General features: G+C 40.7%; 1 non-coding gene and 1 pseudogene across 1 annotated transcript; both read left to right on the forward strand.

Annotated features, from left to right (window-relative positions):
* The first annotated feature begins 7,165 nt into the window (after positions 1-7,165).
* LOC109023138 (putative POTE ankyrin domain family member M) lies at positions 7,166-56,622 on the forward strand (annotated as a pseudogene).
* LOC115930628 (U6 spliceosomal RNA) lies at positions 18,427-18,533 on the forward strand. Its single transcript, XR_004067253.2, has one exon. It is a non-coding gene; the product is annotated as a U6 spliceosomal RNA (small nuclear RNA).
* Positions 56,623-72,089: the final 15,467 nt, after the last annotated feature.

Below are 72,089 nucleotides of genomic sequence, written 5' to 3' on the forward strand. Positions count from 1 at the left end.
CAGTTTTGGTTTGGTAATTAATTTCTGTTTTCTGGTGTTTTTTGCTAGTTAGTAATGTTAGTTACTTACACCTTTTCCAAAAAATGCCTCATCAGCTGTGTTTTTCTCCAAATGCTTCTTATCATCCTTTGTATGTTTCTTTCTTTTCATTCATGTTTTTCATTCTTTCTTGCCCACAAGCCATGTAGTCTGATGCAGTTTCAGGTGTGTGCAGTGTTCTGGTTTTCCCTTACTTTGGTGACTGATGAAGTTAAAGAAATTCACTAGCTTATCAATCTGTTGCCAGTGAGTTTTGGTTTTGCTTGTTTGTATTCTTTTTTGTCTTCTTTATTTTTTCTGTTTTCCTTTTTGCAAACCATGAGCATAGATCCAAGTTGACCCTGGTATCTGCACACTATATGCTTTCTTCTTAGAGAATGACTTTATCAGTTTTGGGTTTAGGTCTTTCTTTCATGTTGAATGAATTGTTGTGAATTTCGCACAATAAGGACCCTATGTTATTTTGCTTAGGGATATCCAGTTCCCTGAACACTGTATTGGACAGACTCTCCCTTCCCAGGGTGACTTTTGTGGTTGTTTTCAAACATGTGCTTACTCGTATGTTGTTAAAGGAAAGTATCTTGGTCCCCCAAAATCACTAAGGAAAACTCAGGCTGGAAACTGCTTAGGGCCAACCTGTCTCCCATTCTATTCAAAGTCACCCCTCTGCTCACTGAGATAGATGCATGTCTGATTGCCTCCTTTGGAGAAGCTAACCAAAACCTCTAAACAATGTAATTATTTGTGTATCTCTTATCCGTGACCTTGAAGCTCCCTCCCTGCTTCCAGTCTTCCTGCCTTTGCTTAAAGTTGTTCCACCTTTCCAGAACAAACCTATGTACTTCTTAACATACATTGATTGTTGTCTCATGTCTCGCTAAAATGTATAAAACCAAGCTGTGCCCTGACCACCTTGGGCACATGTTTTCATGACTTTCTGAGGCTTTGTGAGGAGTGTGTCCTCAACCTTGGCAAAATAAACTTTCTAAATTAACTGAGACCTGTTTCAGATTTTCAGAGTTCACCTTTTGGTAACCACGAGGGATTCTGAGTGGAGATGCCCCTGACCTTTAGCAAATCTCCTGTCAGTGCTTGGGACCAGTGTGAGCTCACTTTATGACCCAAACCAATAGGACAATTTGCTGAGATCTGAGAGCACCCCCTCCAAAGAATCCTTCATCTCCAAAACTTTGGTCAAGATCTAAAGTTTATTTTGCTGTACAACTCCTCTTTTTTTTTTTTTTTTTTGGAGTTTTACTTGCATCCAACAAGACAAGTTTTCACACCTCCATGATGTTGGAAGGCAGGTAACTACTTTATAGAGTTTGAGCTCACTTCTTCTATTAGGCAAATTTGTTTTGTGTGTTTGTTTGTGTGTTTTTCCTGCTTCTAGGATAGTAGAGAGTAGTTTGCAGCCTGAGATCCATCACTAGGTAAGAAACTAGTTTTGGATTCTGTCTTGCAAATTCCTTTTAAAGAATAAAGTTAACATTTAACAACCAGCCGGTGTTAATTTCTGCTTACACGTTAGAGTGCTCAGAAATCATATAATTTGTGTGACCATTGTTAGTTTAGCAGCATTTTGTCCTCGCTGAAATATGGTAATAAGATTAAAAGAGTTTTGTTTAAAGGAGCACAATTGTGTAAAAGTCAGCTTAATTAAAAGGGTAACATCCAGATGTGTGTGCATGTGTGCATGTTTGTATTTGAAAGGCCTTCATGTTTTTGGTTTTTTTGTTTGTTTTACTCTCCTAAGACCTTGTCTTTTTGTTGTTGTTGAGCAAATGTGTTTATGTTTTTTTTGTCTTTTTTTTCTCAGTTGACTGAATTCTGTTTTCACTTGATTTTTCTTGACTAAAGTAGTTATTGCAACAGAGGCTACTCTTGGGTTTTTAAGGAAGACTGTAGTTTAATTTTATGTTTAATTTGGCTCGAAGAAAATATTAGTGTCTCCCTCTAGCACCACCAGACTCTTTCTTTGTGTGCTTTATGTAGTAAATTTTGCTATTTGATTTTCACCTGAATTGTTTCCCTTAACGTTCAAATTTAAGGCTGTTTAGTTGACAACTGCCTAGGGTTGTGAAACAAGTTACCAAGAATCTGAAAGTCTAAGAGAGAAAAAAAGGGGGAGGTCTTCAATCTATAAAATGTACTGTGACAGCCCAATGCGTTCACCTTGCCCACTGCCTAGACAGAACCGATTTATCAAGATAGAGGAATTGCAGTGGAGAAGGAGTAATTCACGCAGAGCCGGCTGCGTGGCAGACCAAAGTTTTTACTCAAATCGGTCTCCCTGAGCATTCGGGGATCAGAGTTTTTAAAGATATTTGGTGAGTAGGGGCTTGGGAAGTGGGGAGTCCTGTGGTTGAAGACAGGCTGGACCATCAGAGGAAGAAAACAGTCATTTTTTCTGGATTTTCACTTTCTCTGTTTTCAGGAAACCTGAAGCCGGTTATGTTACTCAGGCATGACTGAAAAGAGATTATTTTGAGTTGTTTTGGTGGCACCAAGAAATGTGCCAATGTGACAGCCAAAAAAGCAGAAAGACCAAGGCATTGAGAGTGGGAGAGCCACTGATGATGCTGGGTTTGGTAGGCTTTTCGAGATCTCCCAGCCCCAAAACAGCCAAGCAACTTTGTCCTGGGTTGTGAGTGGGCTCAGCCCCTGTGTACACCCATGCTTGGGTTCTGGCACACATGGCACCCACAGGAGGCAACACCCCCTCCAGGAGACTGGTTGGCAGGACCCTGTCTCCACACATGAAGACAGCAGGCAGAACCCACACGTCCTCTACTTCTCCCAGTGCCAGTCACCCGTGGGGGTTCACGATGAGACCCACAGGTCCAACCTGCAGGCAGAGTTGCCACCCCAGCCTGAGTCAAAGTGGACCTTTTTCTGCCAGAGAGGTCTGCTTTCCCATTGGCCAAAATGGCCTCAAATGACAGGGACAGAACAAGGCACAAGTGCCCATTAGAGTGTCTGAGCCCACCTGGTGTCTGCTCCCACACATCTCCTGGGAGGTCCCAGCAGGCACCCAGGCCTGGGCCATAGCTTACCCCACATTCAGAAGTGGATAGCACAGCTGCCCTGTGCAGGCCTCAGGGAGGAAAGGGAGAAAGAGAGATGACAAAAGCAAGACAGAAGAAATGCAGCAAAAGCACACACACACACACACACACACACACACACACACACACTGACACTCGTCTAGGGCCGGCCATCCTGTCACCATGATGAGCAGTGCAGGCAGCCGAGAGCCAGGCAGGAGGCGGTGCCGCTGTCCCCTGAGTTAGGGTCTGGATCCAGGGAAGAACATAGAGTCCATAGAGTCAAGGGCCACTGACCTCAGGACCTGCAGTTTGCAGGGAGGGGATGCTGTGAGAAGAACTGTTCCACGTCACAGCTAAATATGTCTGACTTCAAGAAAATATTTCAAACCAAAGTACATTTATGGAAGATTCTCGATGATATAAAAAAGCACAGTTTAGAAAATGTGAAAGCAATCACTGGACAGATTCATATATTTTCATCTAAATTTAGTTACAGAGTTTTTCTAAAACTGGGATCAGGCCAGGTATGGTGGCTCAGGCCTGTAATCCTAGCACTTTGGGTGCCTGAGGCAGGAGGATCACTTGAGGCTGGGAGAGGGAGACCAGCCTGGGCAACGTGGTGAGACTCCTTATCTCTACCAAAAATACAGAACTTGGCCAGTAATGGTAGCACACCCCTGTAGTCCCAGCTACTCAGAAGGCTGAGGTGGGAGGATTGCTTGAGCCTGGGAGGTTGAGGCTGCAGTTAGACAAGATTGCACCACTGCATTCCAGCCTGGGTGACAGCCCGTCTCAAAAAATAATAACAATAATTCCTGATTTTAATAGTGATTCTGGAGTTGTGTAGGTTCTCACTCACGTGGGAGCTAAAAAAGCTTGGTCCCATGGACAAAGAGAATACAATGGCAGTACCAGAGGCCGGGAAGACTGGGTATGTGGAAGGGAGAATGAAGAGAAGTTGGCTATTGGATACAAACCTACTGTTAGAAGAAATAAGCTGTAATGTTTGACAAGCAGGCTGTGGTGACTAAGTAACATTATTATGTGTAAATATTCAAAGTAACCAGAATACACATTTTATGCATGTAACAAGTATTTGTATGTACCCTACAAAGAGGTAAAATAATATGTGTCAGTAAGATGGAGAGGTTATACCCAAGCCTCCAGAGAGGGGCTCGTTGGATCCACACAGCACATCTTGCCCACCTGCATCCACTGCTGCACTATGCTTGTCATATCTGGGCCTTCATGTTCTGGTCCCCAAGGCAGGTGATGCTGACTCAGGTGGCCACACTGTGGACCTGGGTGTTGGTGGCCCAGAGGGTGGGTGCTAGAGGCTTCCTGCCCTTCTTGTTTCACTGGGACCAGATGGAGCCAGGCAGTGACAGGCTACCACCTTCTTGACCAGATCCTGGAACACAGGAGTGTCACCTGGCCCCTCGTCATCCCAACTTAGCACCCAAAGTACCTTCGGGCCTGGACCATGGCTGGGCCGGAACTCAGGATGGTTAGGATGCAGCTCAAGCCTTGTGGCATCTCTGGGTTCTCTGTCCACCTGGGACACAAAGCTGGTGGGAAGAGGTTGGCATTTCCCTAGCCTATCCTTACTCATGCCAAGCACCCCAGACTGTCCTTCCTGGTGCATTGCCCTGGTCACATTCCCCAGGGCAGCTCAGGGCTTTGTTTAAGGATTTCCCATAGTCAGGTGCCTGGTAAGTGTTGAGACGTGCAAGGCCACGTGGGCAGATGGGTAGGTGCTATTTGGTGAGCACCCCCAGCAGGGCAGTCCCCCACCCAGGTGTCTACCTGCTCCTGCTTGTGTTTGACTGTTACAGCACTTCATGCCAGGGCCACCAGCTCCCATCCCTCCTGTCAGGAAGGACACAGACAGCAAGTGTCTGGGGGTAAGGCATTTGCCAGGTAACACAGGTGACGAGTGCCGGAGCTGGGATTTGAACCCGGATCATGGCACTCTGTATGGGGCAATGGAAGGTTTGAGGATGCCCATGTAGGAAGGAAGGGCAACGTGGCGCCACTGAGCCCAGCTGCTCCCTGTGAGCCTGGAGGAAATTGCTCAGCCCCCCAGCTGGGGAGAGAGTCCAGGCTTCCTCTTGCTTCCTGGTTCAGGGGATCACAGAGGAACAAGGAAATTTAGTGTGTGTGTCTTCTTTTTGTTTCATTCAAAATTTAATTTAGTATCAAGCAAGAGGAGCTTTAGCTTAACCCTGCATATCAGGCAAGATTTCAGTTACAAAATAGTACTTTTTTTTTTTTGCACTTGTGATTGGCTTTTCCTCTACTTCTTTTGGTAAGAGCAGGTTGGTGTCCAGGCTCAGAATCCATTTTTTTCTCCCACACCAAAGCACCTGTGGTTTGGGTGTGGCAGACTGGAGCCTGGCTGCATAAAGCTTCGCAGCAGGAGAGTCCTGGCAGGAGCGTTGAGGTGCCACTGCCCTGGTCCAGCTCAGAGGCCAGCACCAGGGAGGCTCAGTGTCCTGTTCTCAGGATCTGCACATGGGGTTGCCTTTCTGCATCTCCCCATCAGTGGTAGGTCCTCCTCCAAGCCCCCTCTTGCTGGCCTGGACACAGCGGCCTGCACCTTGACCCTATTGCATGCCAGTGGAGCAGAGCCCCCAGGCCAGAAGCCCCACAGATGTTGGCCCTGGCTTGGACAGGCAGGGGGCACCGGGGCAGGAGCTGGCTGCGATTCTGTGGCCCCAAATGCCCCCTCGCTGATGGCCTCGTGTTCTGGGTGTGGAGCAAAGAGGAGCAGGTATCGAAGGCACCTCAGGCAGGTGCTGGGCTCGGTGGGCGTCTTGCGCTCCATGATTTTTTTCAAATTTTATTATTATTATACTTTAAGTTTTAGGGTACATGTGCACAACGTGCAGGTTTGTTACATATGTATACATGTGCCATGTTGGTGTGCTACACCTATTAACTCGTCATTTAGCGTTAGGTATATCTCCTAATGCTATCCCTCTCCCCTCCCCCCACCCCACAACAGTCCCCGGTGTGTGATGTTCCCCTTCCTGTGTCTGTGTGTTCTCGTTCCATTCCCACCTGTGAGTGAGAACATGCTCCGTGATTTTGAGGCCATTTGCAGCCAGCTCCGCCAGCCGGTGCTCCGAGCTGCAGCAGCTGCCATGCACAACAGCACCACCAGGAGTGTCCTGGGGGGCTTTCTTCAGAGGAGGCTGTCAGCATCCTCAAGTTCCAGCCACTTAGCCCCAGTCCTGCTTCAAGAAGCTTTTTCTTTCACCAGAGGCTTCTCAATGGCCTGAAAGCTCGGCTGACTCCCAGGAAGTTTGCCGGGAACACCAGGCTGTCAGTGACATTCGTGGTGCCAAGACTTATGCAGGTTGCACGCATCGGCCACTGTCTGTGCCACGTGCACTGACACCACCTGAGATGAACGCGCACGCCGCACGCGCACGCCGCACGCGCACGCCGCACGCGCACGCCGCACGCGCACGCCGCACGCGCACGCGCACGCCGCACGCGCACGCCGCACGCGCGGCAGTGGCTTGGCTGGCTTGTAACGGCTTGCACGTGCATGCCGTGCGCGCACGCGGGACGCGCATAACGGTTTGGCTGGCCTGTAACTGCTTGCACGCGCATGCTGCACGTGCGTAATGGCTTGGCTGGCCTGTAATGGCTTGCACGCGCATGCTGCACGCGCGTTAACGGCTTGGCTGGTCTGTAACAGCTGGCATGCGCACACTGCACGTGCGTAACGGCTTGGCTGGCCTGTAGCGCTTGGCTGGCCTGTAGCGCTTGGCTTGGCTTTGCGTTCTTTGCTTGGCTTGGCGTTTGTGGCTTGGATTGACATTTCTTCCTTGGACTGACGTTTCTTCTGTCACGTTGCTTTGCTGGACTTGATCTTTTCTCTCCTGGGTTTGGCTTTCCCTTGGGTGGGCCGGGTGTTTTCTTGGGGGGTGGGGTTGGCCCTTCCTGGGGTGGGCGTGGGGTTGCCCCGGGTGGGTGTGGGCTTTCCCCAGGTGGGTGTGGGTTTTCCCTGGGTGGGGTGGGCTGGGCTCCCCTGCTGGGGTTGGCAGGTTTTGGCCGGGACTTTTCTCTTCAAACAGATTAGAAACCTGGAGTTTTCTGCTAGTTGGTGAAACTGGTTGGTAGACGCGATCTGCTGGCTACTACCGGCCTCCCCTGGCTGTTAAAAGCAGATGGTGGCTGAGGCTGGTTCAATGCCGGCTTCCTCCTCTGTGAAGAAGCCATTTGGTCTCAGAAGGAAGATGGGCAAGTGGTGCCGCCACTGCTTCCCCTGGTGCAGGGGGAGCGGCAAGAGCAACGTGGGCACTTCTGGAGACCACGACGACTCTGCTATGAAGACACTCAGGAGCAGGATGGGCAAGTGGTGCTGCCACTGCTTCCCCTGCTGCAGGGGGAGCGGCAAGAGCAAAGTGGGCCCTTGGGGAGACTACGACGACAGCGCTTTCATGGAGCCGAGGTACCACGTCCGTCGAGAAGATCTGGACAAGCTCCACAGAGCTGCCTGGTGGGGTAAAGTCCCCAGAAAGGATCTCATTGTCATGCTCAAGGACACTGACATGAACAAGAAGGACAAGCAAAAGAGGTAACCAGGCCTGGGCTGGGAGGAGGTGGGATGTGGGAGGATGATGGGGACATACCCTCCTGGCAGGGGAGGAGGGGAGCCTGGTTTTCTTGCCTCCGCAGGCCTCACACCACCCTGGATGTGGAAACCTCAGAGAGGTCAGGGCACAGGCCCCTTTATGAGCAGCAACACAAAAACAAAACTTTAGCTAATTTCCAATCAAATTATAATTTCCCTCCTAGAACACTAATAGACTGTTTTGAAGTGATTTAACTCGCAACATTGTCGATGCAGCAGATTATTTTTAATGTACAGATTTTAAAACAATGTTGTATACATTAAAAAAGTGTATATTGAGAACTAAGAATGAAGCCCCATAACACATCAACTTCAGGGCTATTCTTCAAATAAAATCCAGTATGGATTTTATATCAATGTACACTATGTAAATATGTTCTTTACTGAGTAATCTTAGAAGGAAACTGAAATGGGAAGATGGTTCTTGTGCTTGAATAGGAAGATTGAATTTTCTTAAGATGTGAGCTTTTTGGCTGGGCATGGTGGCTCACACCTGTAATCCCAGCATTTTGGGAGGCTGAGGAGGGCAGATCATGGGGTCAGGAGATCGAGACCATCCTGGCTAACACGGTGAAACCCCGTCTCTACTAAAAAATATAAAAAAAATTAGCTGGGCGCGGTGGCAGGCACCTGTAGTCCCAGCTACTCAGGAGGCTGAGGCAGGAGAATGGCGTGAACCCGGGAGGCGGAGCTTGCAGTGAGCCGAGATCACGCCACTGTACTCCAGCCTGGGAGACAGAGCAAGACTCCGTCTCAAAAAAAAAAAAAAGTGACCTTTTTCTATTTATTACTTTTACTTAAGCCAAATAAAAATAGCAGTTTTAGAGTTTTTAAATTACACATGCTGTCCTTTATTATTGTGATAAGTTAATTTTTTTGTAGCAGAATGGACAAAGGCTTGCTTTTCCAGATGTCAAAATGTGCATGTTATTTATTTCCACAAATTGTTTACTAACAGCTGAAAAGACATCAATGAATAAAACAGAATAGGAAATTTAGAAATACCCAAATATATGTAGGAATTTAGCGCTTGATAATGGTGATGTTTTGTATTATTTAAAAAAGATGGATTGTTAATAATTCATTTTTGGAGAAAACTAGCTAGATGTTTATATCACAAAAATCGGAGTATAGATTAAAAATTTTAAATATACAAAAAGAGAAACATACCAGAAGAAAACACAAGTGGCTATTTATATATGCAGATATATATATATATATATATATATATATATATATATATATATTTCTTTTTTTTTTTTGATGGAGTCTCACTCTGTTGCCCAGGCTGGAGTGCAGTGGTGCGATCTCGGCTCACTGCGACCTCTGCCTCATAGGTTCAAGCAGTTCTCTGCTTCAGCCTACTGAGTAGCTGGGATTACAGGCGCCTGCCACCACACCTGGCTAATTGTTTTGTATTTTTAGTAGAGATGGGGTTTCACCATCTTGGCCAGGCTGGTCTTGAACTCCTGTCCTCGTGATCCACCCACCTTGGCCTCCCAAAGTGCTGGGGTTACAGGCGTGAGCCACCATGCCTGGCCTATATATGCAATAAAATAAGCACATTTTAAAATTGGGCAGAGTACTTTTTTGCATATCTACCAGTGACCTATGTGCATAGGAAAAGATAGCATTCCTGGTAGAAGAAGGAATTTAAGTTAGAAGAGGAATGAAATACTGTTTTCTATTTAAGTTAGAGGAGGAATGAAAGGCCAGGTGCAGTGGCTTACGCCTGTTACCCCAGCACTTTAGGAGGCTGAGGCAGGTGGATCATGAAGTCAGGAGTTTGAGACCAGCCTGGCCAGTGTGGTGAAATCCTATCTCTACTGAAAATACAAAGAATTAGCTGGGCATGGTAGCATGCACCTGTAATCCCAGCTACTCAGGAGGCTGAAGCAAGAGAATTGCTTGAACCAGGGAGGTGGAGGTTGCAGTGAGACGAGATTGTGCCACTACATTCTGGCATGGGTGGCAGAGTGAGACCCCATCTAAAAAAAAAAAAAGGAATGAAATACTGTTTTCTATCCACAAAGTTTGTGAGGATGAATAACAGTGGTACTTATATAGTTGTTTAAAGTTTAAGTTGCTGCAGCTTTTCAAACAGGCACTTTAGTGGTAAGAACCACATTTTAAAAATGTTATGCTTTTTCCTCTTCAGTTCATTATACTGAAATATCTTTACCAAATAGATGTCTGTTTTTCTTAGTATTGCTGAAAATAGCAGTGTATTTAGAAAAGCCCATATAAAGATTTCATGAACAAATTTCAGTGCATCCATAGGACGGAATAATATGTAACTATTGAGGGTGTCAGTACATAGAGATATGTCGACATGCAAAGATGTAGTTTGCTATAGCAAGTGAGAAAAAAATCAGTTTGTTACACATATACACAAACAGAATCTGCTCTTGTGTTAGCTGAAAATATGTAGAAAATATAATCAAACTTGTTTCTGGGGATTTGTAAATGAAGTTTTTCCTTTTATCTGTGATTTCTGCAATGAACATCTGAACTTTTAGTTTAGGTTCATTAGTAATGAAATAATCCTTGGGAAGAGAAGGAATATGCTTCTTGCATAGATGCAAATAATTTCTCACATTCTATTTATTTTTATTTCTGTGGTTGGCTATCTTCTGTGAACTTTTACCCTCTTCAGAAGTAGAGGGATTGTGTTTACCTGTTCCTGTAGATTTTATTGTATATAGATTTTATTACATAATTACCTTTTCGTTATATATAGATTAACATGTAAAAAGTATGAATTAATCATTTTAGTTGAGTTATATATTTATGAAAATTAAAATAGCAAATATAAATGATTATTACTATTGCAAATGTATTGCCCTACTCTAACAGGAGTTTTCTTTAAAAATATTGAACTCCCAAGCTATGTTCATCCATTTTTTTCAATCCGTTTAGTCATCAGACATAAGCCAGCCACCTATTATGGGGCAGGCATATTCTACTATCTCTCAGGATCCTTCCATCTTTGAAAACATTTATGTTTGCCTGCTGGGCTTGAGCAAGCTGAGAGATTTAAAATTGGGGCATTAGGACTTAATCTCAATTGAAGCTTTTCCTCCCTCCTTTCAAACAGAAGCATTTCTGAAGGTAGAAAATAGTAAAAGACAACCCTTAACTGCCCTTTTGAAAATGTATAAGTCTTGGATAAAGACTGTTTTAGTTGTTTTAAGAACTAAAATGTGGTACATAAACAGCATGGAATACTATGCAGCCATAAAAGAAGGAACGAGAGCCTGTCCTTTGCAGGAACATGGGTGGTGTTGAAAGCCATTATCCTTAGCAAACTAACATAGGAAGAGAAAACCAAATACTGCATGTTCTCACTTATAGGTGGGAGCTAAATGATGACAACACACAGATACCTAGAGGGAAGCAACACACACTGGGGCCTATCAGAGGGTGGAGGGTGGGAGGAAGGAAAGAAGCAGGAAATAGAATGAACGGGTACTGGGCTTAACACCTGGGTAATGAAATAATCTGTACAACCAACCCTGTTGGTGCACGTTTACCTATGTAACAAACCTGCACATCCCGCACATGTACCCCTGAATGTAAAAGTTGAAAAAAGCTCCACAAATAGTTTCATAAATCCGTTTTAGAAAGAGAAAATTTATAACAGTCTTAAATCCTAATATGAATGATTGGAAATATCTGATGTACATACATTGTATAAATCTAAGTATTGAAAAAAATGAGCCCATGCTATTCATTTCAATTCCAGGTTTTCTTTGGCTTAAAGTTTATTGAAAACCAAAGTAAGAATTGGTTTATCTTAGAAATTTGTTTTTGTTTTCACTTCAGCTCTCTTATTCCATAGTACTTTTAAGAACTAAAATTTAAATACTGGTCATCTGACTGGAACCGCCCCAGACCTGTTATATTATAACATATTCTACTTAATGTAAGGCACCAGAGATTGTATGATGCCCCATTATTTTATGTCTCAATAAGAGAATTATTTAAATGCCCCCAATTATAGTAAATCATGAATTGTAAGTGGTATTTCAGTGGAGACAACATGGAGACAATGATCATCTTAGAATCACTAAAATACAATGTTACCTGTAATATTTAAAACATACCTGAAAGTGTAGGTATAATTGTATCATCTCACTTAATTCAAATGTTGTCTTTAGTGGTATTAGTAAAAATTATAATATCTAACAATTATTGAGCTGTTATTTGTGTTAGGAACTATTCTGTGTCTTTTGTGCAGAGTCTCATTTAAGCATTACAGTGGTTTCCTGTGAGAAAGCTACTATTTTCATTCCTGTTTTATTGATGAGGAAACTGAGACCCCAAAAGGCTAAGCAACAGCCAGAAAGTGACAGAGCTTCAAGTAGGATTCCAGCCCAAGTTGAATGTCATCCAAGGGCTATGCTCTTTGTATTCATATAAGCTGCTCTTTCATTAATACAGCGAGTAATGAGAGATAATAAATCGTGTGCTTTTTTCATGGGAAAGTTAAATGTTTGTTTTGAAGGCAGAGTAATAGCAGGCTATTCAGTGTTTGCAATTATGTGTATCATTGATATGGCTGTAGCTAGTGCACTAAAATTTCCTAAAAAGTCTTCTCACTCTCGTAGGACTGCTCTACATCTGGCCTCTGCCAATAGAAATTCAGAAGTAGTAAAACTCCTGCTGGACAGACGATGTCAACTTAATATCCTTGACAACAAAAAGAGGACAGCTCTGACAAAGGTATGCAGTAGCCAACTATGTCAGCGTGAGGTGGGTTTGATTTCAATACATAGCATAAAAATGAGTGTTCTCCTTTAAATATAACTAGTTGGTGAAAGCTGTGGAATGTTATTTTGAAATCCTAGTATTTGTAATTTGTTTATGGTCTCATACTGACAGGCCGTACAATGCCAGGAAGATGAATGTGCATTAATGTTGCTGGAACATGGCACTGATCCAAATATTCCAGATGAGTATGGAAATACCACTCTGCACTATGCTATCTACAATGAAGATAAATTAATGGCCAAAGCACTGCTCTTATACGGTGCTGATATTGAATCAAAAAACAAGGTATAGATCTACCAATTTTATCTTCAAAATACTGAAATGCATTCGTGTTAACACTGACCTGTGTAAGGGCCAGTTTTCCATATTTGGAAGCTCAAGCATAACCTGAATGAAAATATTTTGAAATGACCTAATTATCTAAGATTTTATTTTAAATATTGTTACTTTCAAAGAAGCATTAGAGGGTACAGTTTTTTTTTTTTTTTGATGCACTTGCGGTAAATACTTTTTTTTGAAAACACTGAATTTGTAAAAGGTAATACTTACTATTTTTCAATTTTTCCCTCCTAGGATTCTTTTCCCCTAATGAATGTAAAATGGCAAAATTTGCCCTGAAATAGGTTTTACATGAAAACTCCAAGAAAGCTTAAACATGTTTCAGTGAATAGAGATCCTGCTTCTTTGGCAAGTTCCTAAAAAACAGTAATAGATACGAGGTGATGCACCTCTCAGTGGCAAGGCTTAAGATATTTCTGACTGCTCATGAGGCAGAAGTGGAAAGGGAAAAAGAGCAATCAGAAATATCAGGGCCAATTTGGAAATTAGGCAATAGAGGGAAAAGACCATGAAGAGGTTGTGTGTGTGTGTGTGTGTGGTGTTGTTGTTGTTGTTCATTTATTTGTTTCCTTTGTATGGTGAGACAAAGTTCTCTTTGATTTTAGAGAATGACAGTTTTCAGTTTGGGAGAGGGAGTTAGTGGGTTGTAAACTGCCTAGAGATTAATTTTAGGAGGCCTCTGAGGAACCAGATTGGCAGTGAATAGGTGGGTAATGTAAGGGGAAACCCTTGAGCAGGGGGAATATCAAGTAATTAACTGACTTAGTATCCTATTCTGGTAGAAATGGCCAATTAGAGCCTCAGCTCTGCTTTCAAATCTAGAGTGTCTGGATGGGAAGGTGGAAGATAAATGAGTAACAAGATCAAGTTGGATTTTGAGTTGACTAGACCCTGTTGTGTTACTGGGAAAAATTATGTGGTGTTTTCAGCAAATGGGTCTCTCTCCTACTCTTTACTCTTTTTGGCCAAATCTTCAAATGAGAAAGGGAATTGGTTATGTGGGTGGTGAGAAATGAGACTGAAGTAATTGTCTATTGCACTAGCTTTCAGCTAGAATTGTGCATCCCAGTAACCTGAGGAAAAGTTTTAAATAATCAACAAGTCTAGGCTTTTTTCTGAAGATTTTGATACAGTAAGTCTAATAAAGCTTGGATATGTATATTTAAAAATGTTTTCTTGAAGCCAGGCATGTTGGTGCATGGCTGTAGTCCCAACTGTTAGGGAGGCTGAGGTGGGAGGATTGCTTGAGCTCAGGAGTTCGAGTCTAGCCTTTTCAACATAATGAGACCCTGTCTCTAACAACAACAGCAACAATTTTCTCAAAATCTGGATGCACTCCTGCTTAAGAACCACTGAATACATAAATGTAATATATAAATTCTTATATCTCAGAAACTTAAGATATCTCTAGAAGAGTTGGAGTTGGATATGTGCTGATTTCTTTAAATCTTTCCTTTCCAATAACATTAATCTGACTTTTTTTTTTTTTTTAGATTGGGTCTCACTCTGTTCGCCAGGCTGGAGTGCGTCGTGCGATCGCAGCTCACTGCAACCTCGATCTTCCGAAGCTCAGATGGTCCTCCAACCTCAGTTTTTTTTTCTTTCTTTCTGTTTTTTTTTTTCTTTTTTTTTTTTTTTTTTTTTTTTTTTTTTTTTTTTTTTTTTTTAGTAGAGATGAGGTTTTTGCCATGTTTCTCAGGCTGGTCTTGAACTCCTAGGCTCAAGCCATTCATCCCCCTCAGCCTCCCAAAGTGCTAGGATTACAGGTGTGAGCCACCATTCCTGGCCTAGTCTGACTTTTATCTCTGTGGTTGAGACATTAAAATGAATATTATTGGTAGTATCTATCAGGTTACAGAATAATATATTTTCCTTTCTACCATCAGTTATTCACTGCCATTCAGAAGGTCTTTAGTAGTTTGCTGTGAGCAGTCTTTCAATAAGTAGAGGATGGCCTTCTCAGGATTTTGTGTCTCTTTGTTCAATCATTCAAGTGCTTAGGTCAGTAAGTCATTAAGAGCAGAGTTTTCTCAATTGGAATTAAGCAAATTCTAAACTGTTTTTTATCAATTGAAGCTGTATTATGGACTGCCCAGTGTGTCTCTTTAAGTATGTAGAGCTTTGGCATAATCAGCATGGCAGTTTTAAACACTTAAAACCATGGAGTTATTAAGAATGCAGATAGGAATTCTGTTATTTTAGTTTCAGTAGTCCTATGAACTGATTATTTAGTAACAATCTGGGAAAATTAAATATAAATAGATTTTAAATAAATAAATGTTGGAAAATTTTTTCAGATGGGCAGTGTGAGTTTTAATAGCAATTTTTGTTGCATGTTGGAGGTTGAACTTTCAGTAAAACATGAAACTAAAGAAATATTTTACATGCAAATTCTTGCTTTATACGCAATTTGTCTTAGGGTTGAGGATATAGAAACAAAAGATACAGCCCCTGCCCTCAAGAAGCTCTTTGTTTAGATGGGAAAAAATATTATCATCCAGTAATACCATGTCAAATGCTGGGTTAGAAGCAAAGAGCCTTGGAAGCAGTAAATGTTTAAAGTGAGTTTTTGAGATGAGTAGAGTTACTGTGGTGAGGCAGAGAAGGGGTGTTTCCAATGGAAGGAGCAGCGTGTGGGAAAGCACCGAAGAGTGAGAAGGAAGCGACTACATTTTATTTACTTTCTATGCGTGTAAGTCCATAAGATCTTATATAAAGTTTCCACTTCGGTTGAGGAATATGTACTTTTTTGAATTACATACGTTTTTGCTTTATATTGTTTTACAGCATGGCCTCACACCACTGTTACTTGGTGTACGTGAGCAAAAACAGCAAGTGGTGAAATTTTTAATCAAGAAAAAAGCTAATTTAAATGCACTGGATAGATATGGAAGGTATAGTTCTTTCTTTTAATCTGTGTGTTCTAGATGGATAGCAGTCACTCAAGTCAAATATTAAATTAATAAGATTAATGTATACTTATTGGGATATAGTGATCATTATGAACACAAATCAGTTAGGTAGAAAAACAATTATTTGGACTGGGCAACATAAAAGTTTTAATAGGATTCATCTTTTATTATATTGACTGATGTTATTTGCTATGTGATGTTTTTGGTTACATGATCTTGTGTTAGCTAAAGGGATTTCATGTTTTATGAAGTTTGAACTTTAACTTTTAGTTTACTTTATGACTCAGTATTGAACTTCTTAACCCTTTCTAATAGTTTTTAACCTCTGTGTCTTACATGCTTTTCCACTAAATACGCTGTATTAAACATAAATAGGGGTTGAAAATCCTTTTGTCTTTTCAATGATTCTGCCTTAAGTTGCTTTCTTTGAAGAATATTAATGTTAGCTTATCCCTGCATGACAATTAATTGCTGTTCCCACATACTGTGGGTTCAACAGCTTTTTTCCTTTTTTATTTCCAGTGTATTTTGATGTTTTTATTTTTAATTGGTATGGAGAGAGGGAGTGAAGATAGTTTTAAGTGGATACACTTTTCCTTTAATGAAGACAAGCTGTAGGTGGGTGATAAAGAGAAAAGAGCTAGGCTTTAGATTCACACAATACTGGGTTTAATTCCTAACTTTCTTACTTGCTAGGTGTGTGACCTTGGGAACGTTATTTACCACCAAATATGTTGTCATATATGAAAAGTAGGAGAATATATCCTTCAAAGTTGGCTGTGCATAAGAAAGATATATGTGGCATTTAATTCAGTGCCTAGCACATGCTTATTGGCATCATTAACTGAAACTCCTGTGACTACTATTCTTACCATTATTATTACTGCTTTCAGCATGCAGAGAGCTTGTATTTGTCTGACCCCCTAGCTGATTTTCTATTACAGCATATCAGTCTAGAGAAGCTGTGATGAAATCTTCACTTAAATCTTTGTTCATTTCAGATAAGTGGCCCTAATATTGTTTCTTGTCCATCAAAGGACTTTAATTTAGTAGCTTCTGCTATGCAATACCCCACTGAGATAAGAGGGTTTTTTTTTTTTGTCTCTTCCTTTTAACCTTGGTGGTATTTTACAAAGATGAACACTTGAGCACTGAAGATGCTTATGTCTTTTAGTGCGTGTAAATGTTTGATTCCGCACGGACAGGCAAGATGTTAAATTGGTAAAGTATATCAAATTAGCTTTTAAAATAACTTTATTACTGTTCCTATCTCTGTCATTTTAGAACTGCTCTCTTACTTGCTGTATGTTGTGGATCAGCAAGTATAGTCAGCCTTCTACTTGAGCAAAACATTGATGTATCTTCTCAAGATCTATCTGGACAGACGGCCAGAGAGTATGCTGTTTCTAGTCGTCATAATGTGTAAGTGTTTTCATTAAAAGGCTAGTTAATGCTAAATTGAGGTTTACAATAATTATAACAGTTACATCTTACATATCAGGTGAGATGTCATAGTTTAGTTCAGGTAGTTTTCGAGTGGCAGTGAGTTAGTCCCCTGCATCAGCCAGAAATCAGACAAAAAACAAGACAAGTTAGAAGTACCAGTGGGTGCAGGATTCTTTATCTCAGGACTTTTAAGACCTTTATCCATAGAGATCCCAACATTATTCATTTGATCCAAGTGTAGCACCTAAGCATGGGATAAAAAATAGTATCACATCTTTGATTTTTCTGATTAGTTATTTGGGTCTTGAAATGTCCAGTTTATCAGAAAGTCTTGTACTGTCTTCTGGGGACTGTGTCCTAGATACTCGTTGAATTTTTCAGGAACCGAAGGGGTTCACTAAATCCAAGGAAGACAGTCCCTTTTATCAAGTCAGAAGGAGGAGAAAAAAAAGGACATTGCAATCATTCTGTTGTTTCCATTGATTCTGCTGCTGCATTGTTGCCACTCAAACTGGTCCTGCTGCCTTAAGATGAATCGGTAGATTCAGGTCCCTCAAGTCTTCATGGCAGTTGATATAGTGACTTTGATGTTTTTTGTTCCCATACCTATGGTTATATGCTCAGCCATTGTTCCCAAAGCACCAGCCCCCTGCTCTGGCTCCTGGGCATCCTGATTTTATCCACACACAAAATGAGCAAATTGACCCTTCCCCCCATATTCAGAACCTAATGTGGAACCCACATCTTAGCCAAGAATTAGCTGAGACCTTCATGGTAAGAGATCCTTTGAGGCCGTTGTTGGTCTTTTCTCTAGCAGATATTAGGTAGGCTTGTTCTAAAGGGTCAGAGGAGTTCCAAAGGGTCAGAGGGGTGGCAGAAAGAGATCAGTGTTTGTTTCTTCTTCTTTGCTACCAGATCTATACTGTGAGGCACCTTTATATCCTGTATAGAACCTTGGGCAGTAGAAAGTACCATATGAACCTTCCCCTGAGCAGTGGCTCCCAGCTGTGGTTGGCCCCTTGAGTGATCCGATTTACATGATAATGAAAATTGTCCAAGCTACTTCCATCTCTGGCTCAAGATTTTAAGATATTTTCAAACTCTAGCTCACAGGAAGCCATTGAAGAGAATTCTCAGAATCTCAAGCAGGTTAGTTGGACTTAACAGAGCCAAGCCTTGTCCATGACTCATCACTAATCATGTGTAAAAGTAGGGCTTTGTGCTTGCTTTGGTGGCACATATCCTAAAATTAGAACAATGTGGAGAAAGTTAGCATGACTTCTGCATAAGGAGGCAGCACAGATCTTTGAAGCATTCCATATTTTGTGCAGTCACTGGAAGGTCATTTGACTATTTGCTGACTAGCTCTAAGGAAACAGTGTGAATCAAAGCAAAATGGGTGCCACCAAAATATTGAAATTGTGATTTGCGCTGCAAAAATAGTCATGTAAGATGGTCTGTGAGATGACTTAGAGCTGAATAACATGTTTGGTGCAAAATATATTGTTAGTATGTATGTCGAAAATTACAGAATGTCAACTTGCAACTTCTTCATGGAAACTAAAAAAAATAAAAGTAGACTTTTGGTCTCCCATGTCAGCCGGAGTTGAACATCAATATAAAGCATCATTGTAACCAACATCTGCTGGCTCAGAGTTTGAGTCTGTAGAGAAGGCTCATTGGTCCAAACCAGGTCTTAACATCCATTGGTTTTTCTGCCCTTGGTGTGATTGATCAACTCCGTAATAGTGGACAATCACATTATCTACTTTAATGAGATATTTATGAATACATTTAGTTACAAACTATGACATAGTCGAGATGCCCTGAAATATAAGCCATAAAGAGTAGGACAACTAAGAGGCAAAATTAGGACTTAATAACATTTTCTGAAAACTACAACATTTGCATATTAGAACCTATGAACAAAATACGCATTGGGTTTTATTTGTGATTCCAAGATAATTTTAGTCATAAAGTTTAGGAAGAGATTATTCCATTGCTTTACTATTTCTCTCAGCATTTAAAAAATGTTATCTCATTAAATTTTTATAAGAACCTAGGCAAATAAGGCAGCAAAGTCCTCACTTTGTTGAAGAAGACATTGAGCCTAAGAGAAGCAAGTTGTCCAAGAACAAATAGCTGTTCATTATGGAGCTAGGACTTATGCAGAGTTGGGACACTTTCTATTATGTCAGGTTAATGCAACCTAATTTACTGGGTCACATGCCCTCGATTTATGAGTATTTCACCTTACATTTTTTTCTTCTTTAATTAGAAGCTTAAAGAGAAGTTTGCAGAATGTACTCATAAGTGGATGGGATAATACTGTTAAGTTCTGATATTCTGATATTGTTTGAAATACTCTTAAGAATTTTACATTTGGTAAGTATTTTTTATATCAGTATTAAAATAGTAATTTGGTTTATTACATTTTTATACATAGAATTTGCCAGTTACTTTCTGACGACAAAGAAAAACAGATGCTAAAAGTCTCTTCTGAAAACAGCAATCCAGGTAAGACTTATAACAGTGAATTACTTTAGGTCAGTTTTCCCCAACCTTTTTGGCACCAGGGACCGGTTTTGTGGAAGACAATCTTTCCATGGGCTGGGGAAAGGTGGGGATGGTTTCAGGATTATTCAATCGTGTTACATTTATTGTGCTATTTTATATTATTATTACATTGTAATATATAATGAAATAATTATACAACTTACCATAATGTAGAATCAGTGGAAGCTCTGAGCTTATTTTTCTGCAACTAGATGGTCTTATCTGGGGGCAAAGTGAGACGATGATAGATCATCTGGCATTAGATTCTCATATGAAGCACACAACCTAGATCCTTCGGATAGGCAGTTCACAACAGGGTTCATGCTCCAATGAGTTTCTAATGTTATCAGTGATCTGACTGGAGGCAGAGTTCAGGCTGTAATATGAACCATGGGGTGTGGCTGTAAGTACAGGTGAAGCTTCCTTGGCTTGCCTACTGCTCACCTCCTCCTGTGTGGTGTGGTTCATAATAGTCTGTGGACTGGTATGAGTCTGTGGCCTGGGAGTTGAGGACCCCTGCTCTGGGTGGTTCTACCGTAGATAAAAAACTAAAAGTAAGGAATTTTTGATCACAAAAGAACACTGAAGCACAGGTCATGTTACATATGCTTGTCCCAATAAGGTCTCACTATTACTGACTTCATTCCTCCTCATTTGAAGTTGGAAAGAGATATATTGACTTTTTGGAACAAGATGTGTTCTTCTACCTGCTGGTTAATTGTCATGATAACAGTAATTTTGTTAGAACAAGATGCTCTGCTACCATTTGCCAAAAGAGTGTCATAATAAATATGCAAATTGCCCAACTCTAGGCTCAGCAGATTATCATAAAAGTAGAAAAATGTTTCACACTAACAAAAATGCTAGTATGCTACCTGATTGTAGACACCTAATACATTGTATAGTCCAAACTGTATGAGGACACCTTTAATTTAGCCATCTATTTATCAAAGAGCTTCTGTAAGTTAGGTTTTAAAAGTTGCAAGAGACAAAAATGGAATAGATGTAGTTTTCATCTTTAAGGTGCTCATAATAGAGCTGTCTCTATTTCATTTCTGTGCTTTTTCAACAGAATTTACAAAGAAAACATTTCTATTTATATTTTCACTTGTCCGCTTAACAAATAACTATCAAATGTCTTTTAGATACTAAGCATTTTTTCTAATGCTACAGAGCACAAACAATTAAAAGTAGAGACAGGAGCTTGTTATTATCATTGTCATTTTCATTATTTTACTACTTTATTCAGTGCTTACTGTGTGCTAGATGCCCACTGGAAGCTTATAATTATGATTTATTATGTATTGATTATGTGCCAGACATATGTAATGAGGAATGAAAATTTTGGAAAAAAGTAGGTATGATTTAAGGTAAGCATGCAGAGAGAGAATAATTTTTCTAGGTAAAGAAGCAGAAGAATAATGTTTGGCAGAAGGAACATGCAACGAGGTTATGTGTTTGCCAGAAGGAACATCTAATGAGATTGCCTGTTTGGCAGAAAGAGCAGCAAGTGCAAAAGACAAGATGCTTGAGTGAACTTTGCAGGGATTCTGAGCAATTCACTTTTGCTAATACCAAAAGCGTGAGATACGAGAGGTTGGGAATGAGGTGAATACTTAGCTAAGGCAAGTTCATAATAGACTTTTTAATACTATAGAAATGAGTAGGTTTTACCCCATGGGCTATGGGAAGTTTACCAGGTAGAATGCTTTGGACTGCAAATACTAGATGAGCAGTGGCTAAAACAGTAGGAACCAGAGTTGTTTTGTTTGTTCATTGATATCCTAGGATCCCACTTGTCCCTCTTTAAGCTGTGCTGTTGGCAGTGTTTTATTCACGTAACTGGGAGAAAACTTAGAAACATGCAAGGTCTTCCTGTAATATTTCATTGGCTAGGTCAGAGTACCTGCTCATTCCCAAACCAGGCACTGGGAAGGAAAATACATGATTAGCTTAGAATAAACATTTCTCTTTCTGAGGCTGAGGAGGGGGATTGGGATAATAAATATCCCAATAGACTTGTGTTTCTTCTGCAAGAAAGAATAAGGAATGGCTATTGATAGGGAGCCAACAATGTGTGCTGCAGGGGCTCATTGGAGAAATTTGAGCAGGGGAGTCACAAGATTAAATTTGAGTATTAAGGCATTCTGGTTATGGTGTAAAACGGGTTAGAAAGCTTTTTCTGTAAAGGACTAGGTGGGAAATATTTTAGACTATGTGGTCTCTTGTCATGTCTTCTTAACCCTGCAGTTGTCTGCTATTGTAGTGTGAAAGCCACCAGAATTATATGTAAGCAAACAGGCATGACTGAGCTCCTATAAAACTTTACTTACGATGCCATAATGCAGATTTGATTTGGTCTGTAGCCTATAGTTTGCTGGGATTGATGGAAGGTTCTTTACTATGTAAAGAAACCAGGAGACAAAGGAAGCTTTTGCAGTAGTCAGCTATGGTTTCCTTGTCATACATCCTTGGAGTAGCATCAATGTATTACAAGGTTTTCACCTGTCCATAGTGAAATAAATAAAGTTAGGAATCTCAATTACTCGTTTTAATATGTTGGCCTTTGTTTTTTTTTTTTTTTGGTGTTATGCTTTTTTCATTTGTTTAGCTTAATTTTTTTCCTGTAAGAAATAACATTAATTGTTGGCAGGTTTTTTTTTAATAAAAGCCATTTTGTAAATGTTCATGTTCCCAGTGGCAGTGGGAATACAAAACGGAGGCAGAAGAGAGGTATTGTCGATATGATTTAGTGATAATTGAATGAGAAAGGCTTGGGGGACAGAGAGAAATCTCAGATGATGTACAGGTTTCCAGGTTGTACACTAGTATTTAGACGTGAGGAAGGAGTAGGAAATTTTCTGGTGAATACAGAAGAGCAAAGAGCAGCAGGTCAGCAGGAATGACTAATGTTTTTCTATGCATGTTTAATGGAATATTCGTGTAGGATATTTTGAGTAGGTAATTGGATAATCAGCATTTATAACTTGCATCCTACTAGTTTGACTCTCACTAATAAGACTTGTCAAAGATCCAAGAATCTGAAAGTGGATGATAAATGTCCATGTGTATCACCATCCATGACTGAAAGTCAGCATCCACAGAACACAGAATTGGGACAGATGAACTTAATAGATAAAGATGAATATCGGAGTTGTTCCTGTTAGGGAATGATACTCTCCATGACCTGTGTGAGTCACAGCTGCCAGAAAAGAAAGAGCAAGGAGCGTATGAAGGCAGCACAGCAAATTCAGTCCTAGAGTGCCCTGCTTGGCTTCGTGTCATAATTCTGACTTCTAATAAATCATTTTCTGCAAAATATGCTTTGTGTTTTTCCCTCTTGCTGCCTGCAGCCAAACAGAATCCCTTTAGCAGTGCATTTTTGTGTTCTTCCTTTAAACAAATCAACATATAAATAACAAAATGAAGAAAGAGAGTGTTTTTTGTATAGGCTAGTGTTTAACATAAACTTGAGAGTGCGTACGAGGATTATAGTTAGAATTTACGGACTGGGTAGGAAGACTAGATAGAAATCTAAAGATTGCTGACTCAAACACAATGTGGTTTCTTTGCTTTATTGTCACAGCTCTGACTTCACAACTATTGGTTAAATTCATATGCACTATAACTTTAGAAAGCACCTGCCCAAACCAAGTATTAAGTGATTTATTATAATTTCTCTGACTTACTATAGAACTGACTTTCCACGTGTTCATGAGAATTGAATTTGCTACATAGTATCATCTTAGCTTTGTCCACATGAGCTGTCACCTTGTCTTAATGAATAATGGTTCACTAAGAATATTGGTTTTGGCATTTAAAGTGATCTATATCTAAATGCAGATAGGACCAGGGACCACTCTTGAACATTAATGTCCAAGCATCTTAAAATTACACATAAGGCTTTCATTACCTGACTTCTTCCCCACTCTCCATCTTTAGCCCTTTTCCCTGTGTGCCCTTTCTCTGGCATTACTGAGCTGCTGGTAGTGCCCTACTCACTCATCCTTCTATTGTAGGCAAACACTTTCACTCTTTCAGGCCTTGCTCCCGCTCTTGCTGCTGCCGGGCATGCTGTCACCCTTTCCTGCCCTCTACCCCTTTTAATCTGGCCAGCCTCAATATTTAAGTCTCTGCTTGGATATGTGTTCTAGAAAAGGCATCACTGAGATGCTTTATTTTCATTCTTTTTAAACCCTGATGCCTAGCATGTATTTAGCAGGACTCAATAAGAAATTTCTGAGTAAAATGTGAGTAAGATGATGTGCAAGACTCTCCTCTGCAGTTTTGGAGCAGAGGGGACAGACATGTGGAGGAATAATGTGCAGCTTAGGGGGTAAAGATGCAGTGGAAAAATCAGTAAACTACTAAGGCAGCCTCAAGTAAGGAGGTACCTATTTATCTGGGGAAAGACATGCAGAATCAAGGAAGACTTCTCATAGCATTGTGTTAAAAGATGAAAATAAGGCTGGGTGTGGTGGCTCACACCCGTAATCCCAGCATTTTTGGGAGGCTGGAGCAGGCAGATCACAAGGTCAAAATATCAGGATCATCCTAGCCAATGGTGAAACCCCATCTCCACTAAAAACACGAAAATTAGCTGGGCATAATGGTGCATGTCTGTAATCTCAGCTTCTCGGGAGACTGAGACAGGAGAATCCGTTGAACCAGGGAGTTGGAGGTTGCAGTGAGCTGAGATTGTGCCACTGCACTCCAGCCTGGTGACAGAGCAAGACCCTGGCTCAAAAAAAAAAAAAAAAGAAAAATGAAAATAAATATGTCAGAATAGTGGAGGGAAACATTTTTAGATATTAGGAAGTCATTGTACACTAATAAAGGTGTCATTAGTAATTTTGGAAATCATTTATAAGGTACTATTGTTGCAGAACACAGGAGGCAGGGAGAGACCCAGTGGGTGAAACAGGAGGATTTCATTTAGGTGCACACGAGCTCAGTGGATTTGCAGCCAAAAGCTGAGCCCTGAACAAAGATAGGGCTTGGCTTATGTAGGCAAGCTTACAGAAGCAAAACAAAGGCAGTTAATCATATAGTGGCAGTTTTGCAACCTCAGCATAGCTTGTGACCTTGCAACTGCAATGAAGGAAAACAGGAACTTGCAAATAATATGCATTTGTAAAAATAGCTATGAGTAAATGCTGAGGGGAAGGGGAGACATTAAAGGAATTTGTTTTCTTAACCTTGCTCTGGGATGTCTGGAGCCCATACCTGTGGGCTCTGGCTTCTCAGGCAGGGTCACCACGACCTTTCCTGGGCCCTGCTTGTTACTATCCTTAGAGTCAGAGTAGCTAAGTGCAGGAAAACTTGTTTCTCTTTAAAACTAAATTTCCTTTTCTTTACATTTACTGCTTCACTATTAGGAAGTGGAGAACAACATACTGTGTTACCTTGTATGCTTCTACTGTATTTTAAAGTTGCGTTTCTGGTGGTTTTGTTCATTTATGTTGGGTGGATGAATTTGTGAGTGAATGACATCAGGTGTCTCCCCAAGTGGTTTGTTGAAGTTTGGGAGAATTATTTCCTAAGTAACTGTTTCACGAAAAACTAAACACTCAATTTATGAAATAAAATGTTGTCTTACATCTATTTTTATAAAGGCAATAGTTTTTAACTGTTGTAAGTGGTTCATTTTAACTGAACATATGGATTTCTCAACAGAACAAGACTTAAAGCTGACATCAGAGGAAGAGTCACAAAGGCTCAAAGGCAGTGAAAATAGCCAGCCAGAGGCATGGAAAATTTTAAATTTAAATTTTTGATTTAATGTTGTTTTCTTTGCTTTAATAATATTAGATAGTCCAAATGAAATTACCTTTCAGACTAGGTTTTGAGAATCAATAGATTCTTTTTTCAAAGAATTTTTAAATAGATTCTTAAAATTTATTTTAATAAATTCAGCAATCTCTAACAGAAGAATGAATAGATGCTAATTTAACATTTGATATTTAACTTAAAAAACATAACCACTATAAAATTTAAAATATTCTTATTTTACAATATTCTTATTTAAAATATTCTCATCTGCCTTTTTGATTAGCTTACAACTAATCTTTCCTTTTGGAATAGAGGCAAAAACAATTCCAGAACTTTATTTATTCTTTTATTTTTACAACACCCTAACATGATGAAGAAGGTAACATCAATTATTGGATTATATTATTAAGCAATAGAATTATGAACAATGTAACTCTGATGGTCCCTGAGCTGGATTCATGGTTAAGGAGTAATCATGGCCAGTGATTGAAAATCTGCAGTTTTATATTGTCAGTCACTGATACCAAGGTTAAAGATATATTCTGCCTTGTAGTCTCTCACTGACCTCAGCATTTCTGTTCAGGGAGGGAACCAGGTCATAAAACCAACCCAACTGCCGATTAAAAGAATCATATCTTGCAGAATGGGACCTTTGGTATTAGTGCACAAACACAATAACATTCTAACTTATTTCAGTTGCAGAAAATCAGTACATATTATTAAAAATTTTTTATCTGCTGTAATTAGTACACATTAGAATATATTAGAACTGGACTTAAGCAGATAGTATAGATACATAACACTATCATATTATAGTATATAATTTCAATTAAAATTTAAGAATTTGCATCTCTTTCTGTTTGGTGTTGATTTCGGCTCCTAATAGTTTAAAGGGTGCCTACAACCCAGTTAGAAATCTTTTAAAAAAGCACTTCAGTGCACTGTAGGGGCTCACTAGTTAGGGTTTCGTGAGGTAAACTCTTTTCAAGTGAAGAAGCCTTTGGAACACTACAAATCATCTGCTAATTCATTTTTGGTAGATTTAACACATAACAAATTAAGTTTAGTCCGAACAAATAGTGACTTAACAAAAGTTAAGTTTGCTGGTTCATGTTTTTCTTCTCCCTTTGGCTAAGGTGAATTATTTTTCACATGTTAATCAGAAGCCAGTGATGTGGCAGTAGCTAAACATAGATTAAAAAGTTAATTCTTAATTGTAATTATTATTTATTTATTTTAATAGTTAAATTTTAATTTTCATTATTTTCTAATTTTTCATTGTCCATACTTGATTACTTAAGAATAAAATTTTTTTAAAACATGCATTCCAAAAGAGGAGACATCACAGAAATACAACAAGCAAATTAACCTTCTGTTTTTGCATCTGCAGAAAATGTCTCAAGAACCAGAAATAAAAAAGGATGGTGATAGAGAGGTATACCTTCATATTCACATGTTTCTGTTAAATTAGATTTTTACATTATGTTGTTTAACAAAGTGCAGTAAGTGTAGGCATACATGATCCTATCATGTAAGTAGCATAAATCATCAGTGAAAAAGTTAATATTTAACTCAGAAAGAATTCTGTACATTGAGTTTTCGAGAGATACAAACCCTAAGATATTCTTTCATTATTATGGAACAATCCTGAATGGTGCCATAAAATGCTAGGTAATGCCACTTTAGGAGCTTTGGACCAATCATTTTATCTTTCTTGGTTTTAGTCTGATTATCAATAGATTATGTGGCTAAAGAAGATAGTTTCTTATTCTGTGTATCTTCCAGCTAGAAAATTGTATGGCTATTGAATGTGAAATTTGGGGATCATCTCATTTTCTGGAATTCCACGTTTGCACCTCAGCAGTTTCACTCTGCTCCTTGTGTTGTGGCAAACTTTGGTTCCCACGTTTCAGTGAGCACCATCATATTTTTGATATCCCAGGAACCAAATGAAAAAAGAATGCTCAAAGGCAGTGGGGGAGAAGAATATCTTAGTGCAGAAAAGGGCAAACTTCCTTTCTATTCCTGAAGCCCCACAGTGTCTCATCCTCTAAATCTGACTGTTTAATGTAAAATCTAGGTAGCAAAGACAGAAGAAGACACATTTTGCATCTTTCTTTTTCTTCTTATTTGTGTGTTCCCACGAGCCAAATAGGGTAAATACATATATAAGATTCTGAAGAGTGATTGAGAATAAAAGCACAAAATGAAGGAGGGCTCTTTTTGAATTTTGGAAAATTCTGTTTTATTCATTGAAACGGAAATGAAGCAAACTTCACAAAAATTTCTGTGATATATTAATGATATGATAATTACATCTTAAAGTTATATGGTAATAGTTCTGTATATATGATCAAATTTAAGTGTGAAATATTTTTAATGACTAAAATAATGGCAAACTGAGTCAATTGGTAAAACCTTTTTAGGTTCTTTTTATTCAATAAAGTGATAACCATTCTTAATATCCCACTCAAGGTTGAAGAAGAAATGAAAAAGCACGAAAGTAATAATGTGGGATTACTAGAAAACCTGACTAATGGTGTCGCTGCTGGCAATGGTGATGATGGATTAACTCCTCAAACGAAGAGCAGAACACCTGAAAATCAGCAATTTCCTGACACTGAAAGTGAAGAGTATCACAGGTAAGCCTATGGCAACATTGAACAGGAGATAACTATGAGCTGGCAAACTAACCCTAATTTGGGCTAATATTAATGATGAACAAATTTTATAGTTTTACTAGGATATTCAGCCTTGCCTGTTAATCAGAAAAATGAAAATCAGCAAACAATGAGTTACCATTTTTTCCTGTCATTACTTTATTTGAAAAATAACCAGTATTGGCAAATGTGAGGGAAAAGGCATTTTCTTTTCTTTTTAGTGAACTTTTCTTTTAGCTTCAGGGGTACATGTGCAGATTTGTTATATAGGTAAAGTGTGTCATGGAGATTTGAACTACAGATTATTTCATCAGCCAAATAATAAGCAAAACACCGGAAAGGTAGTTTTTTGGTCGTCTCCCTTCTGCCATGCTCCACCTTCAAGTAAACCCTGGTGTCTGTTATTCTCCTCATTGTGTCCATGGGTTCTCATTGTTTAGTTCCCACTGATGAGTAAGAATATGTGGCATTCGATTTTCTGTTCCTGCATTAGTTTGCTTAGGATAATGGCCTCCAGCTCCATCTGTGTTGCTGCAAGGGAAATGGTTTCATTGTAAAAGACATTTCATACACTGCTAGTAAATACATTTTGAACATTAATTTAGTAGCATATTCACAAACACATGTGTAACAATAAGGATATGTAATATATGTAAAGGATATTTGTATAGATTTGTTACATACATACTTATGTATAAGGACATTTATTACAGCATTATTATATCAAAAAGATGGATCCTTATCAATAGGAAATTATCCTTGTGAAAACTAAATCCTTACCAATAGGAAATAGCTCAATTTTCATATCCAGAAATTAATGTAGTATGAAGCCATTTTTTTACAAGTGAGGTTAGATCTAGAGTATACTGATTATTTCACAATTAAAATATATTTAAAGCATTAGTGATAACACATCTTAAGATAATTTTGTTAGAATTCTTGTAATATTTGCTGTGTTGCAAATGTAAGCTACATGCTACATTGACACTGTACCTTGTTAGCAACAAGATTGCTAGTTATTAAATTTTTGTTGTCAGTGCCTGAGTGCTGAAATATTGGACCCTCAGTCTGAATATTGCCAAGGGATTGTACATGGGGATCTATATTTAATATAAACATTTCAGTATATTGGGTAAAACTTTTATTAAAATACATCAAAGATCTTTGATCTACTAAACCAAGAGTTGGCCAGCTTTTTCTGCAAAGAGCCAGTTAGTAAATATTTTAGGCTTTGTGGACTATATATATTTATTTATTTATTTTTGAGACAGGGTCTCTGTTTCCAGGGCTGGAGTGCAGTTGTGTGATCATGGCTCACTGCAGCCTCAACTTTCTGGGCTCTAGTGATCCTCCCACCCCAGCCTCTCTACTAGCTGGGACCACAGGTGTGCAACATCACACCCAGCTAATTGACACTATGGACTGTAAAGTGAATAAGCATGGCTGTGTTCCAGGATACTTGACTTACAAAAACAGTCAGTGGGCTGGATTTGGCCCACAGGTTCTTATTTGCTGACCCTTGTGCTAAAAGGAAGGTGCTGCTAATGCATTGACTCTTATATGTAAAAGTGCCCTGCATGGGTGACATTATCTTTTCTTTGAGAAAAGGATATATTTGAGTATTCACCTCACCATGTTTTTCCACAGTGACTTCATATAATTTTAAAAACTTCATTTATAAAATAAGATTATTTTCTGCATTTCTCCTACTTTATTCCTGTTAATAGAACTCAGTATTTTACTGTGATCAATTACTTTGTATATTTGATGAGTGTCAGCTGTCCTAGAATTGGCTGATTTTATCAAGCAAGAAATACCCTCCTTGAAACTTTTAGTATTCCTTGGTCTTCATGTATAAGCATGAACAAAATGATAATCAGCTTATGTAATCTAGAAATGTTCAAGGCAACTTTTACTCTATAGTTATAAGAATTTAACACCTCAGTCTGGCATTTGTAATGCCACATGTGTATAATTTTTTAACCTTTAAAATATATAATTGTTATATAAAATTTGAAAACTACACCTGTTATATAAAATTTGAAACTATTTGTCTATTACTTTTCCATGACTGTGGAAGAAAATTACAACATTCTCAGTCATGACTCCTAAGTGTGATGTCCTTAAAAGAACTGTCTACACTCATGAACTCAAATTTTCTTTTCATTCACTCTTGATCTCACACCAGTGTCTTCAGTTTCAGCAGTCCTCCAACGTTGTTTTTCCTCAAGATTATCACTAATTTTTTTCTGTAATAAATCTATGCATTTTTCTTACACCTCATTTTATTTAATTTGTCAGCAATATTTGAGCCAATGGAGGGCATCTCCTCTCTAACGCCGTCTTCACTTGGCTTTCAGGACCTCACTCCCTCAGGCTTTTCCTCCTGCCTTTCTAGTCCATTCATCATGGTCTGTTTTGCTTGCTCCTCCTCATCTTTCTCTTTTTGGACATTGTTGTTTCCCAGGGCTCAGTCCTCAGTCTTCTTTCTTGTGACTTATTCTTTTTCTTTTTTTGAGACAGAGTTTGACTCTGTCCCCCAGGCTGGAGTTCAGTGGTGTGATCTCGGCTCACTACAACTTCTGCCTCCTGGGTTTAAGCGATTCTCCTGCCTCAGCCTCCTGCGTAGCTGGCATTACAGCTGTGTGCCACCATGCCTGGCTAATTTTTGTATTTTTAGTAGAGACAACATTTCCCCATGTTGGCCAGCCTGGTCTCAAACTCCTGACCTCAGGTGATCTGTCTGCCTTGGCCTCACAATGTGTTGGGATTACAGGTGTGAGCCACTGCACCTGGCCCCTCGTGACTTTTTCTACTGTGTATATGCTAGTGATTTCCAAATGTATGTCTCCAGCTCAGATCTCTCTCCTTAATTCCAGATTTCTATATCAGCCTGCCTACTTGACGTCTCTATTTGGTATCACACACTTCTCAGATCCAAAATTGGGCTACTGATGTCCTTCCTGAAATCCACACCTCATGTAGTCTTTCCTACTTTGGTTAAGGGTAACTCTTAACCACAAATCTGCCGAAAATCTCGGTGTCATTCTTGACTCATCTCTCTCTCTCTCTGACACCTCACATCTAATCTCTCAGTAAATCTTGTGAGGTCTACCTGAAGATTATGTCCAGAAGCCAGTCATATCTTGTACATCTGAGCCACTGTCATCTGCAGTCTAGATGAGTGTCATAGACTGGGAATTGATCATCCTGGCTTTTAAAAACTTCCCTTTTCATCCATTCTTAACTCAATGGATGTATTTAAAACATGAGTCAAATTGTGTCATTCCCCTGCCCTAGCCCTTCTGATTGCCTCCCATTTCACTCTGAGTATATGTCAAAGTTCCTCCTAATTATCTCCCTTGCTCTGCTTCAGCCACACTGAATTCTTGTCGTCCGTTATCTACCCCTAGTGCTTAAAGACTCCAGGCACACCTCTGTACTTGGCAGTTCCCTGTGTCTGGAATGCTTTTCCCCCAGATATCCTCCTAGCTTTCTCTTTCCATTCCTTCAGTTCTTTATTTAAAACCCCCTTTCTAAGAAGAAGAGGAAAAAGGGTAAAAAGAAACACATTAAGTAACAACCACTTTCTGAGGAAGAACCATGTACTACCCAGACGCATCATGCTTAAGATGCAATTGGGAGCGTACAAGGAATGCTCTCTTATGTAATCATGGGAAGGTTCAATGAAACAAAAGTGATTTATCATGTCCAACTTCAAACCTATTTGTATCTTGACATCAATGCTGTTAACCTTATGTCATCGTTTCTTAGAGTCTTTGATATACAAATAAAAGGTTTTTTGTGTTAGAAAAAAAAAAACCCTTTCTCAGCAGGGACTTTTCTGGCCATCCCAACTTTCCCACCACCCTCCCCGTCAAACACATAAACGTTTTGTTTTCCTGCTTTAGTTTTTCTCCTCTAACATACCGTATATTTTGCCTTATCTGTCTGTTGTTATTGTGTGTTTTTCTCACTCTCATGAATAGGGTTTTTATTTATCACTACCGTATCCTCACTGCCTAGAAAAAGGCTTAGCATTTTGGACGTAGCTACCTAATAAATACTTATTAAATGAGTGAATGGAGTTTATCCTGAGTATATTGTTTGATTGATTCTCACTTTAAAAATGTTTGACATGGGCCGGGCGCAGTGGCTCACACCTGTAATCGCAGCACTTTGGGAGGCCAAGGCAGGTGGATCATGAGGTCAGGAGATTGAGACCAGCCTGGCTAACACGGTGAAACCCCGTCTTTACTAAAAATACAAAAAAATTAGCCAGGTGTGGCGGTGTGTGCCTGTAGTCCCAGCTGCTGGAGAGGCTGAGGCAGGAGAGTGGCATGAACCCGGGAGGCGGAGCTTGCAGTGAGCCGAGATCACACCACTGCACTCCAGCCTGGGTGACAGAGCAAGACTCTGTCTCAAAAAATAAATAAATAAATAAAATGTTTGACATGGTTCATTCTAACAGTTTTGCCTGGTAATTGTATGCATTTTTAAAATTGTTTTGGCTTTTTATAATAAGCTACATTCTTTATATTAATTTTTTTATTTAGGGAGAAAAGCCCAATATTGTGGTTATTCACTATTTATTGTTTTACTAGTAATCATAATTGTAATTATGGTAAACTGAGTCAGAGGAATTGCAAACTTTACTGGTATCTTATTTTATTTTTTTGAGGTGGAGTCTCGCTGTATCACCCAAGCTGGAGTGCAGTGGCGCAATCTCAGTTCATTGCAACCTGGGTTCATGCATTTCTCCTGCCTCAACCTCCTAAGGAGCTGGCCCTTGCATAAGGCGGCCACACAAATTTTGGAAGCATTCCATATTTTTCACAGTCACTGGAAGCTCATTTGACTGTTTGCTGACTAACTCTAAGGAAACAGTGTGAATCAAAGCAAAAAGGTGCCACCAAAATATTGAAATTGTGATTTGCGCTACAAAAATAGTCATGTAAGGTGGTCTGTGAGATGACACCAGAGCCAAATGACGTGTGGGGTGTTGTGTGCAAAATATATTGTTAGTATGTATGTTAAAAATTAGAGAATTTCAACTTGCAACTTCTTCATGGAACCTAAAAAAAAATAAAAGTAAGGTTTTGGTCTCCCATGTCAGCCGGAGATGAACATGTATATAAAGCATCATCGTAACAAACATCTGGCTCAGAGTTCGAGTCTGTAGAGAAGAATCGTTGGTCCAAGTCAGGTCTTAACATCCGTTGGTTTTTCTGCCCTTGGCATGATTGATCAACTCCATAATAGTGGACAATCACATTGTCTACTTTAATGAGATATTTATGAAAAAATTTAGTTACAAACTATCACATAGTTGAGATGACCTGAATTATAAGCCATAAAGAGTAGGACAACTAAGAAGCAAAATTAGGATTTAATAACATTTCCTGAAAACTATAACATTTGCATATTAGAACCTATGAATAAAATACACATTGGGTTTTATTTGGGATTCCAAGATAATTTCAGTCATAAAGTTCAGGCACAGATTATTCAATTGTTTTACTATTTCTCTGAGTATTTAGAAAAATGTTATCTTGTTAAATCATAAAAACAACCTAGGAAAATAAGGCAGCATAGTCCTCACTTTGTAGAAGAAGACATTGAGCCTAAGAGAAGCAGCTTGTTCAAGAGCAAATAGCTGTTCATTATGGAGCTAGGACTTATGCAGAGTTGGGACACTTTCTATCATGTAATGCTAATGCAAGCTAATTTACTGGGTCAAAGTGCCCTCGATTTATGAGTATTTCACCTTTTTTTTTCTTCTTTAATTAGAAGCTTCATGAGAAGTTTGTAGAAAGTACGCATAAGTGGATGGGATAATACTGTTAAGTTCTGATATTTTACATTTGGTAAGTTTCCAGATCAGTATTTTAAAACGGTAATTTTATTTATTATATTTTTATACATAGAATTTGCCAATTACTTTCTGACTACAAAGAAAAACAGATGCCAAAATACTCTTCTGAAAACAGCAACCCAGGTAAGACTTGTGATAGTGAATTACTTTAGGTCAGTTGTACACAACCTTTTTGGCACCAGGGACCGGTTTTGTGGAAGACAATATTTTCACGGACTGGGGGAAGGTGGGGATGATTTCAGGATTATTCAGTCACATTACATGTATTGTGCTACTTTATATTATTATTACATTGTAATATATAATGAAATAATTATACAACTTACCATAATGTAGAATCAGTGGAAGCTCTCAGCTTGTTTCCCTGCAACTAGATGGTCCCATCCGGGGGCAAAGGGAGACAGTGACAGATCATCAGGCATCAGGTTCTCATACGAAGCACACAACCTAGATCCCTCAGATGGGCAGTTCACAACAGGGTTGATGCTCCAATGAGTATCTAATGTTATCACTGATCTGACTGGAGGCAGAGTTCAGGCTGTAATATGAGCCATGGGGAGTGGCTGTAAATACAGATGAAGTTTCCCTGGCTTGCCTGCTGCGCACCTCCTGTGTGGCGTGGTTCCTAACATGCCATGGACTGGTACCAGTCCGTGGCCTGGGAGTTGTGGAACCCTGCTGAGTGGTCCTACCATAGATAAAAAAGTAAAAGTAAGGAATTTTTGATCACAAAAGAACAGTGAAGCACAGGTCATGTTACATATGCTTGTGCCAACAAGGTCTCACTATTACTGACTTCATTCCTCCTAATTTGAAGTTGAAAGAGATACATTTACTTTGTTGGAACAAGATGTGTTCTTCTACCTGCTGTTTAATTGTCATGATAACAGTAATTTTGTTAGAAGAAGGTGCTCTGCTACCGTTTGGCAAACAATTGTCATAATGTACAATTTGCCCAACTCAAGGGTCAGCACATTATAATAAAAGTATAAAAATGTTTCACAGTAACAAAATTGCTAGTATGCTACCTGGATGTGGACACCTAATACATGGTACAATCCAAGCTGCATGAGGACACCTTTAATTTAGCTATCTCATCATCAAAAAGCTTCTATAAGTTAGGTTTTATAAGTTGCAGGAGACAAAGATGGAATAGATGTAGTTTTAGTCTTTAAGATGCTCATAACAACTGTCTCTATTTCATTTCTGTGCTTTTTCAACAGCATTTACAAAGGAAACATTTTTATTTATGTTTTCACTTGTCCGCTTAACAAATAACTGTCAAATGTCTTTTAGATACTAAGCATTTTTTCTAAGGCTACAGAAAACAAAAAAACAGACAGGAGCTTGTTATTATCATTGTCATTTTTATTCTTTTGCTACTTTATTCAGTGCTTACTGTGTGCTAGATGCCCACTGGAAGCTTATAATTATGATTTATTATATATTGATTATGTGCCAGACATATGTGAGGAGGAATGAAAGTTTTGGAAAAAAGTAGGTATGATTTAAGGTAAGCATGCAGAGAAAGAAGAATTTTTCTAGGTAAAGAAGCAGAAGAATAATGTTTGGCAGAAGGAACATGCAACGAGGTTGTGTGTTTGCCAGAAGGAACATCTAATGAGATTGCCTGTTTGGCAGGAAGAACAGCAAGTGCAAAAGACAAGATGCTTGAGTGAACTTTGCAGGGATTCTGAGCAATTCACTTTTGCTAATACCAAAAGCGTGAGATACGAGAGGTTGGGAATGAGGTGAATACTTAGCTAAGGCAAGTTCATGATAGACTTTTTCATACTATAGAAATGAGTAGGTTTTACCCTGTGGGCCATGGGAAGTTTACCAGGTAGAATGCTTTGGACTGCAAATACTAGATGAGCAGTGGCTAAAACAGTAGGAACCAGAGTTGTTTTGTTTGTTCATTGATATCCTAGGATCCCACTTGTCCCTCTTTAAGCTGTGCTGTTGGCAGTGTTTTAGTCACGTCTCCTTTCATGGTTGGCTAATCCGCAGCAGCTCCAAACATCTTGTTCTCACAACACAACATCGCAAGGGCTGCTTTTCTTCACATGTGTCTTTTAAACAGTGAGAAAACTTAGAAGCATGCAAGGGGCTTCCTGTAACATTTCATTGGCTGGGTCACAGTACCTGCTCATTCCCAAACCAGGCACTGAGAAGGCAAATACCTGATTAGCTTAGAATAAACATTTCTCTTTCTGAGGTTAAGGAGGGGGATTGGGATAATAAGCATCCCAATAGACTTGTGTTTCTTCTGCAAGAAAGAATAAGGAATGGCTACTGATAGGGAGCCAACAATGTGTGCTGCAGGGGCTCATTGGAGAAATTTGAGCAGGGGAGTCACAAGATTAAATTTGAGTATTAAGGCATTCTGGTTACGGTGTAAAACGGGTTAGAAAGCTTTTTCTGTAAAGGACCAGGTGGGAAATATTTCAGACTATGTGGTCTCTATCATATCTATTTAACCCTGCTGTTGTCTGCTGTTGTAGTGTGAAATCATGATTATACATAAGCAAACGGGCATGACTGAGCTCCTATAAAACTTTATTTACAAAGCCGTAATGCAGATTGGATTTGTCCTGTGGCCTGTAGTTTCCTGGGATTCGTGGAAGATAACCATGTAAAGACCAGGAGACAAAGGAAGCTTTTGCAGTAGTCAGCTATGGTTTCCATGTCACACATCCTTGGACTAGTATCAATGTATCATAAGGTTTTCACCCATCCATGGTGAAATAAATAACGTTAGGAATCTCAGTTACTCATTTTAATATGGTGGCCTTTGTTATGCCTTTTTCATTTGTTTTGCTTAATTTTTTTTTCATGTAAGAAATAACATTAATAGTTGGCGGTTTTCTTTTAAATAAAAGCCATTTTGTAAATGTTCATGTTCCCAGTGGCAGTGGGAATACAAAACGGAGGCAGAAGAGAGGTATTGTCAATATGATTTAGTGATAATTGAATGAGAAAGGCTTGGGGGACAGAGAGAAATCTCAGATGATGTACAGGTTTCCAGGTTGTACACTAGTATTTAACCTAGATGTGAGGAAGGAATAGGAAATTTTCTAGTGAATACAGAAGAGCAAAGAACAGCAGGTCAGCAGGAATGACTAATGTTTTTCTATGCATGTTTAATGGAATATTCGTGTAGGATATTTTGAGTAGGTAATTGGATAATCAGCATTTATAACTTGCATCCTACTAGTTTGACTCTCACTAATAAGACTTGTCAAAGATCCAAGAATCTGAAAGTGGATGATAAATGTCCATGTGTATCACCATCCATGACTGAAAGTCAGCATCCACAGAACACAGAATTGGGACAGATGAACTTAATAGATAAAGATGAATATCGGAATTGTTCCTGTTAGGGAATGATACTCTCCATGACCTGTGTGAGTCACAGCTGCCAGAAAAGAAAGAGCAAGGAGCGTATGAAGGCAGCACAGCAAATTCAGTCCTAGAGTGCCCTGCTTGGCTTCGTGTCATAATTCTGACTTCTAATAAATCATTTTCTGCAAAATATGCTTTGTGTTTTTCCCTCTTGCTGCCTGCAGCCAAACAGAATCCCTTTAGCAGGGCATTTTTGTGTCCTTCGTTTAAACAAGGCAACATATAAATAATGAAAACAAGAGAAAGAGCGTTTTTTGTATGGGATAGTATTTAACGTAAACTTGAGAGTGAGTACCAGGATTATACTTAGAATTTATGGACTGGATGGGAAGACTGGATAGAAATCTAAAGATTGCTGACTCAAACACAATGTAATTTCTTTGCTTTATTGTCACAGCTCTGAATTCACGACTCTTAGTTGTATTCATATGCACTATAACTTTACAAAGCATCTTCCCAAACCAAATCTTTACTGATTTATTATAATTTGTATGACTTTATTATAGAATTGACTTTCCAAGTGTTCATGAGAATTATTGAGAATTCGCTACATAGTATCATTTCAGTTGTGTCCACATGAATTATCAGTCACCTTGTCTTAATGAATAATGGTTCACTAAGAATATTGGTTTTTGGCATTTAAAGTGATCTATATCTAAATGCAGATAGGACCAGGGACCACTCTTGAACATTAATGTCCAAGCATCTTAAAATTACACATAAGGCTTTCATAATCTGACTTCTGCCCCACTCTCCATCTTTAGCCCTTTTCCCTGTGTGCCCTTTCTCTGGCATTACTGAGCTGCTGGTAGTGCCCTACTCACTCATCCTTCTATTGTAGGCAAATACTTTCATTCTTTCAGGCCTTGCTCCCGCTCTTGCTGCTGCCGGGCATGCTGTCACCCTTTCCTGCCCTCTACCCCTTTTAATCTGGCCAGCCTCAATATTTAAGTCTCTGCTTGGGCAGGTGTTCTAGAAAAGCCATCCCTGAGATGCTTTATTTTCATTCTTTTTAGACCCTAATGCCTAGCATGTATGTAGCAGGACTCAATAGAAATTTTCTGAGTAAAACAAAGACTGTTTTTACAAAGATGATGTGCAAGACTCTCCCCTGCAGTCTTGGAGCAGAGGGGATAGACATATGGAGAAATAATGTACAGCTTAGGGGGTAAAGATGCAGTAGAAAAATCAGTAAAGTACTAAGGCAGCCTCAAGGAAGGAGATACCTGTTTATTTGGGGAAAGACATGCAGAATCAAGGAAGACTTCACGTAGGATTGTTTCAAAAGATGAAAATAAGGCTGGGTGTGGTGGCTCATGCCTGTAATCCCACCACTTTGGAGGCTAAGGTGGGCGGATAATAAGTTCAGGAGATTGAGACCATCCTGTCCAATGGTGAAACCCCATCTCTACTAAAAATACAAAAATTAGCTGGGTGTGGTGGTGCTTGCCTGTAATCACAGCTACTCAGGAGACTGAGGCAGGAGAATCACTTGAACCAGGGAGTCAGAGGTTGCAGTGAGCTGATCGCACCACTTCATTCCAGCCTGGTGACAGAGCAAGACCCTGGCTCATAAAAAAAAAAAATTAAAATAAATTTGTCAGAATTATGGAGGGAAACATTTTAGATATTAGGAAAATGTTGTACAGTAATAAAGGTGTCAGCAGTGATTTTGGAAATCATTTATAAGGTACTATTAGGAAGTGGAGAACAGTACACTGTGTCACCTTATATGTTTCTACTGTATTTTAAAGCTGTGTTTATGGTGGTTTTGTTCATTTATGTTGGGTGGATGAATTTATGAAGGAATTTTTAACATGTGTGTATGTCTTCAATCTGGTGACATCTGATGTCTCCCTAAGTGGTTTTTTGAAGTTTTTGAGAATTATTTCATAAATGACAATTTCATGAAAGATTAAACACTCAATTTATGAAATAAAATGAAATGTTGTCTTAAATCTGTTTTTAAAAGGCAATAGTTTTTAACAGTTCTAAGTGGTTGATTTTAACTGAATATATGGATTTTTCAACAGAACAAGACTTAAAGCTGACATCAGAGGAAGAGTCACAAAGGCTTAAAGGAAGTGAAAATAGCCAGCCAGAGGCATGGAAACTCTTAAATTTAAACTTTTGGTTTAACTTTTTTTTTTTTTTTGCTTTAATAATATTAGATAGTCCAAATGAAATTACCTTTGATACTAGGCTTTGAGAATCAATAGATTCTTTTTTTAAGAATCTTTTGGCTTGGGGGGTGGCTCATGCCTGTAATCTCAGCACTTTGAGAGGCTGAGGTGGGCAGATCATGAGGTCAGGAGATCGACGAGACCATCCTGGCTAAGACGATGAAACCCCGTCTCTACTAAAAGTACAAAAACTTAGCCGGGTGTGGTGGTGGGCACCTGTAGTCTCAGCTACTCAGGAGGCTGAGACAGGAGAATGCCATGAACCTGGGAGGTGGAGCTTGCAGTGAGCCGAGATCTGCCACTACACTCCGGCCTGGGCGACAGAGCAAGACTCTGTCAAAAAAAAAAAAAAAAGAATATTTTAATAGATTCTTAAAAGTAGATAATTTTTTATTCTGTGTATTTTCCAGCTAGAAAATTTTATGGCTATCGAATGTGAAATTTGGGGAGCAACTCATTTTCTGGAATTCCATGATTGTACCTCAGCAGTTTCACTCTGCTCCTTATGTTGTGGGAAACTTTGGTTCCCATGTTTCAGTGAGCACCTTCATGTTTTTGATATCCTAGGAACCTAATGAAAAAAGAATGCTCAAAGGCAGTGGGGGAGAAGAATATCTTAGTGCAGAAAAGGGCAATCTTCCTTTCTATTCCTGAAGCCCCACGGTGTCTCATCCTCTAAAATGACTGTTTAATGTAAAATCTAGATGGTAAAGAGGGATGAAGACACATTTTGCATCTTTGTCTGCTTATTTATGTGTTCCCACCAGTCAAATGGGGGTAAATACATATATAAGATTCTGAAGAGTGATTGAGAATAAAAGCTCAAAATAAAGGAGGGCCCTTTTTGAATTTTGGAAAATTCTGTTTTACTCGTTGAAACAGAAATGAAGCAAACTTTACAAAAATTTCTGTGATATATTAGTGATATGATAAGTACATCTTAAAATTATATGGTAATAGTTCTGTGTATATGATCCAATTAAAGAGTGAAATGTTTTTAATGACTAAAATAATGAGAAACTGGTCAAGTGATAAAATCAATTAAAAATATTCTTTCTATTCAATAAAGGGATAACTATCCTTAATATCAAACTTTCATTCAAGGTTGAAGAAGAAATGAAGAAGCACGGAAGTACTCATATGGGATTCCCAGAAAACCTGACTAACGGTGCCACTGCTGTCAATGGTGATGATGGATTAATTCCACCAAGGAAAAGCAGAACACCTGAAAGCCAGCAATTTCCTGACACTGAGAATGAACAGTATCACAGGTAAGTCTGTGGCAACATTGAACAGGAAATAACTATATGCTGTCAATCTGATTCATGATGAACAAATTTTATACTTTTACTAGGATATTCAGCCTTGCCTGTTAATCAGAAAAATGAAAATCAGTAAACAATGAGTTACCATTTTTTCCAGTCATTAATTTATTTGAAAAATAGCCAGTATTGGCAAATGTGAGGGAAAAGGCCTTTTCTTTTCAGTGAACTTTTATTTTAGCTTCAGGGTACATGTGCAGGTTTATTATATAGGTAAACTGTATCATGGAGGTTTGGGGTACAGATTATTTCATCAGCCACATAATAAGCAAAATACTCGAAAGGTAGTTTTTTGGTCGTCTCCCTCCTGCCATGCTCCACCCTCAAGTAGGCCCCAGTGTCTGTTATTCTCCTCTTTGTGTCCATGAGTTCTCATGTTTAGTTCCCACTAATGAGTAAGAATATGTGGCATTTGATTTTCTTTTCCTGCATTCGTTTGCTTAGGATAATGGCCTCCAGCTCCATCTGTGTTGCTGCAAGGGAAATGGTTTCACTGAAAAAGACATTTCATACACTGTTGGTAAATACATTTTGAACATTAATTTAGTAGCATATTCACACACACACAGATATATAACAGAGTAAGGATGTATAATACATGAAAAGGATATTTGTGTAGATATGTTACATACATACTTACATATAGGGACATTTATTATAGCATTATTATATTAAAAATGTGGAGCTAGTCTACTTCCTTATCAATAGGAAATAGCTCAATTTCCATACCCCCAAAATAATGTATTATGCAACCATTTTTGAAAAATGAGGTTAGATCTAGGGTATACTGATTATTTCACAGATAAAATGTATTTAAAGCATTTAGTTTGATGACACATCTTAAGAGTTCTTGTTAAAATTCTTGTAATATCTGCTGTGTTGGAAATGGAAGCTACATGCTACATTGACACTGTAACTTGTTAGCAACAAGATTGCTAATTATTAAATTTTTGTTGTCAGTGCCTGAGTGCTGAAATATTGGACCCTCAGTCTGAATATTGCCAAGGGATTGTACATGGGGATCTATATTAATTATAAACATTTCAGTGTATTGGGTAAAACTTTTATTAAAATACATCAAAGATCTTTGATCTACTAAACCAAGAGTTGGCCAGCTTTTTCTGCAAAGAACCAATTAGTAAATATTTTAGGCTTTGTGGACTACATATATTTATTTTCTTGAGACAGGGTCTGTCTCTGTTTCCCAGGCTGGAGTGCAGTTGTGTGATCATGGTTGTGTGATCACTGCAGCCTCGACTTTCTGGGCTCTAGTGATCCTCCCACCCCAGCCTCTCTACTAGCTGGGACCACAGGTGTGCAACATCACACCCAGCTAATTGACACTATGGACTGTAAAGTGAATAAGCATGGCTGTGTTCCAGGATACTTGACTTACAAAAACAGTCAGTGGGCTGGATTTGGCCCACAGGTGCTTATTTGCTGACCCTTGTGCTAAAAGGAAGGTGCTGCTAATGCATTGACTCTTACATGTAAAAGTGTCCTGCATCGGTGACATTATCTTTCCTTTGAGAAAAGGATATATTTGAGTATTCACCTCACCATATTTTTCCACAGTGACTTCATATAATTTTAAAAACTTCATTTATAAAATAAGATTATTTTCTGCATTTCTCTCACTTTATTCCTGTTAATAGAACTCAGTATTGTACTGTGATCAATTACTTTGTGTATTTGATGAGTGTCAACTGTCCTAGAATTGGCTGATTTTTATCAAGCAAGAAATATTCTTGTTGAGACCTTTAGTATTTCTTGGTCTTTATGTATAAGCATGAACAAAATGATAATCAGCTTATGTAATCTACAAATGTTCAAGGGGCCTTTAAAACCTTGGTCTGGCATTTAATGCCACATGTGTATAATTTTTATAACCTTTGAAATATATAATTGTTACATAGCATTTGAAACCTCCACCTGTTACGTAAAATTTGGAAACTATTTCTTGTCTATCACTTTTCCATGACTGTGGACGAAATTACATCATTCTCAGTCATGAGTGTTAAGTATGTTGTCCTTTAAGTAACTGTCTACACTCACGAACTCAAATTTTCTTTCCATTCACTCTTGATCTCAATGCCAGTAAGTCTTCAATTTCAGCACTCCTCCAGAGTTGTTTTTCTCAAGGTTATCACTACTTTTTTCTGTAAATAAATCTATGCATTTTTTCTTACACCTCATTTTATTTAATCTGTCAGCAATATTTGAGCCAATGGAGGGCATCTTCTCCCTAACGGCGTCTTCACTTGGCTTTCAGGACCTCACTCCCTCAGGCTTTTCCTCCTGCCTTTCTAGTCCATTCATCATGGTCTGTTTTGCTTGCTCCTCCTCATCTTTCTCCTTTTGGACATTGTTGTTTCTCATGGCTCAGTCCTCAATCTTCTTTCTCATGACTTTTTTTTTTTTTAAAGATGAAGTCTGGCTTTGTCCCCTAGGCTGGTGTTCATTGGCACGATCTTGGCTCATTGCAACCTCTGCCTCCTGGCTTCCAGCGCTTCTCCTGCCTTAGCCTCCTGAGTAGCTGGGATTACAGGTGTGTGACACTATACCTGGCTAATTTTTGTATTTTTAGTAGTGACAGGGTTTCCCCATGTTGGCCAGGCTGGTCTCAAACTCCTGATGTCAGGTGATCTGCCCGCCTTGGCGTCACGAAGTGTTGGGATTACAGGCGTGAGCCGCGGTGCCTGGCCCTTCATGACTTTTTCTACTGTATATATGCTAGTGATTTCCAAATGCATGTCTCCAACTCAGATCTCACTCCTTAATTCCAGATCTCTGTATCAGCCTGGCTACTTGACAGGCCTAGCGTATCAGACGTAGCTACCTAATAAATAGTTACTTGATTAGCTGTTGGGTATCACACACTTGTCAGATCCAAAATTGGGCTACTGATGGTCTTCCTGAAATCTACACCTCATGTAGTCTTTCCTACTTTGGTTAGTGGCAACTCTTCCAGTTGCTCTGCCAAAAACCTCGGTGTCATTCTAGACTCATCTTTCTCTCTCTCTTGACACTTCACATCTAGTCTGTCAGTAAATCTCGTCAGGTCTACCTGAAGAATATGTCCAGAAGCCAGTCATATCTTGTACATCTGAGCCACCATCATCTGCCATCTAGATGAGTGTCATAGACTGGGAATTGATAGTCCTGGTTTTTAAAAACTTCCCCTTTCATCAATTCTTAACTCAGTGGATGTATTTAAAACATAAGTCAAATTGTGTCATTCCCCTGTCCCAGCCCTTCTGATTGCCTCCCATTTCACGCTGAGTATGTGTCAGAGTTCCTCCTAATAACTAAAAGGCAGTCAACCATCTGGCATGTTATCTCTCCTGCTTAAACTTCTGTTTCTTATCTCTTTTGCTCTGTTTCAGCCACACTGAACTTGTTGCTATTCCTTACCTATCTCTAGTGCTTAAAAACTCCAGTCACACCTCTGCACTTAGCAGTTCCCTGTGTCTGGAATGCTTTTTCCCCAGGTATTCTTCTAGCTTACTGTTTCCATTACTTCAGTTTTTTACTTAAAATCCCCTTTCTAAGAAGAAGAAAAAGGGTAAAAAGAAATATATTAAGGAATAACCACTTTTGGAGGAAGAACCATGTACCAGCACAATTCCTAGTCCAGAGAAAAATGAAGAAAAAGAAAAAGAGATAACGAGGACTAACAGAAAGGAATTACGATTGCATCTTAAGCATCAGGCTTAAGATTCAATTGGGAGCATACCAGGGATTCTCTCTAACGTAATTGAGGGAAGGTTCAATGAAACAGTGATTTATCATCTCTAACTTCAAACCTATTTGTGTCTTGACATCAACTCTGTTAACATCATCATTTTTTAGAGTCTTTGATGTACAAATAAAAGTTTCTTTGTATTAAAGAAAAATCCTCTTTCTCATCAGGGACTTTTCTGGCCATCCCAACTTTCCCACGACCCTTCCCATCAAACAGGTAAACATTTCATTTTCCTGCTTTAGTTTTTCTCCTCTAATGCCTTATCTGTCTGTTGTTATTGTGTGTTTATCTCACTCTCATGAATAGGGTTTTTATTGTTCATTACCATATCCTTACTTCTTAGAAAAAGGCCTAGCCTATCAGACGTAGCTACCTAATTAATAAGTATTAAATGAATGAATGGAGTTTATCCTGGCTATATTGTTTGATAGATTCTCACTTAAAAAATGTTTGACAGGGTTCATTTTAACAATTTTGCCTGGTAATTGTATGTATTTTTTTAAATTCTTTTGGCTTTTTATAATAAGCTACATTCTTTATATTAATATTTTTTCACTTAGGGAGAAAAGTCCAATATTGTGGTTATTCACTATTCTTTTACTGGTAATCATGATAATTGCAATTATGGTAAAATGAGTCAGAGGAATTGCAAACTTTACTGGTATTTTATTTATTTAGAGATAGAGTCTCGCTCTGTCACCCAGGCTGCAGTGCAGTGGCGTGACCTCGGCTCACTGCAACCTCCGCCTCCTGGGTTCAAGTGATTCTCCTGCCTCAGCCACCTGAGGAGATGGGATTACAGGCGCGTGCCATGATGCCCGGCTAATTTTCGTATTTTTAGTAGAGACGGGGTTTCACCCTGTTGGTCAGGCTGGTCTCGAACTCCTGACCTCAGGCAATCCACCCACCTTATCCTCACAAAGTGCTGGGTGGATTACAGGCGTAAGCCACCATGTCCGGCCACTAGTATTTTATTTAAAAAAATATTAGGGTGGTAAATGCAATGGACTCACAGATTCTTTCCAAGGGATTATAGACCTTTGGTATTTGAAATAAAAAGACAGTTGGAATCTTTTGCTTTGGATAGTAAGACTATACTGGTCAGGCACTGTCTATTCTGATGGAGCAGCTGTTGCTGCTTGGCTGTCTTTCAGAAGCAAGCTGCTCACATTGATATTGGTTGGTGAGCAAGGCCAGTGGTCATTGATCGATTGACTAGATTTTGAACTGGCTCTGGGTGGCTTCTTGTTACCATGGCTACAGGTCAATTCTTTCGTAAGTTTGAGTCAACTTTAAACAGAAATTTTCTGTTCAAAAGTTGCCTTCCATTAACTATGTTCAAAATGAAACTTTTTAATATTTCAGAATTGTGGATTTAAAGTGTTGGTTATGATGACTTGGTTAATAATAGCTCTCACGAAGATTTTTTTTTTATACATCGTCTTAACCAGAAGAGTTCTCTGTATAATTTATTTCTTAAAAATAATTGTTTTGTGTTTGTTTTTGGTATTTTTAGAAGCTTTTGCTCAAGTCCTAACATAATCTCCAGTAGGAGATTTTAGTCTGTCAGTTCATGTATGTATATGATAGTCATATTGTCTTTTTAAATTCCTTTTTATGTTCACTTTTTTCTCTGTACAATAATAGTGATGTTGTTATACATTTTTATCTCATTAAAAAGTAGTTACAATATTCTGCTAGCAAATCTAGCTTTTTATATATTTTGACTGAATAGGTTAAAAGTGAAGAAAATTTATCAGATCATTCTATTTTCAAACAAAATCATAACTAATAAAAATTACTATTTTGAATTATAAATAATGACATTTAGATATTTTAAAAATAAGGATACCCCCCCAATAGTTTGGCTTTGTGTTTCTATGCAAATCTCATGTCAAATTGTAATTCCCAGGTGTTGAGGAAAGACCAGCTGGGAGGTGATTGGCTCATGGGGTCGGTTTCCTCCATGCTGTTCTTGTGATAGTGAGTGAGTTCTCACAAGAGCTGACGGTTTCATAAGGGGCTCTTTCCCCTTCCATTCTCTCTCTCCTGCCGCCTTATGAAGAAGGTTCCTGGTTCCCCTTCACCTTCTACCATGGTTGTTAAGTTTCCTGAGGCCTCCCCAGCCATGCATAACTGTGAATCAATTAATCCTCTTTCCTTTATGAATTATCCAGTCTCAGGTATGTATGTGTATGAATTACCCAGTCTCGGGTATGTACATATGTATATGTGTGAGTGTATATACACACATACATATATGTGATACATATATGTGATGTGAGATATATATATTTGTATATATCTCCATTTTCTTTATTCCACTCATCAGTTGATGGACACTGGTTGATTCCATATCTTTGCATATTGTGAATTGTGCTGCAGTAAACATATGTGTGCGGGTGTCTTTTTGAGAGTACGATTTCTTTTATTTTGTGTAGATATCTGGAAATGAGAATGCTGGATAAAATGGTAGGATCTATTTTTAGTTCTTCGAGAATTCTCCATACTGTTTTCCATAGATTTGTATGAATTTGCATTCCCACCAGCAGTGTATCACTGTTCTCCTTTCACCACATCCACACCAACATCTGTTGTTTTTTGTTTTCTAATAGTGGCCATTCTGGCTGCAGCGAGGTGATATCTCACAGTCGTTTTATTGTGCATTTTCCTGATGATTCGAGATATTTCGCATGTTTTTATATGCTTGTTTACCGTTTGTACATCTTCTTTTGAGAAATGACTATTCATGTAATTTGGCCACATTCTAATGGAAATATTTGTGTTTTTCTTGTTGATTTGTTTGAGTTTCTTGTAGGTTATAGATATTAGTCCTTTGTTAGACTCATAATTTTCAAATTTTCTTCCCATTGTATAGGTTGTTGGTTTACTCTGATGATTATTTCTTTTGCTGTGCTGAAGCTTTTTAGTTTAATTAGGTCTTATTTATTTTCATTTTTGTTGCATTTGCTTTAAGGTCTTCATCATAAATTCTTTGCCTAGGCCAATGTTTTCAGGTCTTAGATTTAGGCCTTTCATCCATCTTGAATTAATTTTTGTATATGTTGAGAGATAGAGATCCAGTTTCATTCTTCCACATGTGGCTCTCTTTTTTTCCCAGCACTATTTACTGAATAACCTGTACTTTCTCCAGTGTATGTTTTTGTGTGCTTGCTCAGAGATCACTTGGTTGTAGCGGCTTTATTTCTGAGTTGTCTGTTCTGTTCCGTTGATCTATGTATCTGTTTTTATACCAGTACCAGGCTGTTTCTGTTACTGTGGCCTTAGAGTATAATTTGAAGTCAGGTAATGTGATGCCAACATATTTGTTCCTTTTGCTTAGTATGTCTGTTGCTATTCAGGCTCTTTTGTGGTCCTACATGAATGTCAGCATTTTAAAATAATTCTGTGAAGAATGACATTGGTACTTTGATAGGAATTGTATCGAATATGTAGACTGCTTTGGGCACTATGGTCATTTTCACTATATCATTTCTTTCAGTCCATGAACATAGGATGTATTTTCATTTGTTTGTGTCATCTGTTATTTTCTTTGGTGGTGTTTTCCAGTTATCTTTATATAGATCACTCACCTTTTTCTTTAAGTATATTCCTAGGTATTTCACACTTTTTTGCAGCCACTGTAAAAGGGATTGGATTGTTGATATGAACTCTCAGCTTGGTCGTAGTTGGTGTGTAATGGTGCTAATGATTGGTATTCATTCATTTTGTAACCTCTGAGACTTTACTGAATTCATTTATCAAATCTAGGAGTGTTTTGTAGGAGTCTTCAGGGTTTTCCAGGTATAAGGTAATATCATTGGTGAAGAGATAGTTTGACTTCCTCTTTTCCAATTTGGATGCCCTTTATTTCTCTTGCCCAATTGCTTTGCCTAGGACTTCCCAGTTTTATTCTTAATATGCATGAAATAAAAGTAAAATGGAAAGTGCTTAACGATGAGTTTATTTCACATCTCTCTCTCATACACAGATAAAATTAATTCAAAGTCCTATGTTAAAAACATAATATTAGACCCTGTCTTGTTCTAAAAGGAATTTCTAAGTTGTTTATAAAATACATAGGAATCAAGAATATAAGTGGAAAATGTTTCCAAAAAATAAACATAAAAAGTATGAGTTGTAGGCCATAGAGCAGTACCAGTCCCTGGCCTGTTAGGACCTGGGCCACACAGCAGGAAGTTAGAGGCAGGTGAGCAAGCAAAGCTTCATCTGTTTGCAGCCACTCTCTGTCGCTCGCATTACCACCCGAGCTCCTCCTCATGTCAGATCAGTGGTGGCATTAGATCGTCCTAAGAGTATGACCTGAACCCTGTTTTAAGTTGCTCATGCAGGGGATATAGGTTGTTCACTCCTTATGTGAATCAAATGCCTTTATGATCTGTCACCATCTCCCATCACCCCCAGATGGGACCATCTAGTCGCAGGAAAGCAAGCTCAGGGCTCCCACTGATTCTACATTTTGGTGAGTTATATAATTATTTCATTATATATTAATAATAATAGAAATAAAGTGCACAATGAATGTAATGTACTTGAATCATCCTGGAACCATCCGAAACCTCAGGTTCCTGGAAAAATTATCTTCCGCAAAACCAGTCCCTGGTGCCAGCATGGTTGGGGATACTCGGTTAACAGATGTGAGACCCCTTTGCCTTGTCTTGGAATAATGTGCAGATATACATTGTGTGAATGACATCTGATGGTGCCATCTTGCCCTGTAGATCATTTTGGGGACACCTCCAGTATTTCATGAAAATTAAATTTTTTTCTAGTGATGAACAAAATGATACTCAGAAGCAACTTTCTGAAGAACAGAACACTGGAATATTACAAGATGAGATTCTGATTCATGAAGAAAAGCAGATGGAAGTGGCTGAAAATGAATTCTGAGGTATTTAGTTATTTTCAAATGTTTTTATATGTGTATAATAATTTTTTAAAAACTATGTATTTTGGAAATACAAAGGATTTTTAAGTCATATATATGTGTGTATATATTCTATATATCCTTTGTCATGTATCTATATCTGTACATATAGGATAAAGCCATGTTCTTAATTCAACTCCATTTGCCTGCAACAGTCGAGTAGTGACCTTCACAATGGCCTCAATCCAAAGGAGAAGCGTTTGATATTTTTCATAAGAATTGATGATCTTTCCATATCAAAAATAAGTTTTGCTACTAAAAACAAATTTTCTAGTTTTTGGACATTAGTTTTTTTAAAAAATGTTAATAGAGAAGTCGATTGTTTTCACTGATAGGAAAGTAGGAAATGTATATTTGGGTCAGAGGCCACATTGTGGATATCATGATCCTTACTTTTGTGGAGAGGAACACTTTGCTCCAAGTAATTTCTCATTTCAATGTAAAGAGGTTTGAAAACAATGACATGCCATGATACACATTTAGTGATAATTTATTGATAAGTATTTTGTTCCTAGAGAAATAGTTGAGTATATTTCCCCTATTTCACAGTTACTACTGTTTCAAACATTATAAAGAGGAAATAAAAGTTATCACAATGGCAAATAATCTCATGATTTCTAAGAAAATCTCTATAAGTTGTATCTTACTTACCATTCATATTTTGAAACAAAAGGCTTCTTTTGTATTTATATATTTACACCACAGAAGTAACTGTGGTTTTGTGGAGGATCACTAGAAGTAGCATCAGCAGACCTGGGGAAAATCCTGCATCTTGTATATATTTTTTGACCTCTCCTTTTAAGAATCACGATCTTAAATGAGTTGAGTATTGTATGTAGAAGTGCAGTGCTTAGATACAGATGTGTACAGTGTAGAAGGGTACAGTGCTTAGATTTAAGTTATAAATAAATATAATTCTTATAACTGAGTTTAAAAATATTAGAAATGTAGAATATCGGTAAAACGTTCTTCAGTAAAAGAAACTTAAAGAACTTTGAGAAATTGCTTCTGTCCAAATATATGCATAGCTAAGGCTCTTAGGATGGTGTGGTTGATAGGTTAGATATCAGAGTATAAACCTAATCTTAAAAATATAGTCAAATGTATTAATCTTATATTTTATGCCTCTGGGTTTTTTGTAACTCAGAGAAAGGCTTTTTTAATTCTGAGATTCTTAAAAATCCTCTAGTGATTTATTTTTCATAGTCTTTAAATAAATATTTAAACTTTTAGTAATTCAGGAGCAGATTCCTTAAAGTTTAAATCTTTATTTAAAGACTATGAAAAATAAATCACTAGAGGAATTTACACTCTGTTAGGTTTGAAGTTTTGTCCAGTTTTTTCCAGTTAAATATCCACTATGGGGATTCTTTCATTATACAAATACAGATGTTATTTTTTAATTTCAGAAGAAATCATGATATGTCAATCTATTGAGTGCTAACTAAAAGTTCTCTTTGTTTACTTAGCTTTCTCTTAGTTGTAAGAAAGAAAAAGACTTCTTGCATGAAAATAGTATGTTGCAGGAAGAAATTGTCATTGTAAGACTGGAACTAGACATAATGAAACATCAGAGCCAGCTAAGAGAAAAGAAATATTTGGAGGAAATTGAAAGTGTGGAAAAAAAGAATGATAATCTTTTAAAGGCTCTACAATTGAATGAGCTCACCATGGATGATGATACCGCCGTGCTCGTCGTTGACAACGGCTCTGGCATGTGCAAGGCCGGCTTTGCAGGTGACGATGCCCCCCGGGCTGTCTTCCCTTCCATCGTGCGGTGCCCCAGGCACCAGAGCATGATGGGGGGCATGCGTCAGATGGAGTCCTATGTGGGCAATGAGGCCCAGAGCAAGAGAGGCATCCCGACCCTGAAGTACCCCATGGAGCATGGCATCATCACCAACTGGGACGACATGGAGAAGATCCGGCACCACACCTTCTACTACAAGCTGCGTGTGGCTCCCGAGGAGCACCCCATCCTGCTGACCGAGGCACCCCTGAACCCCAAGGCCAACCGCGAGAAGATGACCCAGATCATGTTTGAGACCTTCAACACCCCAGCCATGTACGTGGCCATCCAAGCCGTGCTGTCCTTGTACACCTCTGGCCGTACTACTGGCATTGTGATGGACTCTGGTGATGGGGTCACCCACACTGTGCCCATCTGTGAGGGGAATGCCCTCCCCCATGCCACCCTGTGCCTAGACCTGGCTGGCCGGGAACTGACTGACTACCTCATGAAGATCCTCACCGAGCGTGGCTATAGGTTCACCACCATGGCCGAGCGGGAAATCGTGCGTGACATCAAAGAGAAGCTGTGCTATGTTGCCCTGGACTTCGAGCAGGAGATGGCCACAGCGGCCTCCAGCTCCTCCCTAGAGAAGAGCTACGAGCTGCCCAATGGCCAGGTCATCACCATTAGCAACGAGCGGTTCCGCTGCCCCGAGGTGCTCTTCCAGCCTTGCTTCCTGGGCATGGAATCCTGTGGCATCCACGAAACTACCTTCAACTCTATCATGAAGTCTGATGTGGACATCCACAAAGACCTGTACACCAACACAGTGCTGTCTGGTGGCACCACCATGTACCCTGGCATTGCCCACAGGATGCAGAAGGAGATCGCTGCCCTGGCGCCTAGCACGATGAAGATCAAGATTGTTGCTCCTCCCAAGCGCAAGTACTCCATGTGGGTCGGTGGCTCCATCCTGGCCTCGCTGTCCACCTTCCAGCAGATGTGGATCAGCAAGCAGGAGTATGATGAGTCAGGCCCCTCCATTGTCCACCGCAAATGCTTCTAGGTGGACGCTGACTTAGTTGCATTACACCCTTTCTTGACAAAACCAAACTTCGCAGAAAACAACATGAGATTGGCATGGCTTTAATTGTTTTCTTATTTCATTTTTTGTTTTGTTTTTTATTGGCTTGACTCAGGATTTAAAAACTGGAATGGTGAAGGCGAGAGCAGTTGGTTGGAGTGAGCTTCCCCCAAAGTTCTACAATGTGGCTGAGGACTTTGATCGTACATTGTTTTTCTTTTGAATAGTCATTCCAAATATTGTGAGATGCATTGTTTCAGGAAGCCCCTTGCCCTTCTAAAAGCCACCCCACTTCTCTCTAAGGAGAATGGCCCAGTCCTCTCCCTAATTCACATAGGGGAGGTGATGGCATTGCTTTCATGCAAATTACATAATGCAAAATTTTTTGAATCTTTGCCTAAATACTTTTTAATTTTGTTTTACTTAGAATGATCAGCCTTCGCAGCCCCCCTTTTTTGTACCCCAACTTGGGGTGTATGAAGGCTTTTGGTCTCCCTGAGAGTGGCTGGAGGCAGCCAGGGCTTACCTGTACTCTGACTTAAGGAGAGTTGGAAAAAAGTGCACACCTTAAAAAAAATTCAATGAGGAGGCATTAACAAAAACAGTATTTCTGTACAGTGGACAGCTTAGCATGTTGACAACTGAGAATAAAATGCTCAGTTCTGAACTGGACAGTGTAAGACACAACGACGAAACACTGGAAATGGAAATTCAGTTACGTCATTGTAGACTGGCTACTGCTCTACATGATTGTGACCAAAGTCATAGAGCTGAAAGAGACTTCTTTTCAGAGAACAAGACATGAACAGGTTTATTTACAGAAGACAATGAATTCTCATTTGTCTAACCTAAAAGATTACAGATTCTTTCTCAACAAGTCTAATGTAGACAGTAAAATCAACAGGCTAAAAATTAAGTTCCGTGAAACAAGATAAAACTCTGAGAGAAAAGATGGGGCAGGCTGCCATCTTTCCCGTTCGGGCAACTTAGTCATTCCAGCCTGAGGGCTTTGGAGAGTACAAACCGACCAGGGAAAGAAGAGATCCCACAGCACAGCATAGCTGCTTTACCAAATCATGGCCAGACTGCTTCTGTAAGCAGGCCCCTGATCCTGTTCCACCTCACTGGACAGGACCTCCCAACTGGGGCCTCCAGCTACCCCCACCAGCATCCCTTGGCCAATGGAAATTTGAAATGTTCCTGGAACAGAGCTCCTGGAGAGAGGGGCAGGCCACCACCTTTGCTGTTTGGGTGACTAGCCGTTCTGGCCTGCAGGCTTTGGAGAGCCCAAGCTGACAAGGGGTAGAAGAGGTGCCTCAGCACAGCACAGCCACGCTACGAAAACATGGCCAGACTCTTGTTTAAGTCAGTCCCCGACCACATTTCTAGTCAGTGGGTGAAGTCTTTCAACCAGGGTCTCTGGCTACCTTGACTGCTGTTCTCTGGCCGACAGAGGTCTCAGGCCTCCCTGAGTCAGAGCTCCCAGGGGGAGGAATAGATTGTCATCTTTGCTGTTTGGGTGACCCAGCCATTTCAGCCTTAGGGCTTCAGAGTGTCTGAGGTAGCCAGGGGCTGAAGTGAACCCCCAGCACAGCACAGCTGCTCTATAAAAACGTGGCCAGACTTTTTCTTTAAGCAAGTCCCTGTTCTTATTCCTCCTGACTAGGTAAGACTTCTCAACTTGCCTCCAGCCACATCTCATTGGTGTGTTCAGATTGGCAACAGGTTCGTACCTCAGTGGTACAGAGCTCCCAGAGGAAGGGGTAGGCTATCATCTTCCCTGGAAAATACGAGTCAATTAGGGACTTGAGGGGACCCCCAGCATACCACAGCAGCCCTTCAGAAAAGTGGCCGGACTCTGTACTTGATGGGCAGATCCTCCTGGCCTGTGTCTCTAGCCAGCCCACCACTGGAGCTATCAAGCCAGCAGCAACTCAGCAGTTCCTTGGACAGAGCTTCCAGGAGCAAATGAAATCCTTTCTGCCACTGCCTTTGCAGTGAACTGCCCTTGCTATCCTCAGAAGATATATCAAGGGAGCAAAGACCCTAAGTGCCATATCAACACCTTCAATAAGCTGCAGTTGACCCGAAGAACAAGCCAATCCATCTCCCACGGGTACCACACACACTCCACTACTCATCACCAGACAGGGAACCCTGGCTTGGGCCCACAGCACAGACCCTCCATCCTGGGCTGATTACACTAAGTGATTGCTAACTCACATGTCTCTGGGATGGAGCACCCAGGAGACAAGCAAAGTGGTGGAGCAGCAAGTCAGGTGATGTGGAGCCCAGAGGGCAGGGACAGCTATCTCTCTAGGCTCCACTTGCCCTTGTGAGACACTTTATCCCAGCACTTTAGGAATGCTGAGGTCAGACCAGCCACATCTCATATGCAAGATTGCCCAGCAGACATCAGGTCTGAGAGTTCCCCTTTTAAAAAAGGGGACTTGCTTAAAAAAGAAGTCTAGCCACGATTGTGTAGAGCAGCTGTGCTGTGCTGGAGATTCACTTTTGAGAGAGTTCTCCTCTGAGACCTGATCTTTAGAGGCTGGGCAGTCTTGCACATGAGATGGGGCTGGTCTGATCTTAGCACTGCTTAGTCTGCTTGCCTCTCCCAGGGCCCCAGCCTGGCCACACCTGCTTACAGGGCACTCTCAGATGCCCACACCATAGTTTCTGTGCTAGTGGACCGTACCATATCAGTGGAGAGCTGCAGCAAGGTGGCCCCTACGGCCACGCACCAGCCTGCACATCACCTCTCCATACTGCAGCCCTTTATATGGAAACTTCCTACATCACTTTGCTGTGTGTGTTTACACAGGTGGATTTTGCTTTACTTGCACTGACAGCACACAGGAGTGCAGCACACACCCCAACCCACATCAACTGCCATCAAAGAAAAGAAATTTCAGCCCATAATTTCATGTCCAACAAAATTAGGCATCATAAGTGAAGGAGAAATAAGATCCTTTTCAGACAAGCAAATGCTGAGGGAATTCAGCATCACCAGATCTACCTTACAAGAGCTCCTGAAGGAAGCACTAAATATGGAAAGAAAAAACCATCACCAGCCACTACAAAAATGCAGTGAAGTACGCAGTCCAGTGATGCTAAAAACCAACCACATACGTTAAGTCTGCAAAATAACCAGCTGACAGCATGACGACAGGATAAAATCCACACATACCATTACTAACCTTAAATGTAAATGGGCTAAATGCTCCCATTGAAAGACATGGGGCAAGCTGGATAAAGAACCAAGACCCACTGGAGTATGCTGTCTTCAAGAAACCCATCTCACATGCAGTGGCATACATAGGCTCAAAATAAAGGAATGGAGAAAAATATTTCAAGCAAATGGAAAACAGAAAAAAGCAGGTGTTGCACTCCTACTTTCTGACAGAACAGACTATACGAATAAAGATAAAAAAGGAGAAGGACATTACAAAGGTGGTCCTGACCTTTGATAAATCTCATTGCTTGATACCAACCTGGGCTGTTTTAATTGCCCAAACCAATAGGATAATTTGCTGAGGTTGTGGAACTTCTCCCCTGCAGAGAGTCCCTGATCTCCCAAAATTTGGTTGAGATGTAAGGTTGATTTTGCTGTACAGCTCTTTTTCTGAAGTTTTACTCATTTCCAACAAGGAAGGCAAGTTTTCCTGCTTCCATGACGATGGAGAGCAGGCATCTCCTTTCCTGAGTTTCAGCTTGCTTCTGACAGGGAAGGTGAGTGTAAGTTTTTTCCAGCTTCTAAGATGGCAGAGAATGATCACCAGCCTGAGCCTTATTTCCAGGTAAGTAGCTGAATTAGAGTTTTGTCTTAAAAATTTTCCTTAGTGATTAAAATTTAAGATTACCCACCAGCTGCTTTTAATTTCTCCTTACCATTAGAACACTCAGTAATCATATGAATTGTGCATTTGTTTGTTTTGCTTAACTCTTTCTGTTTGTTTATGTTTGGGGTTTTATTGTTGTTGTTTCACTTTTCTCCCATCTCTTCCTGACTTGGTCAAATCCAAAGGAATGTTCCAAATTGTGGGGAGCAAGGCATCTGAAATGGCTAAAACTCCTGTGGCTGCAAAAAAAAAAAAAAAAAAAAAACACACACACACAAAATGAAAAACAAAGAACATAAAAAGCAAAAAAAAAAGCCCCAAAAAAACAAAAAAAGGCAAAAAAAAAAACCCAACAAAAAAACCCCAAAAAACAACAAAAAAAAAACAAAAAACAGAAAATCCAGTTGGAAATTTTTTAAAACTTTTTTTTTATATAAGTGGTCTCATCTACATAACAAGGCCATCTTTTGCTAGCAAAGGCCAAACTGAAGGAGTAATGGTGGTGACCCAATGTTAAGATTCTGCCCTGTTCACTACAGAAACCTAAGTTTGGTTCCTAACTCTAGTTCTTTCTGTTTGATATTTGTGTTGCTTTTAAAATATCAGCAGTTTGTCCCAGCTATGATGTGGTAGTAAGAGACTCAAAACGATTTTCTTTACAAGTTCTATGATTAAAAGCTTAATTAAAAGAAAATTTGTTTTTTTAAAATTATACTTTAAGTTCTGGGGTACATGTGCGGAACATACAGGTTTGTTACGTAGGTATAATATACACATGCCATGGTGGCTTGCTGCATCCATCAACCCATGATCTGCATTAGGTATTTCTCCTAATGCCATCCCTCTCCTAGCCCCGCACGCTGACAGGCCATGGTGTGTGATATTCCCCTTCCTGTGTCCATGTGTTCTCATTTTTCAACTCCAACTTATGAGTGAGAACATGTGTTTCTGTTCTTGTGTTAGTTTGCTGAGAATGATGGTTTCCAGCTTCATCCATGTCCCTGCAAAGGACATGAACTCATCCTTTTTTATAGCTTCATAGTATTCCATAGTGTATATATACCACATTATCCAGTCTGTCACTGATGGGCATTTGGGTTGGTTCCAAGCTGCAGCTGTTGTGAACTGTGCTGCAGTAAACATACGTGTGCATGTGTCTTTATATTAGAATGATTTATGATTTTTTCAGTATATACCCAGTAATGGGATTGCTGGGTCAAATGTATTTCTAGTTGTAGATCCTTGAGGAATCATCACACTGTCTTCCACAATGGTTGAAATAATTTATACTCCCAGCAAGAGTGTAAAAGCATTCTTATTTCTCCACATCCTCTCCAGCATGTGTTGTTTCCTGATCTTTTAATGATGGCCATTCTAAGTGGTGTGAGATTGTATCTCATTGTGGTTTTGATTTCCATTTCTCTAATGACCAGTGATGATGTGCTTTGCTTCACGTGTTCTTTGGCTGCATAAATGTCTTCTTTGGGAAGTGTCTGTTCATATCATTTGCCCGCTTTTTCATGGGGTTGTTTATTTTCTTGTAAATTTGTTTAAGTGCTTTGTAGATTCTGCATATTAGCCCTTTGTCAGATGGATAGATTGCAAAAATTTTCTCCCATTCTGTGTGTTGCCTGTTCACTCTGATGATAGTTTCTTTTGCTCTGCAGACACTCTTTAGCTCAATTAGATCCCATTTGTCAATTTTGGCTTTTGTTGCCATTGCTTTTGGTGTTCTAGTGATGAGGTCTCTGCCCATGCCTGTGTCCTGAATGGTATTGCCTAACACAAGGACATTTCTGTGCCTGAGTGCCATGCCATCCAAAGTCATTTATAGATCCAGTGCTATCCCCATCAAGATACCACTGACTTTTTTCAAAAAATTAGAAAAACTACTTTAAATTTCATATGGAATCAAAAAAGAGTCCGCATAGCCAAGACAATCCTAAGCAAAAAGAACAAAGCTGGAGGCATCACAGTACCTGACTTCAAACTACTCTACAAGGCCACAGTAACGTAAACAGCATGGTACTGGTACGAAACCAAGTATATGGACCAATGGAACAGAACAGAGGCCTCAGAAATGACACCACACTTGTCAAACCACAAGATCTTTGACAAAACTGACAAAAGTAAGCACTGGGGAAAGGATTCCCCATTTTATAAATGGTGTTAGAAAAACTGGCTAGCCATATGCAGAAAGCCGAAACTGGGCCACTTCCTTACACTTTATATACAAAAATTAACTTAAAAAGGATAAAAGAGTTAAATGTAAGACCTAAAAGCAAAAAACCTAGAAGAAAACATAGGCCACCAACCTCAGGGGAAATATACTTGTAGTGAAATGCATGGTACAAACGCGCATTCCCTGCTTCCTTGAGTGGGTGAGGTTGGTGGCTGGTCCATCTGCTCCAAGCGTACCCTTACAGAGGTGGCTGGTTGCTCTTTGAGGCAGCTTGGCCTTGCCTGGCATGCACAAGCTTCAGTGCAACAACTGTGCTATAAATGGAGCCACATAGGGGAAATGAGCAGCAGGCTTAGGACCAGGGTGTACACTGCCTTTGGGGCTCCAGTCCGTGCCTCAGGGATGGTATGGCACTGCGAGCTTCTTGGTTGCCAAGAGGCAGACCACAGGCCATTTTGAGAAGGACTTCATGTTCAACTGCAGAAAGCAGCCAGGATTACCATCTGGGGTACTTGTCCTTCTGTGGCCCTGGCCAGACTTAGAATTTGGGCCAATGCAGGACAAGCTCACTCGGAGCAGTGTGGCAGTAGCTCGGGCGTGTGCGTGCCAGGCAAGGGCAAGCTGGCTCAAAAAGCAACAAGCCACCTATTCGAGGGTGGACCTGCAGCAGGTAGACCAACCACAAACCTCACTTAACCAAGGAAATACATGGCCTGGTTCCCACAGCCCGAGTGGCTGCCACGTGATGGCTGATAGAGCAGAGGACTTCAGAAAAGCAGATGGCCCTTTGGCCCTACCTTTAGGGTAGAAGAACTGATGTGCCATTTGCGGGAGTGAGTGAGGTTGGTGGCTGGTGAACCGGTGCCTGGCACACCCTGGCAGAGTTGACTGGTTGCTCTTTGAGCCAGCTTGGCCTTGCTCGGCCTGCTCAAGCCTCAGTGCAACAACTGTGCTACGAATGGAGCCACAGAGAGGAAACAAGCAGCAGGATCAGGAGCAGGGTGTATGCTGCCTTTCGGGCTCCAGTCCATGCCTCAGGGGTCATATGGCACTGCAGGCTTCTTGGTTGCCAAGAGGCAGACCACAGGACGTCTTGAGAGGACTTTACATTCAAGTGCAGAAAGCAGCCAAGATTACCGTCCAGGGGACTCGGCGTTCTGTGGCCCTGGCCAGACTGAGAATTTGTGCCAAGGCAGGACAAGCTCACTCGGAGCAGCGTGCCAGTAGCTGGGGCCTATGCATGCTAGGCAAGGCCAAGCTGGCTCAAAGAGCAACCAGCCACCTGTGCAAGGGTGCGCCTAGAGCAGGCGGAGCATCCACCACCTCACCCACTGAAGGAAGTAGGGATGGCCAGCTTCCCACAGCTTGATTGGCTGCCACCTAATTGCTGATGGAACAGAGGCCTTAGGAAAAGCAGATGGCACTGTGGCCCTACCTTTAGGGTAGAAGAAGTGATGCACATGTCTGGCTGCTAGTTGGTGACTGGTGCACTTTCTCCTGGCATACCCTTGCAGAGGTGGGTGGTTGCTCTTTGAGCCAGCTTGGCCTTGCCCGGCATGCACAAGCTTCAGTGCAACAACTGTCCTACAAATGGAGCCACAGAGAGGAAACAAGCAGCAGGCTCAGGAGCAGGGTGTGCACTGCCTTTGGGGATCCAGTCCATGCCTCGGGTCATATGGTACTGCGGGCTTCTTGGTTGCCAAGAGGCAGACCACAGGCCTTCTTGAGGAGGACTTTACGTTCAAGTGCAGAAAGCAGCCAAAATTACCATCCATGGGACTGAGCCTTCTGTGGCCCTGGCGAGACTCAAAATTTGTGCCAAGGCAGGACAAGCTCACTCAGAGCAGCGTGTCAGTAGCTGGGGCCTATGCGTGCCAGGCAAGGCCAAGCTGGCTCAAAGAGCAACCAGCCACCTCTGCAAGGGTGCGCCTAGTGCAGGCGGAGAATCCACCAGCTCACCCGCTCGAGGAAGTGGGGATGGCCAGGTTCCCACAGCCTGAGTGTCTGCCACCTTATTGCTGATGGAGCAGAGGCCTTAAGAAAAGCAGATGGCACTGTGGCCCTACCTTTAGGGTGGAAGAAGTGATGTACATGTCCGGACGCTAATTGGTGACTGGTACACCGGCTCCTGCCACACCCTTGCAGAGGTGGCTGGTTGCTCTTTGAGCCAGCTTGTCCTTGCCTGGCATGCACAAGCTTCAGTGCAACAACTTTGCCACAAATGGAGCCATATAGAGGAAACAAGAAGCAGGTTCAGGAGAAGGGTGTACCCTGCCTTTGGGGCTCCAGTCCATGCCTCAGGTGTCACATGGCACTGCGGGCTTCTTGGTTGCCAAGAGGCAGACCACAGGCCATCTTGGGGAGGACTTTATATTCAAGTGCAGAAAGCAGCCAGGATTACCATCCAGGGGGACCTTCTATAGCCCTGGCCAGACCTTGCAGAGGTGTCTGGTTGCTCTTTGAGCCAGCTTGGCCTCCCTGGCATGCACAGGCCCCAGATACTAACACACTGCTCCGAGTGTGCTTGTCCTGCCTTGGCTGCCACCTAATTCCTGATGGAGCAGTGGCCTTAGGAGAAGCAGATGGCACTGTGGCCCACCTTTAGGGTAGAAGTGATGTACCATGTCTGGCCGTTAGTTGGTGAGTGGTGCACCTGCTCCTGGCACACCCTTGCAGAGGTGGCTGGTTGCTCTTTGAGCCAGCTTGGCCTTGCCCGGCATGCACAAGCTTCAGTGCAACAACTGTGCTACAAATGGAGCCACAGAGAGGAAACAAGCAGCAGGCTCAGGAACCAGGTGTGCGCTGCCTTTGGGGCTCCAGTCCATGCCTCAGGGGTCGTATGGCACTGCAGGCTTCTTGGTTGCCAAGAGGCAGACCACAGGCCGTCTTGATGAGGACTTTACATTCAAGTACAGAAAGCAGCCAGGATTACCATCCAGGGGACTCGGCCTTCTGTGGCCCTGGCCAGACATAGAATTTGTGCCAAGGCAGGACAAGCTCACTCGGAGCAGCGTGTCAGTAGCTGGGGCCTATGCATGCCAGGCAAGGCCAAGCTGGCTCAAAGAGCAACCAGCCACCTCTGCAAGGGTGCGCCTAGAGCAGGCAGAGCATCCAGCACCTCAGCCACACAAGGAAGTGGGGATGGCCAGCTTCCCACAGCTTGATTGGCTGCCACCTAATTGCTGATGGAACAGAGGCCTTAGGAAAAGCAGATGGCACTGTGGCCCTACCTTTAGGGTAGAAGAAGTGATGTACATGTCCAGCTGCTAGTTGGTAGCTCGTGCCCCTGCTCCTGGCACACCCTTGCAGAGGTGACTGGTTGCTTTTTGAGTCAGCTTGGCCTTGGCCGGCATGCCCAAGCTTCAGTGCAACAACTGTGCTACAAATAGAGCCATATAGAAATGAGCAGCAGGCTCAGGAGCAGGGTGTGCACTGCCTTTGGGGCTCCAGTCCATGCCTCAGGCATCATATGTCACTGCGGGCTTCTTGCTTGCCACGAGGCAGACCACAGGCCATCTTGAGGAGGACTTTATGTTCAGGTGTAGAAAGCAGCCAGGATTGCTACCCAGGGCACTCGGCCTTCTGTGGCCCTGGCCAGACTTAGAATTTGTGCCAAGGCAGGACAAACTCACTCGGAGCAGCGTGTTATTACCTGAGGCCTGCGCATACCAGGGAAGCCCAAGCTGGCTCAAAGAGCCACCAGCCACCTGAGCAAGAGTGGGCCTGGACCAGTTGGACCAGCCACCAAGCTCACCTACTCAAGGAAGCAGGGATGGCCAGGTTGCAACAGCCTGAGTGGCTGCCACCTGTTAGCTGATGGAGCAGAGGCCTGAGGAAAATCAGATGGCACGTTTAACTCTTTAATGGATCTTAAGTTAATTTTTCTACAAAGCACATGGCACCAGTCCGTGCCTCAGAGCTCATATGGCACTGCGGAGCACAGAAGGCCGAGTTCCCAGGGTGGCAATCCTGGCTGCTTTCTGCACTTGAACATAAAGTCCTCTTCAAGACGGCCTGTGGTCTGCCTCTTGGCCCTACCTTTAGAGTAGAAGAACGGATGTACCATGTCCGGCAGCAAGTGAGGTTGGTGACTGGTCCACCTTCTCCTGGCCCAGCCTGGCAGAGGTGGCTGGTTGCTCTTTGAGCCAGCTTGGCCTTGCCTGGCATGCGCAAAGCTCAGTGCAACTACTCTGCTACAAATGTAGCCACAGAGAGGAAACGAGCAGCAGGCTCAGGAGCAGGTTGTGCATTGCCTTTGGGTCTCTAGTCCATGCCTCAGGGGTCGTATAGCACTGCGGGCTTCTTGGTTGCCAAGAGGCAGACCACAGGCCATCTTGAGGAGGACTTCATGTTCAAGCGCAGAAAGCGGCCAGGATTACCATCCAGGGGGGCCTTCTGTAGCCCTGGCCAGACCTTGCAGAGGTGGCTGGGTGCTCTTTGAGCGAGCTCGGCCTCCCTGGCATGCACAGGCCCCAGGTACTAACACGCTGCTCTGAGTGAGCTTGTCCTGCCTTAGCTGCCACCTGACTTCTGATGGAGCAGCGGCCTTAGGAAAAGCAGATGGCGCTGTAGCCCACCTTTAGGGTAGAAGAAGTGATGTACCATGTCCGGCCGCTAGTTGGTGACTGGTGCACCTTCTCCTGGCATACCCTTGCAGAGGTGGGTGGTTGCTCTTTGAGCCAGCTTGGCCTTGCCCTGCATGCACAAGCTTCAGTGCAACAACTGTCCTACAAATTGAGCCACAGAGAGGAAACAAGCAGCAGGCTCAGGAGCAGGGTGTGCACTGCCTTTGGGGCTCCAGTCCATGCCTCGGGTCATATGGTACTGCGGGCTTCTTGGTTGCCAAGAAGCAGACCACAGGCCTTCTTGAGGAGGACTTTACGTTCAAGTGCAGAAAGCAGCCAAAATTACCATCCATGGGACTGAGCCTTCTGTGGCCCTGGCGAGACTCAAAATTTGTGCCAAGGCAGGACAAGCTCACTCGGAGCAGCGTGTCAGTAGCTGGGGCCTATGCATGCCAGGCAAGGCCAAGCTGGCTCAAAGAGCAACCAGCCACCTCTGCAAGGGTGCGCCTAGTGCAGGCGGAGAATCCACCAGCTCACCCGCTCGAGGAAGTGGGGATGGCCAGGTTCCCACAGCCTGAGTGTCTGCCACCTTATTGCTGATGGAGCAGAGGCCTTAAGAAAAGCAGATGGCACTGTGGCCCTACCTTTAGGGTGGAAGAAGTGATGTACATGTCCGGACGCTAATTGGTGACTGGTACACCGGCTCCTGCCACACCCTTGCAGAGGTGGCTGGTTGCTCTTTGAGCCAGCTTGTCCTTGCCTGGCATGCACAAGCTTCAGTGCAACAACTTTGCCACAAATGGAGCCATATAGAGGAAACAAGAAGCAGGTTCAGGAGAAGGGTGTACCCTGCCTTTGGGGCTCCAGTCCATGCCTCAGGTGTCACATGGCACTGCGGGCTTCTTGGTTGCCAAGAGGCAGACCACAGGCCATCTTGGGGAGGACTTTATATTCAAGTGCAGAAAGCAGCCAGGATTACCATCCAGGGGGACCTTCTATAGCCCTGGCCAGACCTTGCAGAGGTGTCTGGTTGCTCTTTGAGCCAGCTTGGCCTCCCTGGCATGCACAGGCCCCAGATACTAACACACTGCTCCAAGTGTGCTTGTCCTGCCTTGGCTGCCACCTAATTCCTGATGGAGCAGTGGCCTTAGGAAAAGCAGATGGCACTGTGGCCCAACTTTAGGGTAGAAGAACTGATGTACCATCTCCGACCTGTAGTTGGTAACTGGTGCATCTGCTCTTGGGACACCCTTGCAGAGGTGGCCGTTGCTCTTTGAGCCAGCTTGGCCTTGCCCGGCATGCACAAGCTTCAGTGCAACAACTGTCCTACAAATGGAGCCACAGAGAGGAAACAAGCAGCAGGCTCAGGAGCAGGATATGCGCTGCCTTCGGCTCTCCAATCCATGCCTCAGGGCTCCTATGCCACTGCACGATTCTTGGTTGCCAAGAGGCCAACCACAGGCCGTCTTGAGAAGGACTTTATGTTCCAATGCAGAAAGCAGCCAGGATCACCATCCAGGGGACTTGGTCTTCTGTGGCCCTGGCCAGACTTTGAATTTGTGCCAAGGCAGGACAAGCTCACTCAGAGCAGCGTGTTAGTACCTCAACCCTGTGCATGCCAGACAAGGCCAAGCTGGCTCAATGAGCAACCTGCCACCTCTGCAGGGGTGCGTCTGGAGGAGGTGGACCAGCCACCAACCTTACCCAGTCAAGGAAGTGGATGGCCATGTTCCCACAGCCTGAGTGGCTGCCACCTGATGGCTGATGGAGCAAAGTCCTTAGGAAAAGCAGATGGCCCTTGGCCCTACCTTTTTGTTAGAAGAACTGATGTTCCATGTCCTGCAGCGAGTGAGGTTGGTGGCTGTGCCCCCAGCTCCTGGCACACCCTCGCAGAGGTGACTGGTTGCTCTTTGAGCCCTCTTAGCCTTGCCCAGCATGCAGAAGCCTCAGTGCAACTACTGTGCTACAAATGGAGCCATATAGGGGAAACGAGCAGCCATCTCAGGAGCAAGGTGTATGCTGCCTTTGGGGGCTCCAGTCCTTGCCTCAAGGGTCTTATGTCACTGCGGGCTTCTTGGTTGCCAAGAGGCAGACCATAGGCCATCTTGAGAAGGACTTTATGTTCAAGTGCAGAAAGCAGCCAGGATTACCACCCTCGGGACTCTGCCTTCTGTGGCCCTGGCCAAACTTAGAATTTGGCCGTAGATAGGACAAGCTCACTTGGAGTAGCTCTGTAGCTGGGGTCTGTGCATGCCAGGCAAGGCCAAGCTGGCTCAAAGAGCAACCAGCCACCTCTGCAAGGGTGCGCCTAGAGCAGGTGGAGCAGCCACCAGCTCACCCACTCCAGGAAGCCGGGGTAGCCAGGTTCCCAAAGCCTGAGTGGGTGCCACCTAATGGCTGAAGAAACAGAGGCCTTCGGAAAACCAGATGGCACTGTGGCCCTACCTTTATGGTAGAAGAGCTGATTTAGTCTGACTGCCAGCGTGTGAGGTTGATGGCTGGTCTGCCTGCTGCTGGCACATCCGTGCAAAGATAGCTGGTTGCCCTTTGAGCCAGCTTGCCCTTGCCCAGCATGCACAAGCCTCAGTGCAACAACTGTGCTGCAAATGGGGCCAGATAGAGGAAAGGAGCAGCTGGCTCTGGAGCATGGTGTGCACTCCCTTTGGGCCTTCAGTCCATGTCTCATGGGTCTTATGACACTGCAGGCTTGTTGGTTGCCAAGAGGCAGACCACAGGTCGTCTTGAGGACTTTATGTTCCAGTCCAGAAAGCAGCCAGTGGTACCACCCAGGGGACTTGTGCTTCTGTGGCCCAGGCCAGACGTAGAATTTGACAAAGTCAGGACAGTCTCAGTCAGAGCAGCATGTCGGTCCCCGGGGCCTGTGCATGCCAGGCAAGGCCAAGCTGGCTTAAAGAGCAAGCAGCCACCTCTGTTAAGGGTGTGCCTGGAGCAGGTGGAGCAGCCACCAACCTCACCCACTCGAAGCAGGGATGGCCAGGTTCCAACATCCTGAGTGGCTGCCACCTGATGGCTGATGGAGCAGAGGCCTGAGGAAAAGCAGATGGCACTACTTTGTAGTGCTCTTCTTTGTCTCTCTTGATCTTTTTCAGTTAATGTCTGTTTTATCAGAGACTAGGATTGCAAACCCTGCTCTTTTTTGCTTTCCATTTGCTTGGTAAATATTCCTCCATCCCTTTATTTTAAGCCTATGTGTGTCTTTGCACATGAGATGGGTCTCCTGAATACAGGACAACAATGGGTCTTTACTCTTTATCCAACTTGCCAGTCTGTGTCTTTTAACTGGGGCATTTAGCCCATTTACATTTAAGTTTAGTATTGTTACATGTGAGATTTATCCTGTCATGATGTTGCTAGCTTTTTATTTTACCCATTAGTTTGCAGTTTCTTTATAGTGTCAATGGTCTTTACAATTCGATATGTTTTTGTAGTGGCTGGTACTGGTTTTTCCTTTCTACGTTTAGTGCCTCCTTCAGGAGCTCTTGTAACACAAGAATGTGGATTTATTTCTTGTAAGATAAATATGTGGATTTATTTCTTGGGACTGTATTCTATGGCCTTTACCCCAAGAATCATTACTTTTTAAAATGCAATTCAAATTAGCATAAAACATTTACAGCCTATGGAAAGGCTTGTGGCATTAGAATCCTTATTTATAGGATTATTTTGTGTTTTTTTGAGATATGGTCTTTGTCATCGAGGCAGAAGTGCCGTGGTTTGATCATAATTCACCACAGCCCTGAACTCTTGAGTCCAAGCCATCCTTTTGCCTTAATCTCCCAACCAGTTGGATCTACAAGCATAAGGCATCATGCCTGGCTAATTTTTTACATTTTTTTTTTTTTTTGGCGAGATTATGGTATCACTATGTTGCTCTGGCTGATCTCAAATTTTTGACCTCAAGGGATCTTTCTGCCACAGCCTCCTAAAGTGCTAGGATTATATGCATGATACACCATGCCTATTGTAGAGTATTACATTATTTTCAAAGTCTTATTCTAAGAGCCATTTATTGCCTTTGGCCTAAATAACTCAATATAATATCTCTGAAACTTTTTTTTGACAAATTTTGGGGCATGATGATGAGAGAAGGGGGTTTGAAACTTTCTAATAAGAGTTAACTTAGAGCCATTTAAGAAGGAAAAAACAGAAATTGTCAGAAAAACATAAGTAAGATCAAGTGCAAAAGTTCTGTGGCAAAGATGATGAGAGTAAAGAATATATGTTTGTGACTCATGGTGGCTTTTACTTTGTTCTTGAATTTCTGAGTACGGGTTAACATTTAAAGAATCTACATTATAGATAACATTTTATTGCAAGTAAATGTATTTCAAAATTTGTTATTGGTTTTGTATGAGATTATTCTCAGCCTACTTCATTATCAAGCTATATTATCTTATTAATGTAGTTCGATCTTACAGCAAAGCTGAAAGCTGTATCTTCAAAATATGTCTATCTGACTAAAAAGAAGTTATTCAACAGGAGTTATTATCTATGAAAAAATACAACAGGAATATAAAAGACTTGATAAAAAGATGTTGGAAAAAGTAATATTAAATATTAAAAAACATATGGAAAGTACACATTGGTGAAGACACATTGGTGAAGTACAAAAATATAAATTGGATCTAGAAGAAAGGGCAATGCAGGCAATAGAAAAATTAGTAGAAATCCCTTTACAGGTTAGTTTGTAAAATCAGGTAAGTTTATTTATAATTTGCTTTCATTTATTTCACTGCAAATTATATTTTGGATATATATATATATATTGTGCTTCCTCTGCCTGTCTTACAGCAATTTGCCTTGCAGAGTTCTAGCAAAAAGGTGGCATCTGTTTTTACTTTCAAATATTTAAATTTCCATCATTATAACAAAATCAATTTTTCAGAATAATGATTCTCACTGTGGAGTCATTTGATTATTAAGACCCGTTGGCATAAGATTACATCCTCTGACTATAAAAATCCTGGAAGAAAACCTAGGAAATATTCATCTGGACATTGCACTTGGCAATGAATTTATGGTTAAGTCCTCAAAAGCAATTGCCAGAAAAATGAAAATTGACAAGTGTGATTTAATTAAACTAAAGAGCTGCTTCTGCACAGCATGAGAAACTCTCAAGGGGGATTGAACAGACAGCCTACAGAGTGGAAGAAAATATTCACACACTATGCATACAGCAAAGGCCTATTATCCAGAATCTATAAGAGACTTAGACAAATCAAGAAGCAAAAAATAACCCCATAGAAAATGGGCAAAGAACATGAACAGACAGTTTTCAAAAGAACACATATGTGGCCAACAAACATATTAACACATGCATACCATCACTAATCATTAGAGAATGCAAAGCAAAACATCAATTAGATACCATCTCACACCAGTTAGAATGACTTCTGTTAAAAAGTAAAAATAATAAAAATAAATATTCAATAATGTTATTTAGGTTGAGATAAATTAATTTGTCATTATTCTCAAAACATGGATATTCAAGAATAACCTTACTTCATATGTAATAACACAACAACTACCTTAAAAAATAAAAGCTGGGGCCTAGCACAGTGTCTCAAGTCTGTAATCCTAGCACTTTGGGAAGCTGAGGTGGGCCGATCACGAGGTCAGCAGTTTGAAACAAGCCAGGCCAACATGGTGAAACCCCATGTCCACTAAAAATACAAAAATTAACTAGGCATGGTGGTGGGCACCTGTAATCCCAGCTATTTGGGAGGCTGAGGTAGGAGAATCATTGGAACCTGGGAGGTGGAGGTTGCAGTGAGCTGAGATCAGGCCATTGCACTCCAGCCTGGGCAACAGGGCGAGACTCCATCTCAAAAATAAATAAATAAATAAATAAAATGAAGAAAAACAAAAGCTGGAAGTTCTATGAAAATATTAATGCACATACCATCTTTTGAAAATGTTCATGGTTTCTCTAGAGATTTCAATACCTATTCTAGCTTATTATAGTAACCTATAATTTGTATTATACCAACTATGGTATAAAAACCTTAAAATGTATATTTTTGTTTTCTCCTTTATACTATTTATGTCATGCATTATAGTCTCAAATATTATGAATTCCATAGTATAAAGTTACTCTTTTTTAAAAAAAATAAGACAATTATCTTTAGAGCAGTGTAAAATAATTGGGCTATATATCTTTATATCTTCTCTGGCACTCTTTATTTCTTTGTGTAGTTTCAATTTTCATCTGCTTCCATATTCCTTTTGCCTCAAGAAATGATTTTGACATTTATTTTAGTGCAGACCTGTTAGCAAGGGACTCTTGCAGTGTTAATCTGAAAATGTCTTCATTTCATTGTTATTTTCACTATATAGTTAATGGATGTAAGATGGGGGGTTGACTTTTTTTCAGTTATTTAAAAATTTTGTATCATTGGTTTCTGACTTGTAGAGTTGCTGACAAGCAGTTCACTGTAATGTCTATTTCTGTTTATCTCTCTACACAGTGTTCCTATTTTTCTGTGACTGAATTCAAGATTTTTGCTAATCGTTGGTTTTCAGCAGTTTGACTAGTGTGATTATTCTAGCGTTCTTTAAATTTTGTATTTATCTTTCTTGGATCTTTTTGAGTTTATTTGGTCTCCTTAGTCATCTTTTTCAAATTTTTCTTCCCTTACATTCTGTTTTTACTCTCCTGGAATTCCAATTAATTGTATTTTACTTAATTTCATGTTACCAGAGAATTCTTGGATTCACTGGAGTATTTTATTTGCTTGGCTCATTGGTTTATTTTGTTTTTCTCTTTCCTCCCTTTGTGCTACCATTCAAATAATTTGTATTGACCTAGCATAAAATTTACTGCTTCTTTCTTTAGCTCTGATGACGAGTCTGCTAATCAGCTTGCTGTTGTAATTCTTCATTTCTGTTCTCATGCTTTCACTTATTTCTAGCTTTTGCCTTTTACTGTTCCCATCTCTGCTGAAATTCCTCATTTTTCCATACATGTTGTCTTTTTTTAAGTAGATTCTTTAACATTTTGATCATTATTATTTTAAATTAGTTGCATTTAGTTCCAACATCTGAATTATCTCTGAATTTGATTCTGTTGACTTTTTATCTTTTGAAAATATTATAACTCATAACCCAAATTTCTAACTTGGTTTTATGTGTCTCCCAATTTCTAAAAAATGCAAATCATCAGATGTAGAAAATCAGTAGATCATGAGATAATTGTTTATGTTGAGATTGTTTTATATTTATGTTTCATTTTGGTTTGTGTCATGCTATTAGTGTGGGCAGGAACAAAGGTTGGTTTTTGCCGCGGTGTCTGAAACATTCAGTGAACCACGTAACTCAGATTTCTCCAGCAGCAGGCTGCTATATCATGTGCCTTGTGTGGGGCCTTAGGCTCTGGAGGGCATATTCCAGTGCTCCTGTTCCAGTTATCTTTCCGTAGTCCTTACCACATATATCATAGGAGGGTCTCTCTCCACTTTCTTGTTCGTCTCTAACTGTAGAACATCATTTTGTGTGTGTGTGTGTGACTAGGCAGAAAATTCAGGTTGGGGGCAGAGGGATGATTCATGTTATTTTTGAGCCAGTTTCATCATTGGACACTCAGAGAAGGGGTATTTTTAGCACTTCCTGACTCTTATTCTAGTGGGAATCAAACTGTCTCTTATCTGTGTTGTTTTTTGAAGGAAGAAATGATACCTTGCCCTCCTCCCACCTCAGTGGTAGAAAACCTTTGATTTATATCATTGCAAGTTTTCAACCCCACACTAAGGACATACTATTTTATTTCTTCTTCCATAGGAACAATGCACCTTTGTCTGTGGTCACTGGATGGAGATTTTCCAACCCTTTACCACAGTAGCACAACTCTGCATTAGTGCAAAATCCTGGGCCCCAAAACAATCCTTGTTCCTCTCCTGATGGAGAAGTATTTTTCTTGCATCCCTCCCCCAGAAGCAGTGATCCTTTGCCTGGTCTCAGGTGGGATAGGGTAGGGTATAAGAGGTTTCTTAACCTTCTCGGAAAGCTGATGTGTTTTGCTGCTGCTTATCTCCCAGAAACAGTAGACTTTTGCGTGGGTTCATGGACCCAGATGCTTTTTTGCCACAGAAAATTAAGGGTTTTGATTCTTAGGAGAGAAGCAAATGTTCATGTAGTCAATTTTTTTCTTATTTTTTGCTTTGTTTTATTATTTCAGTAGTGATGAGTATGATCATTATTTTCCACTATGCCACTTGCAACTGTAATATTTTGTTTTTATTAGCCCCCCTTTGACAGTTCAGCACTAAATCAAATGCAGATGATCATCAGTTGTGTGAATAAAGTGTTTTTATTGAGAACAAAATTGTTGATATAGACACAAATAGGATATTATCCTACTTAGCACAATATGTCACTGGCTCAAAATGTAAAATCCTCTTTAGGCTGAACAAAGAATGGTTCTTAAAACTATTGTCCCTTTTTGACAAATAAAAAAAAACCCAATGCTTTTTATCTCATGGATAGATTATTAAAATAATTACATACCTGATCTTCATTTTATGTTCTCTCTCTTCAAGATATTTCCTTCAAAACTACTTTGACTGATTAGTCTCTTTTGAATTACGTTAGACTTTGTATTTTCTCCACAAGCTCATCAGGGTAAATCCTGCCTTTACATTTTTTATAAAAATTCTTTTTTTTTTTTCAAATCTTAGTTGAGCTGAAAGATTTCCACCAAATGTCTCCTACGCCACAAAGCCTTATTTTACTTATCTCCCCATCCTCCTTGCTCAAGCTCATTTAGGAATATTTTTATTAAAACATTAATGCAATACTGTTTTTTAAAAAATCTGAACATGTAGTATTTTCAATTTGAACACAAAATAGTGCTCTAACTTGAAAACAAGTTTTAGAAACAAATGTTTCTAGAAGGAGGATCAACAGTGTCATAAATATCATAATCCAATTTTCCTGTTTGTACTAAAACATTAGCAAATATTTATTGAGAAATTGCTGTCTGCCTGAAAGTATAA

The sequence above is a fragment of the Gorilla gorilla genome, chromosome 15, assembly GCF_029281585.2.
Source record: "Gorilla gorilla gorilla isolate KB3781 chromosome 15, NHGRI_mGorGor1-v2.1_pri, whole genome shotgun sequence".
Classification (NCBI taxonomy): domain Eukaryota; kingdom Metazoa; phylum Chordata; class Mammalia; order Primates; family Hominidae; genus Gorilla; species Gorilla gorilla.